At 44.5% G+C, this 72089-nt stretch overlaps 2 protein-coding genes across 4 annotated transcripts; one reads left to right on the top strand and one right to left on the bottom strand.

Moving 5' to 3' along the window:
* The first annotated feature begins 4141 nt into the window (after nucleotides 1-4141).
* On the top strand, nucleotides 4142-7038 carry LOC123158874 (BTB/POZ domain-containing protein At2g04740). 2 transcript variants are annotated; one of them, XM_044576694.1, is made up of 5 exons: nucleotides 4142-4875; nucleotides 5360-6116; nucleotides 6207-6243; nucleotides 6343-6392; nucleotides 6554-7038. In XM_044576694.1, the coding sequence occupies exons 1-5, from the start codon at nucleotides 4377-4379 to the stop codon at nucleotides 6891-6893; spliced, it is 1683 nt and encodes a 560-aa protein (XP_044432629.1). In that variant the 5' UTR covers nucleotides 4142-4376; the 3' UTR covers nucleotides 6894-7038. The 2 variants fall into 2 exon arrangements, with proteins under 2 accessions (XP_044432629.1, XP_044432628.1); XM_044576693.1 differs by having other exon boundaries at nucleotides 4167-4875; nucleotides 6343-6476.
* A 27686-nt stretch (nucleotides 7039-34724) lies between these two features.
* On the bottom strand, nucleotides 34725-39799 carry LOC123159733 (fimbrin-4). Of its 2 annotated transcripts, none has more exons than XM_044577545.1 (14): nucleotides 39402-39799; nucleotides 39124-39294; nucleotides 38770-39017; nucleotides 38461-38632; nucleotides 37914-37973; nucleotides 37759-37827; nucleotides 37552-37668; nucleotides 36994-37205; nucleotides 36685-36843; nucleotides 36419-36618; nucleotides 36095-36261; nucleotides 35793-35889; nucleotides 35493-35584; nucleotides 34725-35391 (listed from the first exon to the last, which is right to left on the bottom strand). In XM_044577545.1, the coding sequence occupies exons 1-14, from the start codon at nucleotides 39486-39488 to the stop codon at nucleotides 35023-35025; spliced, it is 2220 nt and encodes a 739-aa protein (XP_044433480.1). In that variant the 5' UTR covers nucleotides 39489-39799; the 3' UTR covers nucleotides 34725-35022. The 2 variants fall into 2 exon arrangements, with proteins under 2 accessions (XP_044433480.1, XP_044433481.1); XM_044577546.1 differs by having other exon boundaries at nucleotides 34726-35391; nucleotides 37935-37973.
* Nucleotides 39800-72089: the final 32290 nt, after the last annotated feature.

A 72089-nucleotide genomic window follows, 5' to 3' on the forward strand; every position in this document is an offset into this window, starting at 1 on the left:
AAGAACATCCTGAAGTACCTGAAAAGGACCAAGGATATGTTTCTCGTTTATGGAAGTGACAAAGAGCTCGTCCTAAATGGTTACGTCGATACTAGTTTAGACACTGATCCGGATCACTCTAAGTCACAAACCGGATACATATTTGTTTTGAATGGTGGAGTTGTCAGTTGGTGCAGTTCCAAGCAAAGCATCGTGGCGGGATCTACGTGTCAAGCGGAGTACATAGCTGCTTCAGAAGTAGCAAATGAAGGAGTCTGGATGAAGGAGTTCATATCCGATCTAGGTGTCATACCTAGTGCATCGGATTCAATGAAAATCTTTTGTGACAATACTGGAGCAATTGCCTTAGCAAAGGAATCCAGATTTCACAAAAGAACCAAACACATCAAGAGACGCTTCAACTCCACCCGTGATCAAGTCAAGGAGGGAGACATAGAGATTTCCAAAATACATACGAATCTGAATGTAGCAGACCCGTTGACTAAGCCTCTTCCATGAGCAAAACATGATCAGCACCAAGACCCCATGGGTGTTAGAATCATTACAATGTAATCTAGATTATTGACTCTAGTGCAAGTGGGAGACTGAAGGAAATATGCCCTAGAGGCAATAATAAAGTTTTTATTTTATATTTCCTTATTCATGATAAATTTTTATTATTCGTGCTAGAACTGTATTGATCAGAAACCTAAATACATGTGTGAATACATAGACAAACACGGTGTCCCTAGTGAGCCTCCACTTGACTAGCTCGTTGATCAAAGATGGTTAAGGTTTCCTAACCATGGACATGAGTTGTTATTTGATAACGGGATCACATCATTAGGAGAATGATGTGATGGACAAGACCCACCCGTTAGCTTCACATATTGATCGTTCAGTTCTATTGCTATTACTTTCTTCATGTCAAATACATATTCCTTCGACTATGAGATTATGCAACTCCCAGATGTCGGAGGAATGCCTTGTGTGCTATCAAACATCACAATGTAACTGGGTGATTATAAAGATGCTCTACAGGTATCTCCGAAGGTGTTTGTTGAGTTGGCATAGATCGAGATTAGGATTTGTCACTCTGTGTATCGGAGAGGTATCTCTGGGCCCTCTCAGTAATACACATCATAAGAAGCCTTGCAAGCAAAGTGACTAATGAGTTAGTTGCAGGATGATGTATTACGAAACGAGTAAAGAGACTTGCCGGTAACGAGATTGAACTAGGTATGAAGATACCGACGATCGAATCTCGGGCAAGTAACATACCGATGGATAAAAGGAATTACATATGTTGTCATAACGGTTCGACCGATAAAGATCTTCATAAAATATGTGGGAGACAATATGAGCATCCAGGTTCCGCTATTTTTTATTGACCGGAGAGGTGTCTCGGTCATGTCTACATAGTTCTCAAACCCGTAGGGTCCGCATGCATAACGTTTGTTGATGATATAGTATTATATGAGTTATGTGATTTGGTGATCGAATGTTGTTCGGAGTCCCGGATATGATCACGGACATGACGAGGAGTCTCGAAATGGCCGAGAGGTAAAGATTGATATATAGGATGATGGTATTCGGTCAACGGAAGTGTTCCAAAGTGTATCGGGTATTTATCGGAGTACCGAAGGGGTTACCGGAACCCCCGGGGGGAAGATATGGGCCATATGGGCGATGAGAGGGGAGCACACCAGCCCACAAGGGGTGGCGCCCCTCCTATGGCAGGAGGCCGATTGGGAGAAGGAAAAGAGGGGGTTCGCCCCCCTTCCTTCTCTCTTCCCCCTTCTCTTTTTCTTCTCCGGTGAAAAAGGCAGGGGGCGCCACTTGGGGAAACCCAAAGTAGGATTCGGATCCTACTTGGGGCACACCCTAGCTGCCTCCTCTCTCCCTCCCACATATATATATGGGGGCGCCCCCTAGTACACAGAGACATTATCTTAGCCGTGTGCGGCACCCCCCCCCCCTCCATAGTTTACGCCTCTGGTCATAACTTCGTAGTGCTTAGGCGAAGCCCTGCGGAGATCACTTCACCATCACCGTCACCACGCCGGCGTGCTGACGGAACTCACCTACTACCTCGACATCTTGCTGGATCAAGAAGGTGAGGTACATCACCGAGCTAAACATGTGCAGAACTCGGAGGTGTCGTACATTCGGTACTCGATAGGTGGACTACGAAGAAAGTTCGACTACATCAACCACGCTGTGAAACACTTTCGCTTACGGTCTATGAGGGTACGTAGAAACACTCTCCCCCTCGTTGCTATGCATCTCCTAGATAGATCTCGTGTGAGCGTAGGAACTTTTTTGAAATTGCATGCTACATTTCACAACAGGCGGCTGCTCAATCTTGCCCGGAGCAGCCGGATCCGTCCCCAACGTGTACCAATCGAAGCTTCCACTCGGATCCATGGCGACGGCGGCTGCAGCCTACTGGCGGCAAAAATGGCGGCCTTCGCGCTCGAATCTTAAGTGGAGAATATGCAGGCAAGGAAGGCCAAAGCTATACACGGTGCGGGATGGCCGGAGGTGGCCGGAGGAAGCAAGAATCGCCGGATATTTGGGGAGGGGGTGGCGGCGGTACGACTGGCGGGCGCGGAAAGTTCCCTCCCACCAAGACTCTCAGGGTATAGGGGAAACCGCAATGAAGGAGAGGAAAACACAAGATTTGACGGTCGGGGGGTGATTTTTACAGGTCGCCCTAAAAAAATTACGGGTCGGCTAAATATACGGTACCTGTTCTGGCTGGTTTTTCAGTCCGATGTCATATATTAGCGGTTATTTTATGGTCGGGCGATTATAGCAGCTCTTCTAGATTCTCTAAGACTTATTAGGCCGTGTACATTACTAGGTGCTTGGGAGGTGCTTAAAAAATAAAACAGGTTTTCCTGAAGCACCAGTGCCTATTTCTATAGGAAAGACGCCTAATTAAGCGTCTACCCTGTACAAATAAGGACTGGTGCTTAAGAAAAACCTGGTTTATTTCTCCAAGCACTTCTACTAAATAGTGTGCATTATACAAGGCCTTTGATCACTACTCTAGGGGTCTTAGAAATCTTATTTCTTTTTACAGAGAGAGTATAAACTAAGCCTAATTTCCAATGCCACATGTATCACTTTGACATAGTAGAGCTCGTTATCGACCGAATCAGAATGCTTGCGAGCTCAGAGCGTAATCGTGTAGGTCATTGTCGTCTTCAATGGAGACGACGAGATGGACGATGTACATTAGTAGGCACCTCGTCGTCGACGGGAACGTCTCCTCCCACTGAATGCGCATCGCCGGAAATCCTGAAATAAATCCAGGAAAAAATGCGAGCACCAGGATTTGAATCCTGGTGGGCTGGAGATAACACAGTCCCTCTAACCATCCAACCACAGGTTGGTTTGCAATTTCATCTAATTTGACCTACATTAATACTCCCTCCATCCCAAAATAAGTGTCTTGAGCTTAGTACAAATTTATAGTAGAGCTAGTACAAAATTGAGACACTTAGGATGCGTTTGGTTGAAGGTGTCGTATGAATGGGTTGGGACCGTTCAATTTTTTTGGGATTGAACCATTCAATTCATGTGTTTGGCTGAATATAAGTGGTGAGCTAATTATTTAGGATGAGACCACCAGTCATGCTCACATAGTCATGCATGCAAAGGGTGGCCATTTGATTCGACCGATTTGGTTGGGTGGAACGGTTCAGCATCTTCATGGCATATTCTCTTTTTTTGGCTCGAACCATTCATGTGCTTTATAACCAAACATGTTTATTTTCTGAACGATCCCAACCCATTCATGACCGCCCTTGCAACCAAACGCACCCTTATTTCGGGGCGGAGGGAGTATAAACCAAAAAGACAAAATTGGACGTGAATAGTGTCAAAGTACTATTCACCCAAAGCTGCCACTATTCACATTTCAAAAAAAAAATGAATCTTCAAATGTACATCGGGTTTTGATCTAATTTTTTCGGAGTTGTAAATATACCGCACATGGATGTTGTCTTAATTTCAGATTATTTCGAAATATATAATGTAAATATTTAAGATTGATCTCAAGATCTCACCAAGTCTCCCCGTGGATATGGCTGCCATGGACGCCCGTCGCTGCTCTCCTGAGCCGCCGTTACCCGTAACAACTTCCCGGGGATTTAGGAACGAGGGGGTGGGGGCGACATCGACCGTCCACGGAAGCAAGATCGACGGCCTCCCGGACATCCGAGCAAGACCACGGATGGAGAACGTGCCCGAAGGAACTGGTCCAGCAGCGGGGGAATTCCATCCGAACAAGTCCATTTCACACGTTCCCTGGAGCGCCGCGATTCACGGCCGGCCGCCGCCCGCCGACCGCCGCGAGACAAGAAAAGGAAAGAATTTCCCCGGGAGAGATGGTGTACGCGCCGCCGCCCGACGGCATGGGCCTGGAAATCGACCTCGACCTGGACCCGGAGGACCTCCACCCGACGGTGCCCCTGAAGAAGGTCCCGGCGGGGGACCTCTTCGAGGCGGCGCGCGCCGGCGACTGCGACCGCCTCGCGCTCCTCCTCGAGGCCGGCGCCAACGTCAACGCGCGCGACCGCTGGGACTCCGTCGCGCTCTACTACGCCTGCCTCGCCGGCCACGCCGACGCCGCGCGGATGCTGCTCGAGGCCGGGGCCGTCTGCGCCGAGCGCACCTTCGACGGCGACCGCTGCCACTACGCCGCGCTCAACCTCGACCTCCGGAGGCTCCTCAAGTCGTTCGAGGCGCGGCCGCCCCCGCTCGCGCCGCTGCCCGCCGCGCTGCGGACCACCTTCCTCGCGTGCCCTGCCAACCGCGCCGCGTACCTCGAAATGTTGCTCCAGGAGGGCGCCACCGCCGAAGCCGCTGCCCTCGCTGAAGCCGAAGGTCAGCAACTTCTTGGCTTGCTTGTCGCCTGGATTGATTTGTGGATGCCAATCGGATTGGATGTTATAAGGATTGACAATACTAGATGGTTGGATTTGGGGGTGAAAAAATAGTTGATTTCTGTAGTTACTGTGATTACCAATCAGACCACTATTGCATATATTGTATGTCGCCGGAAAGATTGCACATTTTAAATGCGCCGTGGGTAACCGATTCATCTAGTTATATACCAATTCAGTACAAATATATGTCTGCCTGAATTATTTGAGCCAGCACAATGTGCACTGTATTTCTCAAGAACAACAGTGGTTCAGTGCATATGTAAGATATATTGTTGAGATATTTTCCTTTGATTTTATTTTTTCTGTAGTATAAAAATTTCTCATTCTGTGTAAGTGGTTAGGTGAAAATAGCAGCTTTATATTTTCGCTTATTTTGTGGAAGATTATACAACTGATAAGTTTTGTTAACACCTTTTGTGCAGGATTTGGGCCAACAGATGGTGCATCAACTGGCAGTCTGTTCCCCCCAGATATTACATTTTACGTGGATGGAAAACCTATTGAAGCTCATCGGGTCATCCTTTGTGCTCGATCGCCCTTCTTTGAACAGAAATTCGAGACAGACTGGAAAAACAGGAAGGAAGTGAGATTTTCTAATAAAAAATTATCTTTTGGTGCTTTGTACAACCTTATCCATTTCTTCTATGCCGATAGACTCGAGGCTCCAGTAGATGAAATGGAAAGTTTGTCACGCACTTGCAAAGTTTGCAAGTGTGAGGAGTTGCGTAAGTTAGTTGAGAAAGAAATTCTGCATCTTAGGTTTGCACTGTATAAGTCAACAAGTAAGTTGGGTTTGGAAAATTCACAGAGTCCGAGACGGTTCATTTTACTCGGGCAGTCATTGCCACGGGAAGATCGTCTTCCATCGGCATTGCGGCGTGTTCTTCAGAAATGTCTAGCTAATTCAAGAGAAGAAGAGTTCAAAAAAAGTGTAGCAAATGAGATGTGCAGAAACTGGAAGGATGATGATCTTGCTGATCTCACTGTAAAAGTAGATGATAGAGTCTTTCGTTGCCATCAGGTGATTTTGGCCTCAAGGTCGGAGTATTTTAAAACCAGACTATCTCGAACAGTGGATTTTCTTGAAGGTAACAATCGAGTGCATGCATCTCTGGGTCTCCCATTTCTTGAGGAGCATGACCTGAGTACGGAAGCATTTGAAAAGATGCTTGAATACATGTAAGATCCCTTTGCACTTTTTCTTGCTTGACCATTATTGTTATTGTTACTGCTCTTGTCTGGTTTATTCCCTGCTTGCGTTAATTTTAGGTATACTGACAATCTGGAGCATATGGATCCAACCCAGGTAAGATATGCTACAAAACATGATTCAGTTACCTATTCTTACAAAATACTGAAGTCGCTTCAGTTTGTTGCGAAACTAAACTGAAGTAACCTATCCCAGGCTGAAGAACTATTTGATGTCGCATCGAGATACCTGCTGTTTCCCCTTAGGCGCGCTGTAGCTGATTTACTGTTACCAAATCTGGAACATGTTTCACCTGCAGAGCTGTGCCATTGGTTGATCTTGTCAGACATGTATGTGCTTGTCATGCTTGATATCTTTCTGTCATCGTATTATCTAATTTGTAGGTCAATATTTTCTCCAAATGCAGTTATGGCGTTATGAAAATAAGGGAGTACTGCCTGGATATCATTGCCTACAATTTCGAGATGTTTGCGGACATAAGAGAGTTCAGGGCTTTGCTCTTGACACTCCCACCGCCATCTGCAAATGACGCACTACGAACGACTCGTCCCAGCCAGCCCGGGGCTGCAGGGCACACTGACCAAGGCAATATTCTCGATGACTTGCGTGAGAAATGGTTGGAAGCGGAGGCTGCTGAGCTAGACGAGAGAGATCAGAGCGCAGCGCTGTTTGACCAGCGACTGGAGATGCTCATGCTCATTGCGGAGCGGGAAGCCTGTGATGATGACAATACTGCCCTCCATTGAGGACTGGAACTCTACCTTTCTTGTGTAGCTCTTTTGTAGTCTTCGCTGGAAGGGACTGATGTAGTGTTTCTGAATTACATGTCTCCCCTTTGTTTTACAATGGATGCTTCTTACACTGGAATGAAACCTTTTTGGAGCTTCAGCATGTTTCTGACTTGTTGCATGGTAACTCAATGGTAGTAGCTGATTTATTGTTTTAGCAAACGTAATGGCCGATGTTTAAAACAAACAGTGCTTTTTTTTTTTGCTTGAGTGATACCATCTGGCTATACGGGCCATCGTACGGTGATGCTCTGTTACAAGATTACTTCTGTATGGAACTTGAATTACACCAGTTTTTCTGTCAGATCTGATGGCTCGTCTTGATGAATCGATCTCCTTAAGCAGAGGAGTTTACTGTTTTTTTGTTATTAATCTGCGTAAGTAAGCAAGTTGGGAAACCTGAAAAAATCGTGTGCCCTACTTGCATCAAATATCGACAAGGACCTCTTTGAATTGTAGGGATTTCAAAGCCCCGGGGAAAGGGCCTAAAAATGTGTGTGCATTCTTATGAGCCCACTGAGGGAGTCTGGGATTAAGGGGTCCTCGGACAGTCGAACTATATACTTTGGTCGGACTATTGGAATATAAAGATTCAAGATTGAAGACTTCGTTCCGTGTCCGGGAGGGACCCTCCTTTGCGTGGAAGGCAAGCTTGTCAATTCGGATATGTAGATCCCCTTCTCTGTAACCGACTCTATGTAACCCTAGCCCCCTCCGGTGTCTATATAAACTGGAGGGTTTAGTCCATAAGACAACATACAATCATAATCATAGGCTAGTTTCTAGGGTTTAGCCTCTACGATCTAGTGATAGATCAACTCTTGTAATACTCATATCATCAAGATCAATCAAGCAGGAAGTAGGGTATTACCTCCATCGGGAGGGTTCGAACCTGGGTAAACATCGTGTCCCCCGTCTCCTGTTACCATTAGCCTTAGACGCACAGTTCAGGACCCCCTACCCGAGATCCGTGGTTTTGACACCGACATTGGTGCTTTCATTGAGAGTTCCACTGTGTCGTCACAATAAGGCTTGATGGCTCCTTCAATCATCTGCAACGATGCGGTCCAGGGTGAGGTTTTCCTCCCTGGACAGATCTTCGTATTCGGCGACTTCGTATTGCGGGCCAACTCGATTGGCCATCTGGAGCAAATCGATAGCTATGCCCCTGGCCATCAGGTCAGGTTTGGAAACTTGAACTACACCGCCGACATCCGCGGAGACTTGATCTTCGACGAATTCGAGCCCATGTCGGGAGGGCCGAACAGTCACGATGGGCACGACTTAGATCTGTCGTCGGACGGTGTTCGGGAGATCGCATCTGCGGCTGCCCCGGCCCTTAATCTGGAGCAGATCACGCCATCCGAGGACGGGTGGATGGACCCCGTCACGGAGGCCGCACATTCATCGGCGCTGGAGCCGAACACAGACTTTAGCTCCAAGGAGATTTGTGTCATCGGACCCTCGGACTCGTCTCCGGACATAGGTTCCGAACCACGTGCGTCCGTGCCTATCGAATCTGATTGGGCACCGATCATGGAGTTTACCTCCACGGATATCTTTCAGCACTCATCTTTGGGCGACGTGCTAAATTCATTGAGGTCTCTTTCTATCTGAAGACTCATGGCCGAACTATGTCCGGCTCGAGTGGGAAGCGGACGACGAAGGAATTCGTTCCCCACCCACCACCCACTTAATAGCCACTGTCGATGACTTAACCGACACGCTCGATTTTGACTCCGAAGACATCGATGGTATGGACGACGATGCCGGAGACGAACAGGAACCACCGCCTACGGGGCGCTAGACAGCCACCTCATCATACGATATATATATATATATATATGGTGGATACACCCAAAGAAAACAATGGCGAGGAGAGGAAGGACGCAACGGAGGATAATCCCCTCGAGCAGAAACCAAAGCGACGACGTAGGTGCCGCTCTAGATCCCGCCACAGCAAAAACAGCAATAACAGCACAAGAAAGAATAACACCCCGGTCGACTCCAAAGGAAACGACGACCCCATGGACCCAGCGATGGAGCAGGATGAGCCTGGGGATGCTGAACATAGTCTGGAACCAATGTCCGATGACGGTGATGCACTCATCATCCCGGAAAAACACTTGGAACAAGAGAACCTCCATAGAAGGCTTATTGCCACCGCGAGGAGCTTGAAGAAGCAGAAGCAAAGGCTTAAAGCCGCGCAGGATACGCTCAACCGCAGATGGAACAAAGTGCTTGACACTGAGGAAAAATACGGCGACGATCGCCACACAAAGAGCTACCCAAAGCGCAAGCTGCTGCCCGAATTCGACGATCAGGCCGTAGAGCTCATTCCGCCGAAAAATAATATGGCCGATCAGCCGAACCGACCACCCCGTGGCCGCGACAGGGCAGCTAATAATGCCGCACACAAGTCAGCACACGATTTACGTGAGCTTCTGGACAAAAAAGCCGGTGTGGCCAGGTCCATCTATGGATCTAGAAAACGTGCTCCGACACAGGATCACAGCCACCAAAACGATCATACCGATCGAATACCACCTCGGAATCAACACCGAACACAACAGCCGTCGACAGCATGCCATGACACATCCAAATACATGGGTGCCGCACACCCCCTATGCTTCACCGATGAGGTGCTGGATCATGAATTTCCAGAGGGATTTAAACCCGTGAATATAGAGGCATACGACGGAACCACAGACCCTGGGGTCTGGATCGAGGACTTTATCCTTCACATCCACATGGCTCGCGGAGATAATCTCCATGCCATTAAATACCTGCCCCTCAAGTTGAAAGGACCAGCTCGGCATTGGTTGAAAAGCCTCCCCGAAAACTCAATTGGAAGTTGGGAGAAACTTGAGGATGCTTTCAAGGCCAATTTTCAAGGGACCTATGTCCGACCTCCGGATGCAGACGATTTGAGTCACATAATCCAACAACCCAGAGAGTCAGCCTGTAAGCTTTGGAACAAATTTCTCACTAAGAAGAATCAAATCGTCAACTGCCCGGATGCTGAGGCCTTAGCGGCTTTCAAGCACAGTATCCGAGACGAATGGCTCGCCAGACACCTCGGCCAAGAGAAGCCGAGGACAATGGAAGCCCTAACAAGCCTTATGACCCGCTTTTGTGCGGGCGAGGACAGTTGGCTGGCCCGTAGCGGCACCAGCGACCCAGGCACATCCAAAGTCAGGGATGGCAATGGGAAGCCGCGACGCAATAAAAACAAGCGTCGAAACAATGAAGACAACCCAAATAACACGGCGGTCAACGCCGGATTCAGGGGCTCTCAACCCGGTCAACGGAAAAAGCCATTTAAAGGCAGCAGAGATGGACTATCTAGTCTAAAAAAATTCTAGACAGATTATGTCAGATTCACGGCACCCCCGAAAAACCTGCAAATCACACCCACAGAGAATGTTGGGTTTTCAAGCAGGCCGGCAAGCTAAACGCTGAACACAAAGGGAGGGAGACTCCAAGTGAAGACAAGGACGAGCCTCGCCAGCCGAACTCCGGGGGACAGAGAAAATTCCCACCAGAAGTCAAAACAGTGAATATGATTTACCAACTCACATACCGAAGAGAAGGCGCAAACGCGCACTTCGAGACGTATACGCTGTAGAGCCCGTCGCCCCCAAAATTAATCCTTGGTCGGCCTGCCCGATCACTTTTGATCGTAGGGATCATCCGACTAGTATCCGACACGGAGGATCGGCTGCCTTGGTGCTCGACCCAATAATTGACGGATACCATCTCACCCGAGTCCTTATGGATGGCAGCAGTAGTCTTAATCTGATATATCAGCACACTGTCCGCAAAATGGGGATAGGCCCGTCAAGAATCGGCCAAAGCAATACCACCTTTAAAGGAGTAATACCAGGCGTCAAGGCCCGCTGCACGGGCTCTCTAGTACTAGAGGTTGTATTCGGTTCTCCCAACAACTTCAAAAGCAAAGAATTAATCTTCGACATCGCTCCATTCCGAAGCGGCTATCACGCACTACTCGGAAGAACGGCATTCGCTCGTTTCAATGCAATACCACACTATGCTTATCTTAAACTCAAGATGCCTGGTCCACGTGGTGTCATCACAGTTAGCGAAAACATAGAGCGTTCCTTACATGCGGAAGAATATGTGGCGGCTCTAGCACCCGAACACTGAACGGCCTCTCCAACCAAAATGATCAGTCGTCAAGGCCACGGACACGGTTAGACGAGTCCGGCGCGCCACCTAAACCTAAGCTCGGGTCAACGGATACACCCCCATAGGTGGTGCTAGGGGCTGCCTGCATGTAAAAAAAGCCCATAGTTCGGCTTGACCCTATTTATACAATAGTAGATTGCATTTTCATGGTTCATTAAGAATAACCAACGTTTCGCATGAAGTCTTTCACCTGGATTTTTTCTCTCTCTCTCTTTTTTACAAATGGTCATCGTGCTACACCCTTCCAAGATACGGCACAACGGAGACAAAGGCGCAGACGTGCAGCAGGGCCTCGCTCAAAGGTTTCTTTTTAGATTCAGACCCTGCGTAAACCTTTTTAATGTCTCTTGTTGCTTCACACCCTCCGGGCACTCAACGCAACTGAGAGGGATGCTGGCGTTATTGGCATTTCGGTATGCCAGAGCTATGCATGTATCTGGAAATTCAGGGCTCATTATTGAGGGCGTTACTCAGCCCAATATATGTTGTAAAGTCCGAATACCTTAGGGAGTGTTCGGCATCGCGAGTTTGGCCTTGTATGCATCAGCTCCGAATCATGTCTTTCGTCAATAGTTGGGTTTGCCCGGCTCCCGTGTTTTGCTACCTTACGTTCCGCTCTATCGGCTAAGGTGGCACCGGGAGAACTACTGTGATTGTGCCCTGATTCATCTGGATGAGCACCTCAGTAGAGAAACCCGAAAACTGACTGTCATGATATAATGCGAGACTGGTCAACCACTCGATGACTCAGCGGAATCTTCGCGATTCCTCCGCATTAACGAAGGACCGGTTTCCCGGTCATGTACGTACGCGCACCATATTCGGATGAACGCGGAAGTACCAGGGGCTATATAGTAGCCCCACCGTCAAACTCCTATGGCTAAGTGAAAGTGTTAAAGCTATATAGTCCGATTGCCTAGTTCGCCGCGCTATCACCTCCTTAATGGACCAAGACGTTGGATCAAGTGTGATTACACGCTTTTTCGAACACCCCCGCATTATATGCGTGGGGGCTGAAGCCGACGACTGCAAACTTTCAGGTTATATACATACATAAACGGCCGCACATGAGGCACTATAACACTTTCGGGCAAAAGTATAAATACAACCTTTCTAATCAAAATAGCATTGTTTTTACAATTCAGATACATGGCACTCGAACATGGTGCTCTTTGAGCACTGAGCCTCTATTAAACGAGCGCCTTCTAGGACTTCTTCAAAATAGTGCTCGACCGGGTCCTGGCCTCCCGCCAGACCCCGGTTTGCAATAGCGGTGGTCTCCATCCCTGTCCAATATGTTTTCACGCGGGCAAGAACCATCCGCGCACCCTCTATGCACGCCGACCTCTTCACAGCGTCGATATGCGACACATCCCCAAGGAATCGTTGCACTAAACCGAAATAACTGTCCGGCCTTGGTCCCTTCGGCCAAAGGTGATCCACGACAGACCTCATAGCAAGCCCGGACAACCTATGGAGCTCGGCCCACTCGGCCATTCGTTCATTCAACGGCAGCAGACGCGTCGGAGCACTGAACTGCGACCAGAACAACCTTTCCACCTCATGATCTTTCTGATCTTTGAAAAACTCAGTCGCATCAGCAGCACTCTTTGCCAAGTCTGAATACGCGTCTGCAACACTCCATAATTGATCCAGAGGGGCATACTTCGGATCTCCAAATTTCATCCGCAACATAAAGGGCCTCCCAGCCGCGATATCTTTGGCTTCACGAAGCTCCTCCCTCACCCCTCTCATTTCAGAGTGGGTTTCCTTGGCCGCTGCCAAGGCCTTCTTCAGGTTAGCCGCTTTCGCTTGGCTTTCCCTTTCAAGGAGCTCACATCGGCCGGCAGCATCTTTCAGCTCAACAACCATCTTGGCTATTTTATCTTCGCTCCGGCGATGAGCAGCCCGCTCGGCTCTTAACACTTCGGCCGCCTTTAGGGCGGCCGCATCACTTATCATGGCTTGTTCCTTGGCTCGGGCAAGTTCCGCCCGAAGGGTCTCCACGGCAGCAGCTCCATCTGCAGTCACAACATATTATAGATACTAGCATCATTCTCCTCTTAATATTTGCTAACAATCCGAACATACATACCCTGTGCCTCATCAAGCCGCTTGTTCACAAGCGCGATGTCGGCATCCGCCACGTCAAGCTGCCGCTTCAGTTCGGCAAAATTAGCAGTCCGGTCAGCCGCCGGACACTCAGCCGCCTGCACATAACACAGTGTGATCATTACCTGGGACTATGATCCCCGGTTTGCCGCCTCGGGACGACAACCAGAGTCTCAGGGGCTACTATCTATACAGAGCACACCTAGCGTTTGTGGTACAGCCGAAAATATACATATTACTTTGTGTACCTCAAAGCCTTTGAATAGGCTTGTAAAAGCCTCATTCAACCCGCTTTTGGCAGATGAAATCCTTTCAAATACCGTACCCATTAAGGTACGATGCGCCTCTGAGATAGCCGCTTGCTCCAGAAGACCCGTCAGTGTGTCTGGCTGTGTGCCGGACAATCCCGGACTCTTCTTGTTGCTCTCCTTGGGAGCCAGATACTCCGGGCTTCGGGCGGCCTTACCTTCTGGCCTTGGCGGATCAGGAGAAATCCTCCGTGACGACACCTCGGGGTCATCCTTCCCATGGGGCGGGGAGGTAGGAGGAGGCGTTTCAGTCTCCATCATCTCCGGAAGAAGATCCCCCGAAGACGAACTCTGTTGAGAAGGGCTACAAGCCGGACTACAAGAGATAGGTCTCAGTTATTATTCTCAGAGATAAAGCGGGATATATTTACCAAAGTATTCTTGATTCACTTACAGCTCGATGGAGGGCTGGCCCTCTTGCGGGCGTTGTACGGTGAGGACGCCCTCTAGGGCAGGGCCCCCTGGCGAAGGTTTCTCCCCTCGTTTGGAAACCTCCGCTTCCAAGTCTTCGGAGGCGGCCCTTTTCTTCCCGTCGGGGGAGGGGATTTTAGATTCACCTTCCCGATTATCCTCCTTGGCGGAGGCACTTACTCCCCCGGTTTGGATGTGTAAGGTATGAAGCCCGCCAGTGGCTTCTCTATTCCTCCCCTCGTCTCCTCCTGATGGCACCTGATATGGTGCGCGCTCAAGCATCCTGGTTAGTAAAGGATCCGGCGAGCCTTCGGGAAGGGGGACCGAACACCTGATCCTCTCCGCCTTTCTTATCCAGTCCTAGCCGAGAGCAATTTTTCAGGTTAATGTTTTGACAAATATAAAGACAGCGTGTTCGGCCGGGAAATTACTTACTTGGGTATCTGGACAGTTACAGTTGAGACCCGCATCCTCGGTGGTGTCCAGACACTTTATTCGTGATCCGAAGAACAATCTGTACATCCCTTCAAGCGTCATGCCGAAGAATTGTTGAATAGTTCACGGTCCTTCCGGGTTGAACTCCCACATACGAAGAGATCGACGTTGGCTCGGCAGGACCCAACAAACTAGCATTACTTGCATTACCTTGACAAGACTGACATCCCACTTGAGGAGATCTCGAATGCGGCTTTGCAATGTTGGTACGTCATTAATTGACCCCCAGTCCAGTCCCTTGTTGACCCATGATGCCAGTTGAGGCGGAGGGCCCGAGCGGAAGGCAGGGGCGGCCGCCCGCTTTGTACCTCGGGGAGCTGTGATGTAGAACCACTCCCGTTACCATAAGTCAGACACCTCCAGGAAGGAACCCATCGGCCATAGGGCATTAACGCCTCTGCTTATTACAGCGCCTCCGCACTCCTGTGTCGCCCGTTAATGACCCACAAGTATAGGGGATCTATCGTAGTCCTTTCGATAAGTAAGAGTGTCGAACCCAACGAGGAGCAGAAGGAAATGACAAGCGGTTTCCAGTAAGGTTTTCTCTGCAAGCACTGAAATTGTAGGTAATAGATAGTTTTGTGATAAGATAAACAGTAACGAGCAATAAGTAAATAAAGTAAATAAAGTGCAGCAAGGTGGCCCAATCCTTTATGTAGCAAAGGATAAGCCTGGACAATTTCTAATAATAATAAAGGAGCTCCCAAGGACACATTGGGAATTATCGTCAAGCTACTTTTCATCACGTTCATATGATTCGCGTTCGGTACTTTGATAATTTGATATGTGGGTGGACCGGTACTTGGGTACCCCCCTAACTTGGACAAGCATCCCACTTATGATTAACCCCTATTGCAAACATCCGCAACTACAAAAGAAGTATTAAGGTAAACCTAACCACAGCATTAAACATATGGACCCATATCAGCCCCCAACGAAGCAACGCATAAACTAGGGTTTAAGCTTCTGTCACTCTAGCAACCCATCATCTACTTATTACTTCCCCATGCCTTCCTCTACGCCCAAATAATGGTGAAGTGTCATGTAGTCGACGTTCACATAACACCACTAGAGGAAAAGACAACATACATCTCATCAAAATATCAAACGAATACCAAATTCACATGACTACTAATAGCAAGACTTCACCCATGTCCTCAGGAACAAACGTAACTACACACAAATCATATTCATGTTCATAATCAGAGGAGTAATAATATGCATAAAGGATCTGAACATATGATCTTCCACCAAGTAAACCAATTAGCATCAACTACAAGGAGTAATCAACACTACTAGCAACCCACATGTACCAATTTGTGGTTTTGATACAAGATTGGATACAAGAGATGAACTAGGGTTTTGAGAGGAGATGGTGCTGGTGAAGATGTTGATGGAGATTGACCCCCTCACGATGAGAGGATCGTTGGTGATGACATTGGTGATGATTTCCCCCTCCCGGAGGGAAGTGTCCCCGGCAGAACAGCTCCGCCAGAGCCCTAGATTGATTCCGCCAAGGTTCCATCTCGTGGCGGCGGAGTTTCATCCCGTAAGCTTGCCCCTGATTTTTTCTAGGTTAAAAGTGATGATATAGCAAAAGATGGACACCGGAGGCCCACCAGGGGGGCCAGGAGATAGGGGCGCGCCCTATAGGGGGGGGCGCCCCCTGTCTCCTGGACAGGGTGTGGGCCCCCTGGCCTATTTCTTTTGCTCAAAAATTCTTATTAAATCCAAAAAGTTGTTTTGTGGAGTTTCAGGACTTTTGGAGCTGTGCAGAATAGGTTTCCAACGTTTGCTCCTTTTCCAGCCAGAATTCCAGGTGCCGGCATTCCCTCTCTTCATGGTAAACCTTGTAAAATAAGAGAGAATAGCCATAAGTATTGAGATATAATGGGTAATAACAGCCCATAATGCAATAAATATTGATATAAAAGCATGATGCAAAATGGACGTATCAACTCCCCCAAGCTTATACCTCGCTTGTCCTCAAGCGGAAGCCGAAATCGAAAAATATGTCCATATGTTTAGAGATAGAGGTGTCGATAAAAAAATACGGACATGAGGGCATCATGATCATTCTAATAACAACAACATATATAGATTTTGTCATATGATTTCCTATGCTCAAGTAACAAGCAATTCACAATGCCGAGTATGGTTCAAAAACTTCATTGGGAACTAACAAACTATATTCTCGGTCATTGATGCAATTGCAATTTATCGTAACATCAGAAAGTGTCAATAATAGAGCTTTTCAGCAAGATCACATACTCAACTATCTCGTAGTCTCCTACCATTGCTAACACTCATGCAGTACTTGTGGTTATAGAGTTTCAGCCGGACACTGAGAAAGATAGGGGCTTATTGTGTTGCCTCCCAACGTATTCACCTTTAGGTGATGTCAACAATAATAGCCCATGCTAACTTACATCCAATTGGATATATATATAAATCATGATCTTTCAAACACAAGGAGCTTTCCAAAGGATAAAATGAAAAAGGGAAAGGTGAGGATCACCTTGACTCAAGCATAAAGTAAAAACATAAAGTAAAAGATAGGCCCTTCGCAGAGGGAAGCAGAGGTTGTCATGCGCGTTTAGGGTTGATGCATAAAATCTTAATGCAAAAGAACGTCACTTTATATTGCCCCTTGTATGTGGACCTTTATTATGTAGTCCGTCGCTTTTATTACTTCCACAACAAGTTCGTACAAAGCTTATTTTCTCCGCACTAATAAGTCATACATATTTAGAGAGCAATTTTTATTGCTTGCACCGATGACAACTTACTTGAAGGATCTTACTCAATCCATAGGTAGGTATGGTGGACTCTCATGGCAAAACTGGGTTTAAGGGTAATTGGAAGCACAAGTAGTATCTCTACTTGGTGCAAGGAATTTGGCTAGCATGAGGGGGAAAGGCAAGCTCAACATGTTTGGAAGGTCAATGACAATATACTTTAACTGAGATGTCGGAAAACATAAACCATTACGTTGTCTTCCTTGTCCAACATCAACTCTTTTAGCATGTCATACTTAATGGGTGCTTCACAATCATAAAAGATGTCTAAGATAATATATCTATATGTGAACCCCTTGTTCCTTATCACTTCCTATTAATTGCAACGATGACCAAGGCTATGTTCATCAACTCTCAACAATTTTTATGCCTCATACTTTCTATGTGTGAAGTTATCACTATCCATAAGATCAATATGAACTCTTTTATTCTTTCTACTTTCTCAAGATCATAGCAACATAGCAAAGCCCTTGACTCAACACTAATCTTTATTATAGATAGCACACGGACTCGATTACATAAAGAGATCACAAAGCAAAACTCAAACTACTTGATATCAAAACTTCAATCTACTAGATCAAGATACTACTAAAAGGATTGAACTAAATAAAGCGGTAAAGATAGGAGTGTGATGGTGATACGATACCGGGGCACCTCCCCCAAGCTTGGCAGTTGCCAATGGGAGTGCCCATACCCATGTGATTATTTCCTCGGAGGTGGTGAAGTAGGAGTTGTTGATGATGTAGGCTTGTCGTTCGTCTTCCAAGGCATAGGCTCTCCATCATAAAAGGATGATCGAGTCTCTGGGATCCTTAAATATGCAGCCAAACTCATTCGCTTGAATCTATATTCATACTCACAGTTCTGGTTTTGCAGGCCATAGATCCGGGCTTGGAGGTGCTCGATTTTCTCTTGAAGCTTGAAGATGGTCTCCCCAATGACTTTAGCATCTAGCTTGTGGTTGTTGGTGAACTCCGTGATCATCATCTGGTTGGCGTTGAGTCCACGCTCCACCATCCCTTGACACTTGAAAACTTCCTGCTCCACGACTTCGAGCTTTGTCTCCACGCTCCCGGCACGCCTTGGTCCCTCCACATCGCGGATGTGCAGCACCCCCTCATGCATCTCAATGGTTTGAGGGTGTTGCAGTACCTCCGTGAGATAGGGGTTGATAACCCTCTCGAAAAACTTGTCCTTGGGAGCGCTTGGAGACGCCATGATGCTCTAGATCTGAAACAGAAATAGCTCAAAATGAAAACAGAGGATATTTGCGTGATACGGTGGTCAAAACCTTCAGGAGTATATATAATGAATTTTTACTGACAAAAATACGTAACATACAAGAAAATGGAGTTCGGGAGGCACACGAGGTGCCCACGAGACAGGGGGGCGCCCTATAGGGGGGGGGCGCCCTCCACTCTCGTGGGAGCCTCGTGTCCCTTTCGGACTACTTCTTTCTTCCTAAAATTCTTAAATAATCCAAAACTGATAAAAATTGCCATTAAAGTTGTTTTGGAGTCGGTTTCCTTACTATACCACATACCTATACCTTTTCAGAGTCTGGAACATTCTGGAAAGTGTCCCTTATGCATTCCTCAGGGGTTACGGTTTCAATAATATTAGTTTCAACATTGATAGGATTACCTGAAATATAGTGTTTAATTCTTTGACCGTTAACCACCATTGGACTTGTGCCTTCGAAGTTGTTAATTTTTATAGCACCAAAATGATAGACCTCCTCAATAACGTAGGGACCTTCCCATTTTGAGAGAAGTTTTCCTGCAAAAAATCTTAAACGAGAGTTGAATAATAACACATAATCTCCAACGTTAAACTCATGCTTTTGTATCCTCTTATCATGCCAGCATTTGACTTTTTCTTTGAAAAGCTTGGCATTCTCATAGGCTTGGGTTCTCCATTCATCAAGTGAGCTAATATCAAACAACATCTTCTCATCGACAAGTTTGAAGTCATAATTGATCTCTTTAATAGCCCAATATGCTTTATGTTCAAGTTCAAGAGGTAAATGACACGCTTTTCTGTAAACCATCTTATAAGGAGATGATGAGGACATCAATACCATTGTTACACCCACAACCCCTGCTGCTATACATACTGGACCAATTACTAGAGCTCGCGCACGCCAACTAAATTACCAGGTACTTCCGTTTCTTGGTAATGATTCTAATGTTCATGAGAATATGATGCTGCCTAAATTGGATACATTTGTTTTGCTTACAAATGAAGGGCCTATCTTGGAGAAGGATGAACATTAGAGCAAGAGAAAGCATGGAGATGATGGCATGCGCAAGGGGAACAAGAACGGAGTTACGAGTGATGATTTCAGGTCTTTGAAGCCACCATAACGAGTGCATGAAGGCTTGGACGAAATATACAAGATGCCACTTCATAAATTTCGTCCAGAGGCTATTATAGGTGTTGCGTCACCTTTTTATTGGGCCAGGCCCATGTAATTTCGAAATACATTAGTATAGGCTATTTTTAGAGTCCGTATGTGTGGGGAAACAAGAGATAGGGTTGATTTCAGACCCCTCCACCAAGGGCCACGAAATTCCCCCTCTCTTCCTCCATATATACAGCCCTTAGGGCACCGTTTAGACTTTGAGTTTTGTTTAGATTAAAGTTCGCCATAGCTGCAACTTCGCGTACTTCGTTTGTGTTCAACGACCAGACAAAGGCGTCACAGAACCCCACCTTGATCAATAAAGCTTTCATCTTATATTCATAATATCCAGATTGCAATCTCAGTTTCTTGCTTGTTCTTCGTTTGCTCGCAGGAAATAGACCCTCGTGGTCAGGTTGATCGTGCTCCGGCGTGGTCAATAACCTCTCGGAGTTGGTTTAGCGATTGCTAAGGCGCGACGTCCTCGCACGTTCGTAGTCGGATCGTCAAAGTCGACTTCCACCAAAGCGAAATCCATCATCTCATCGAAAGACGGGACACCTTTGCCTTTATCAAGTGGTATCAGTTTTCAGGTTGCTCGGTGAGATTTTATAGTTTTTCGTAGTTTAGATCGAGTCTGTTCTTCATACCTATAGTCCACGAAAAAGCCACAAAAAAATTAGGGTTATCATCATATCCGAACCAGTCTGAGCCATTACATAATCTTTTCTATATTTGTGTTGTTAAATTTGCGGTTGCATCGTCGTGTCTAGTTGCTGGTCTTAGTGTCTAGTCCTTTAGAGTTTCGAGTTCTGTTCACAAGTTGTCACGCCGCCGCCGCATCATCATCATCACCGCTACCATATACCACCATCGTCATCACCGCTGCCATATACCACATATCCACCTCCATCACGCTAATCCGAGTCCACCTGCAACATATATCTGCCACCAGTCCGAGTTCCACCAGATTCATCTCCGCCACCAGTCCGAGTTCCACCAGATTCATCTCCGCCACCAGTCCTAGTCCGCGTCCAGTATTTGTTGCTTTGTTTTCGACTTCCAGATAACGCCATACTCCGAGTCGTGATAGAGAAGGACTCCCGAACTTTCGTGTTACCCGCAGTAGAAAAATAGCTCAAGTTTCAAAAAAAAACTAAGTCCGGAAAATTCTGGCTAGGCAGTTTCTAGACCATTTGTAGACTTTTTTGAAAAAAAATTGTTGCGGAGCAAAAAAAAAGTGCAAAAAAAGTGAAAAAAAGAGAGAAAAAATTCAGAGTGTGCTCCTCCCTTGTTTACGTGTAGCACCATGATTTTGTTAGTGTTCTAGGCTTGCGTCTCTAGCACAGTCTAGCCTAGGACCAGCACAGTACCGTCGTTGAGCGTTTATTCAACTTTGCATCTCTGAATTGATTATTGCTGACCCTTTTTGCTACCATATTATAAGCCTTCCCAGCTCCACATACATCTACGTCGTGCGTTTGATTCTCCCTGGTAATCGCTCTATCCAAGCTTTGAGAGTTTTGACTACAACAGTTGCCGATCACCACCTGCTGCTGGGTAAGAACTGGTAAGAATTTGAGATTCGCTTGAAGGATTTGTGACACACCACCACCACCACCGCTTCCTAGTAGTCTGTAGAATCATATTATTTGTGTTTCTATTGCTGCTAACCATGCCAGGATCACAAGCCGATGAGACTGATTGGGAGAACCTGACGAACAAACAGCTACATGATAAATTTCAGCAAATGATGAGTGGACAGATGCAAGATGTGCTAAACAGATTTGACGAGGCCATGGAGAAGATAGATGGCATTGAGAAGACGTTCGAAACAAAGCTTGATAGCAAGTTTAATGAATTGCTCGCGCGTTTTCCACAACCACCGCCGGCTGCACCTATCGCACCTCTGCAACAACAACAACAACAACAACGCCTCCTTCCGAATCAGTATGGACGAACGAAGCATGTTCCTATTGAGGATGGCCAAACTTCTGGTGCTGTTGTTCCTGTTGTTGATGTTTCTTTGGCTCGTGCTACTGCTGCTGCTGGTACCCAGGAGGATGATGAGTATGCGGGCGATTATGAGGATGAGGTTGATCAAAATCAGAACTACGTGCAGCCACCAGCACGACCACCAGCAGGTCGACCTCAGGTATATATTCGTAATGGTAGGCCTGCACCACCACCTCAGGTACGAGATGATGTCCATATTTCTAAACTAAAATTGAATATTCCATCATTTGAGGGTAGATATGTTCCTGATATATATCTTACTTGGGAGTTAGAAACTGAACAACGATTTACATGTTTACAATATCCTAAGGAGAGACGGGTTGCTGCTGCTGTTTGTGCTTTCACTAGTTTTGCATGTGTATGGTGGTCTGAACATTGTAGATTATATCCTATTCCAACTACTTGGGCTGCTTTGAAAACTGTTATGCGTACGCGTTGGGTTCCACCATATTATCAACGTGAATTGCTTCAAAAATTGCAGCGTTTAAGACAAGGGAAAAATTCTGTAGAAGAATATTATCAGGAATTACAAACTGGCATGATTAGATGTGGTATTGTTGAGGAGAATGAAGCTATGCTTGCACGTTTTCTGGGTGGATTAAATAGAGAGGTTCAGACCATTCTAGACTATAAGGAGTATACTAATATCGCTCATTTATTCCATCTTGCTTGTAAAGCTGAACGTGAAGTGCAGGATCGACAAGCATTGGCGCGAACTAACTTTTCTGCAGGCCGACCTTCATCATGGACACCGCGTGCATCTTCTACTTCAACTGCACCAGCACCTCAATCAGGTGCCTCCTCCAGTCGTGATACAAGAAAACAGGCACAACCACCATTATCTGCCAAGAGCGCACCTGTCGGGCCTGCACAGAGTTCTTCCTCTTCCATGGCATCAACAAGGCACACAAGTGATATTATTTGTCGTCGTTGTAAGGGAGGAGGTCATTACGCGAGAGAATGCAGATCTCAGCGTGTGATGATTGCTACCGAGGATGGTGGATATGAGTCCGCTTGTGACTATGATGAGGAGACTTTGGCTCTTATTACACGTGAAGAACATGGTGGAGATGATTCTGATCATGAGACGCAATACATGGCTCCTGAAGACGCTGACAGGTATGAATGTTTAGTTGCTCAACGTGTTCTGAGTGTGCAGGTCACACAAGCTGAGCAAAATCAGAGGCACAATTTGTTCCATACCAAGGAAGTTGTGAAGGAGCGTTCTGTGCGCGTCATCATAGACGGAGGTAGCTGCAACAACTTGGCTAGCATGGAGATGGTGGAGAAGCTTTCTCTCACCACAAGACCACATCCACATCCTTACTACATCCAATGGTTCAACAACAGCGGCAAGGTTAAGGTAACACGTACTGTTCGTGTGCATTTTAGTATCTCTACATATGCTGATTATGTTGATTGTGATGTGGTACCTATGCAAGCATGTTTCTTATTACTTGGTAGACCATGGCAATTTGATAAAAAAATTGTACACCATGGTAGAAACAATCAGTATACTCTTGTTCATAAGGATAAAAATATTACTTTGCTTCCTATGACTCCTGATTCTATTTTGAAAGATGATATTAATAGAGCTAATAAAGCAAAACAGGAGAAGAATAAGAGTGAAAAACAGATTGTGGCAAAAGAATTTGAGCAACAAATGAAGCCTAATAATAAACCATCTAGTGTTGCTTCTGAATTAAATTGAAAAGTGCATGTTTATTTGCCACCAAATCTGATATTGATGAGCTAGATTTCAGCAAATCTGTTTGCTATGCTTTTGTGTGCAAAGAGGCATTATTTTCATTCGAGGACGTGCCTTCCTCTTTGCCTCCTGCTGTCACTAACATTTTGCAGGAGTTCGCTAACGTCTTTCCACAAGACGTGCCACCGGGATTACCGACCATTCGAGGGATTGAGCATCAGATTGACTTAATTCCCGGTGCTTCACTGCCAAACCGTGCGCCATACCGTACCAATCCAGAGGAGACGAAGGAGATTATGCGTCAAGTACAAGAGCTTCTCGACAAAGGTTATATACGCGAATCCCTTAGTCCTTGTGCTGTTCCTATTATTCTAGTGCCGAAAAAGGATGGTACATCACGTATGTGTGTTGATTGTAGAGGCATTAATAATATTACTATTCGTTATCGTCATCCTATTCCTAGGCTAGATGATATGCTTGATGAATTGAGTGGCTCTACAATATTCTCCAAAGTTGATTTGCGTAGTGGATACCATCAAATTCGTATGAAATTGGGAGATGAATGGAAAACAGCATTTAAAACTAAGTTTGGATTATATGAGTGGTTAGTCATGCCTTTTGGGTTAACTAATGCACCTAGTACTTTCATGAGATTAATGAACGAAGTTTTACGTGCTTTCATTGGACGATTTGTGGTAGTTTACTTTGATGACATATTGATTTATAGCAGATCTTTGGAAGAACATTTGGAACATTTACGTGCTGTTTTTATTGCTCTACGTGATGCACGTTTGTTTGGTAACCTTGGGAAGTGCACCTTTTGCACCGACCGAGTATCTTTTCTTGGCTATGTTGTTACTCCACAGGGAATTGAAGTTGATAAAGCCAAGATTGACGCTATTGAGAGTTGGCCGCAGCCCAAAACGGTCACACAAGTGAGGAGTTTTCTTGGCCTCGCTGGATTCTATAGGCGTTTTGTGCGAGATTTCAGCACCATTGCTGCACCTCTCAATGAGCTTACAAAGAAAGATGTGCCTTTTCTTTGGGGTACCGCACAGGAAGAAGCCTTCACGGTATTGAAAGATAAGTTGACACATGCTCCTTTACTCCAACTTCCTGATTTTAATAAGACTTTTGAGCTTGAATGTGATGCTAGTGGAATTGGATTAGGAGGTGTGTTATTACAAGATGGCAAACCTGTTGCATATTTTTCTGAAAAATTGAGTGGGCCTAGTCTGAATTATTCTACTTATGATAAAGAATTATATGCTCTTGTTCGGACTTTAGAAACATGGCAACATTATTTATGGCCCAAAGAATTTGTTATACATTCTGATCATGAATCTTTGAAACATATTAAAAGTCAAGCTAAACTGAATCGTAGACATGCTAAATGGGTTGAATTCATTGAGACTTTCCCTTATGTCATTAAACACAAGAAGGGAAAAGAAAATGTTATTGCTGATGCATTGTCTCGTCGCTATACTATGCTTTCACAACTTGACTTCAAAATATTTGGTTTGGAGACCATCAAATATCAATATGTGCATGATGCTGATTTTAAAGATGTAATGCAGAATTGTAAAGAAGGAAGAATGTGGAACAAGTTCGTCGTTAACGATGGATTTGTGTTTCGTGCTAACAAGCTATGCATTCTAGCTAGCTCTGTTCGTCTTTTGTTGTTGCAGGAGGCGCATGGAGGAGGATTAATGGGACACTTTGGCGTGAAGAAGACGGAGGATGTACTTTCTACACATTTCTTTTGGCCAAAGATGAGACGGGATGTTGAGCGTTTTATTGCTCGCTGCACTACATGTCAAAAAGCTAAGTCACGACTCAATCCTCATGGTTTATATATGCCTTTGCCTGTACCTAGTGTTCCTTGGGAGGATATATCTATGGACTTTGTTTTAGGTTTACCTCGAACAAAGAAGGGGAGGGATAGCATATTTGTTGTCGTGGATAGATTCTCGAAAATGGCACACTTTATACCATGTCATAAAAGCGATGATGCTGTTAATGTTGCTGATTTGTTCTTTCGTGAAATTATTCGCTTGCATGGTGTGCCAAATACTATTGTTTCAGATCGTGATACTAAATTTCTTAGCCACTTTTGGAGATGTTTATGGGCTAAGTTGGGGACTAAACTGCTTTTTAGTACTACTTGTCACCCCCAAACTGATGGACAAACTGAAGTAGTCAATAGAACATTGTCTACTATGCTTAGGGCTGTTTTGAAGAATAATAAGAAAATGTGGGAGGAATGCTTGCCTCATATTGAATTTGCTTATAATCGTTCATTGCATTCTACTACTAAGATGTGCCCTTTTGAAGTTGTGTATGGTTTCCTACCTCGTGCACCTATTGATTTGTTGCCTCTTCCATCTTCGGAGAAGGTTAATTTTGATGCTAAACAACATGCTGAATTGATTTTAAAAATGCATGAGTTAACTAAGGAAAACATTGAGCGTATGAATGCTAAATATAAACTTGCTGGAGATAAGGGTAGAAAACATGTTGTGTTTGCACCTGGAGATCTTGTTTGGTTACATTTGTGTAAAGATGGATTTCCTGATTTGCGCAAATCAAAGCTAATGCCACGTGCTGATGGTCCCTTTAAGGTGTTAGAGAAAATAAATTATAATGCATACAAACTTGAGCTGCCTGCAGATTTTGGGGTTAGTCCCACTTTTAACATTGCATATTTGAAGCCTTATTTGGGTGAGGAAGATGAACTTCCGTCGAGGACGACTTCATTTCAAGAAGGGGAGGATGATGAGGACATCAATACCATTGTTACACCCACAGACCCTGTTGCTATACATACCGGACCAATTACTAGAGCTCGCGCACGCCAACTAAATTACCAGGTACTTTCGTTTCTTGGTAATGATTCTAATGTTCATGAGAATATGATGCTGCCTAAATTGGATACATTTGTTTTGCTTACAAATGAAGGGCCTAGCTTGGAGAAGGATGAACATTGGAGCAAGAGAAAGCATGGAGATGATGGCATGCGCAAGGGGAACAAGAACGGAGTTACGAGTGATGATTTCAGGTCTTTGAAGCCACCATAATGAGTGCATGAAGCCTTGGACGAAATATACAAGATGCCACTTCATAAATTTCGTCCAGAGGCTATTATAGGTGCCGCGTCACCTTTTTATTGGGCCAGGCCCATGTAATTTCGAAATACATTAGTATAGGCTATTTTTAGAGTCCGTATGTGTGGGGAAACAAGAGATAGGGTTGATTTCGGACCCCTCCACCAAGGGCCACGAAATTCCCCCTCTCTTCCTCAATATATACAGCCCTTAGGGCACCGTTTAGACTTTGGGTTTTTCTTAGATTAAAGTTTGACATAGCTGCAACTTCGCGTACTTTGTTTGTGTTCAACGACCAGACAAAGGCGTCACAGAACCCCACCTTGATCAGTAAAGCTTTCATCTTATATTCGCAATATCCAGATTCCAATCTCAGTTTCTTGCTTGTTCTTCGTTTGCTCGCAGGAAATAGACCCTCGTGGTCAGGTTGATCGTGCTCCGGCGTGGTCAATAACCTCTTGGAGTTGGTTTAGCGATTGCTAAGGCGCGACGTCCTCGCACGTTCGTAGTCGGATCGTCAAAGTCGACTTCCACCAAAGTGAAATCCATCATCTCACCGAAAGACGAGACACCTTTGCCTCTATCAGGAGACATACCCATAGGATTTTTGTATGCAGTTCTATAGGCCCATAATGCGTCATCAAGTTTTTTGGACCAATTCTTTCTAGATCTATTCACAGTCTTTTGCAAAATTAATTTGAGCTCTCTATTGCTCAACTCTACTTGACCACTAGACTGCGGATGATAAGGAGATGCTATTTTATGATTGACATCATACTTAGCAAGCATCTTACGGAAAGCGCCATGAATAAAATGTGAACCGCCATCAGTCATAAGATATCTAGGGACTCCAAACCTCGGAAAAATAACTTCTTTAAGAATTTTAATAGAAGTGTTATGATCAGCACTACTAGTTGGAATAGCTTATACCCACTTAGTAACGTAATCAACAGCAACTAAAATATGTGTATAACCATTAGAGGCGGGAAAAGGTCCCATATAATCAAAGCCCCAAACATCAAACGGTTCAATAACAAGAGAATAATTCATAGGCATTTCTTGACATCTACTAATGTTACCTATTCTTTGACATTCATCACAGGATAAGACAAACTTACGAGCATCTTTGAAGAGAGTAGGCCAATAAAAACCAGATTGTAGTACCTTGTGTGCAGTTCTATCTCCAGCGTGGTGTCCTCCATAAGATTCAGAGTGACACTTATGTAGAATCTGTTCATGTTCATGCTCAGGCACACAACGTCTAATAACACCATCTACTCCTTTATAAAGGTGTGGATCATCCCAGAAGTAATGTCTTAAATCATAAAAGAACTTTTTCTTTTGCTGGTATGTGAAACTAGGCGGTAAATATTTAGCAACAATGTAATTAGCATAATCAGCATACCAAGGAGCAGTACGAGAAGCATTGATGACCGCTAATTGTTCATCAGGAAAGCTATCATTAATAGGTAGTGGGTCATCAAGAACATTCTCTAACCTAGACAAGTTGTCTGCAGCGGGGTTCTCAACTCCCTTTATATCAATAATATGCAAGTCAAATTCTTGGAGCAAGAGAACCCATCTAATGAGTCTAGGCTTAGCATCTTTCTTTTCCATAAGATATTTAATAGCAGCATGATCAGTGTGAATAGTAACTTTGGAATCAACAATATAAGGTCTAAACTTATCACATGCAAACACAACTGCTAAGAACTCTTTTTCTGTAGTAGCATAATTTCTCTGGGCAGTATCAAGAGTCTTACTAGCATACTGGATAACATTCAATTTCTTATCGACTCTTTGCCCTAAAACAGCACCTACAACATAATCACTAGCATCGCACATAATTTTAAAAGGTAAATTCCAATCAGGTGGCTGAACAATAGGTGCAGTGATCAAAGCTTTCTTAAGTACTTCAAACGCTTCTACACAATCATCATCAAAGACAAAAGGAATATCTTTTTTGCAATAAATTAGTCAGAGGCCTAGAGATTTTAGAAAAGTCCTTAATGAACCTCCTATAAAAACCGGCGTGACCAAGGAAACTTCTTATACCTTTTATGTCCTTGGGACATGGCATCTTTTCAATAGCATCAACTTTGGCTATATCAACTTCAATACCTCTCTCGGAGATCTTGTGCCCCAAGATAATGCCGTCATTAACCATAAAGTGAAAATTTTCCCAATTCAGGACGAGACTAGTGTCTTCGCATCTCTGCAAAACTCGATCAAGGTTGCTCAAACAATCATCAAAATAGGATCCATAGACAGAGAAGTCATCCATGAATACCTCACAAATCGTTTCACAAAAATTAGAGAATGTAGCCATCATGCATCTTTGAAAGGTAGCAGGTGCATTACATAAACCAAAAGGCATACGTCTATAAGCAAAATTACCAAAAGAGCAAGTAAAAGTAGTTTCAGATTGATCCTTCGTGACACAAGTATTTGAGAGAAGCCAGAATAACCATCTAGAAAGCAAAAATGTGTGTGTTTGGATAGTCTTTCTAGCATTTGATCAATAAAAGGTAAAGGGTAATGATCTTTCTTAGTAGCTTTATTTAACTTACGGAAATCAATTACCATCCTATAACCTGTAATAATTCTTTGCGGGATCAATTCATCTTTATCATTAGGAACAACCGTAATTCCTCCCTTTTTAGGGACACAATTAACAGGGCTTACCCATTCACTATCAGCAATGGGATAAATAATACCTGCCTCAAGGAGCTTTAGTATCTCCTTTCTTACCACTTCCTTCATCTTGGGATTTAATCGTCTTTGAGGATCTCTAACTGATTTGGCATCTTTCTCCACTGAAATCTTGTGTTGACATAATGTGGGACTAATGCCCTTAAGATCATCCAGAGTATATCCAATAGCTGCTCGGTGCTTCTTCAGAGTTTTCAATAATCTTTCTTCTTCTTTCTCTGAAAGGTTAGCACTAATAATAATAGGATATATTTATTTTTCATCAAGATAAGCATACTTAAGATTATTAGGTAATGGTTTGAGTTCAAACACGGGATCACCCTTGGGTGGAGGGGGATCCCCAAGAATTTCAATGGGAAGGTTATGTTTCAGCATAGGTTCTTGTTTAAGGAACATTTCATCTATTTCTTCCCTTTCCTTCATAAACATATCGTTTTCATGGTCTAGCAAATATTGTTCTAACGGATCAGTTGGAGGAACATCAATGGAAGCAAGACCAACAATCTCATCCTTACTAGGTGGTTCCCTTTCACGAGGTTGTCTACTAAACTTAGCGAAATTAAACTCATGAGACATACCATCTATACCGACAGTGACAATATTCTTTTCACAATTAATCTTAGCACTAGCAGTATTCAAGAAGGGTCTACCAAAAATAATGGGACAAAAATCATCTTGTGGGGAACCAAGAACAAGAAAATCAGCAGGGTATTTAACCTTCCCACACAAAACTTCAACATCTCTAACAATCCCAATAGGTTTAATGGTATCCCTATTAGCAAGCTTAATAGTAACATCAATGTCTTCTAATTCAACGGGTGCAATGTCGTGCATAATTTCTTTATAAAGATCATAAGGTATCGCACTAGCACCAGCACCCATATCACATAAGCCATGATAACAATGATCTCCTATTTTAACAGAAATAACAGGCATGCCTATGACAGGTCTACGTGTCTTAGTATCAGGTCTAGCAATATTAGCAGTCTCACCCAAGAAAGAAATAACATGCCCATCTAAGTCCTCATCCAAGAGATCTTTAACCATAGCAATACTAGGTTCAACATTAATTTGCTCAGGAGGTGTATAAGTCCTAGTATTACTCTCACGAACAACAGTCAAAGCTTTAGCATGATCCTTTATCCTAACAGGAAAAGGAGGTTTTTCAACATAAGCAGTAGGAACAATAGGATCACTATAGGTAATAGTCTTTTCTTCGACTGTAATAGGTGCAACTACTTTCACTTCAACAGGAGGGTTATATTTAAACCACTTCTCTTTAGGGAGATCAACGTGAGTAGCAAAAGATTCACAAAAAGTAGCTACTATCTCAGAGTCAAGTCCATACTTAGAGCTAAATCCACGAAAAGCATCGGTATCCATAAAAGATTTAACACAATCGAACTTAGGTGTCATACATGACTCCTTACCATCGTCGGAACCCCAATCTTCAGAGTTGCGTTTAATTCTTTCCAATAAGTCCCATTTGAAATCAATATTCTTCAGCATATAAGAACCAGCACAGGAAGTATCGAGCAGGTTGCGATTATCAAGAGAAAGCCGAGCATAAAAATTGTGAACAATCATTTCCCGAGAGAGCTCATGATTGGGGCATGAATATAACATTGACTTAAGCCTCCCCCAAGCTTGAGCGATGCTTTCTCCTTCGTGAGGCCAGAAATTATATATGTAATTATGATCACGATGAACAAGATGCATAGGATAGAACTTCTCATGAAATTCCAACTTCAATCGCTTATAATTCCAAGATCTCGTATCATCACATAGCCTATACCATGTCAATGCATCTACCTTCAAAGATAAAGGGAAGACCTTCCTTTTGACAACATCATCGGGAATACCTGCAAGCTTAAATAATCCACAAACTTCATCCACAAAGATAAGGTGTAAGTCGGGATGCAATGTTCCATCTCCTGCAAATGGATTAGCTAGCAGTTTCTCTATCATACCCGAAGGAATCTCAAAGTAAATATTTTCATAAAGTTCAGTAGGTTGAGGAGCAACTCTTTGCTCTTCTCGTTGGGGTGAAGATACCCCAAACAAGCCCTCAAAGGATTAGTTTCCATAGTGACAAGTAACAGAAAATTTCAGCACACTATATAAATGTTTCCTTACCAAGTTCCACTCACCAAAAGCGCTACACTCCCCGGCAACGGCGCCAGAAAAGAGTCTTGATGACCCACAAGTATAGGGGATCTATCGTAGTCCTTTCGATAAGTAAGAGTGTCGAACCCAATGAGGAGCAGAAGGAAATGACAAGCGGTTTTCAGTAAGGTTTTCTCTGCAAGCACTGAAATTGTAGGTAATAGATAGTTTTGTGATAAGATAAATAGTAACGAGCAACAAGTAAATAAAGTAAATAAAGTGCAGCAAGGTGGCCCAATCCTTTATGTAGCAAAGGATAAGCCTGGACAATTTCTAATAATAATAAAGGAGCTTCCGAGGACACATTGGGAATTATCGTCAAGCTAGTTTTCATCACGTTCATATGATTCGCGTTTGGTACTTTGATAATTTGATATGTGGGTGGACCGGTACTTGGGTACTACCCTAACTTGGACAAGCATCCCACTTATGATTAACCCCTATTGCAAGCATCGGCAACTACAAAAGAAGTATTAAGGTAAACCTAACCACAACATTAAACATATGGATCCATAACAGCCCCTAACGAAGCAACGCATAAACTAGGGTTTAAGCTTCTGTCACTCTAGCAACCCATCATCTACTTATTACTTCCCCATGCTTTCCTCTAGGCCCAAATAATGGTGAAGTGTCATGTAGTCGACATTCACATAACACCACTAGAGGAAAAGACAACATACATCTCATCAAAATATCGAACGAATACCAAATTCACATGACTACTAATAGCAAGACTTCACCCATGTCCTCAGGAACAAACGTAACTACTCACAAAGCATATTCATGTTCATAATCAAAGGAGTAATAATATGCATAAAGGATCTGAACATATGATCTTCCACCAAGTAAACCAATTAGCATCAACTACAAGGAGTAATCAACACTACTAGCAACCCACAGGTACCAATTTGTGGTTTTGATACAAGATTGGATACAAGAGATGAACTAGGGTTTTGAGAGGAGATGTTGCGGGTGAAGATGTTGATGGAGATTGACCCCTCCCGATGAGAGGATCGTTGCTGATGACGTTGGTGATGATTTCCCCCTCCCGGAGGGAAGTGTCCCCGGCAGAACAGCTCCGTTAGAGCCCTAGATTGATTCTGCCAAGGTTCTGTCTCATGGCGGCGGAGTTTCGTCCCGTAAGCTTGCCCCCGATTTTTTTCCAGTGTAAAAGTGATGATGTAGCAGAAGATGGACGTCGGAGGCCCACCAGGGGGCCCAGGAGATAGAGGGCGTGCCCTATAGGGGGGGGGCGCCCCCCTGTCTCCTGGACAGGGTGTGGGCCCCCTGGCCTATTTCTTTTGCTCAGAAATTCTTATTAAATCCAAAAGGTTGTTTCGTGGAGTTTCAGGACTTTTGGAGCTGTGCAGAATAGGTTTCCAACGTTTGCTCCTTTTCCAGTCGGAATTCCAGCTGCCGGCATTCCCCCTCTTCATGGTAAACCTTGTAAAATAAGAGATAATAGCCATAAGTGTTGAGATATAATGTGTAATAACAGCCTATAATGCAATAAATATTGATATAAAAGCATGATGCAAAATGGACGTATCACCCGTCGATCATCTTCGGCTTCACACTGAAGGTCTTGAGCCATAAGCCGAAGTGTGGGGTGATGTGGAGGAAGGCCTCACACACGACGATAAATGACAAGATGTGAAGGATAGAATCTGGAGCTAGATCATGGAAATCTAGCCCTTAATAGAACATGAACCCTCTCACAAAGGGATCAAGACTAAAACCTAGCCCTCGGAGGAAATGGAAAACAAATACGACACTCTCGTTGGGTTTGGGAGTGGGGATGACCTGCCCTTGAGCAGGCAGCCTGTGTGGGATTTCGGCGGTGAGATACCTGGCCTCCCTAAGCTTCTTGATGTCCTTCTCTGTGAGAGAGGAGGCCATCCACCGGCCTTGAAGGTTGGATCCGGACATGGTTGAAGGTCCGAAGCGCTTAGCTTGAGCCTTGGGTGTTGGAACTCGAGGAGGGGGAAGGGAAGGATCGAGCGTGGGAAGAAAAGGACAGGTCTTGGGCCCTTTATAAAGGGGGTGAATATCAAGCGTCACCCGCGTGACCGTTTGGAACTTACCTAAAATCAGGGAGTCATATTAACAAGCACGGTTGGGTTACCCACACCCGTATTGAAGAGAATCCCGTGATAAGGGGAACACGATCTCTGCTTCGACAAGACGTGCCAATAAAACCGCTTCGTAACACGTGTAGTGGCAGGCTGGGAAAACGGCTCGTAATGACCGGGCCGTGGTGTGATGTCACGCTATAAAAGTTGTCAGCAGATTAGATTTGTAAAATATTGTGCTCTCTACGGTGGTATGTGGAAATTATTTTGCAGAGCCGGACACGATCCTCATATTCAAGATCTTCTATGGAGTATTCGGAGAAGGAACCCGCCTTGCAATGCCGAAGACAATCTGCGCGCCGGACTCATCGTCATTGAAGCCTGGTTCAGGGGTTACTGAGGGAGTCCGGGATTAAGGGGTCCTCGGACAGCCGGACTATATACTTTGGCTGGACTGTTGGACTATGAAGATACAAGATTGAAGACTTCGTCCCGTGTCCGGGTGGGACTCTCCTTTGTGTGGAAGGCAAGCTTGGCAATTCGGATATGTAGATCTCCTTCTCTGTAACCGACTCTGTGTAACCCTAGCCCCCTCCGGTGTCTATATAAACTGGAGGGGTTTAGTCCGTAGGACAACATACAATCGTAATCATAGGCTAGCTTCTAGGGTTTAGCCTCTATGATCTCGTGGTAGATCAACTCTTGTAATACTCATATCATCAAGATCAATCGAGCAGGAAGTAGGGTATTACATCCATCGAGAGGGCCCGAACCTGGGTAAACATCGTGTCCCCCGTCTCCTGTTACCATTAGCCTTAGACGCATAGTTCGGGACCCCCTACCCGAGATCAGCCGGTTTTGACACCGACACCCACTCCTAGAGAAAATCTTGCATGGGCTTAAAATTCATCTTATTTTACTTTGAGGATGAATCTTCTATGTGCCTCCACTATATCTCATCATTTCAAAGTACCCAGGGGCACCACTAAAAAACAATTATGTGTTTTAGCATCCTGGCATCTCATTATTTTCTTCTCCAATTCCTATGTTATCTAATTCTTGCCCGAGAAATACCTACTACTTCAATTTCTTTTCCATCTTGCATAATATGGTTAACCACCATGTTAACAAATCCACCACAGATAAAAACGGGAACAAAACAAACGTAAAGGAATCTTGGAATGCACAATTGACAATTCATCCTTACAACATTCGACCGATTGTTAGCAAAAGCCAACAACTTTAAGTTGGTAAACAGCTCAAGTGACCGACCTTTTGTATTGTAAGAGTCAGAGCAAAATTCAGTGAACAAATATAACCTATATTCAGCATAATCATATACACTGGATTGTTTTTATGTGCACATAGTAAGAAAACTATACAAATACAAATACAAATACAAATAACAAATTTGCTCAGATCTATTCTGTGCGCGAGACAGGAAAACGAAAAATGATGGGAGGGAAAGTACTATTCTAAATCATCATTCTGTAGTCACGATCGCACATCGTCCCGGTGTCTGAAATATTGTCAATTGTGGTTAAGTTGGAGTTGGACTATCAGGCGAAAAACTCAAGCAGGAGCCTCTGAAGTACTAGTATCATCAGCAGGAGCCTCTGAAGTACTAGTATCAGCAGCAGGAGCCTCTGAAGTACTAGTATCAGCAGCAGGAGTCTCTGAAGTACTAGTATCAGCAGCAGGAGCCTCTGAAGTACTAGTATCAGCAGTTGGCATGTTGGATGCTCTATCAGGGAGTGAATTCACCTCTTCTCCTTCTGATGGTGCCACTATCGAAGCGGAATCCTCTGAGGCGATATCGGAAGCAGCATCTGAAGCAGCATATGATGATTCTGACTGTTCGGATGTTTCAGGCTGCTGTGGCTTCTGCAGACTCCAGTACATGATGCTAGCAGTCAATGTTAGGATCATTTTCTGATTCACCTGTACGAGAATTAGTTTAACATCATAAGATAAAGATAATTATGTATTTGATCTTTAGCGATATATAGCATGTTGTTTATTTCATAGCAATGGCCCATTACATCAATGATGTCTTCTGGTAACAGAAAAACAGAGCACCCGAGCTTCCGTGCAACACTGATGATGTAGGTTGCATTTAACTTCTTCTCGTCATCTGCAACAGTAAAAGGGTATGCGCGAATGAGGACGAAGGAATTGCAAAAGATATACGGGGCATGATTTCATTCGGTTCTCATGATGCGCCAAAAGAAAACACATAAAACTTTTTCTTTTCTTTTTTTGCGGGAGAGACCACATATAACTTAAGTTAAAAGGTCAGCAGGTAAAAGGAAAATCAATTCATTTGTGGACGAAGAACGCACCAATTACACCCTTCGATACAACCTTCCAGTTCACAACCCTTGGCTCTACAGCACTGAGAAGCTCAAGGAAAAAAATTCCACTCGATAAGTTCTTGTCCTGAAGCAAAGAGAGAATTATGAGGGTTTGCTGGACAGATATGACAACTGAAAAGGCAGGAGCAGAGCTTTCATTGTTTAGGCAGGGGCAGAACATAGACACAAAATATCTTTGTCAAATATTTTATTACACTTATTGGTCCCCTGTTAATTTTTCTGCAAGCTCAACTGCTGCTGAAAGGCAATGTGCAATCATAAAAGATCACCTTAAAACTTTCCATTCGAGAATTTCTCCCGGAAACCTTCACTTTGTTATTCGCCCAACTCAAGATATCAGCATCGGTTATTTCTTTTCCTTGGGATCCTTGAGAGTGGAATCTCAGTTTGTTTAACAGCTGGAGGATATTGAATCTCATCAATTGCCATAGAAGTGCTGAAATAAGACGTGAGATGATACTTAATATGGCAACTCCATCTAGAACAGAAAATAGAAGAAGGGAGGATGGATCATTATCAATGTCCATCTGCTACTTTTTATGACAGTTAAACAGTCATCTACCACGATGCACATTTTGGTAAAATTAACTCACCAACAATCAACTTCTTGTTTCCCTGAACAATATCATTTCCAGCTAGATTCACCATGGAAAACTTCAGATCCTTTCCAATATTTATAACTTGATTACAGTTCTCCAGTTTTCGAAATGGCATTTTTATTGGAGGTTTTGTCGCTAGCTTCCAGTTGACAGAGCCCGGATAGACTTTGTCGAGCACTTCTAGTAGAACCCACCTGCGTAGACATTTACATCACTCCTCTGTTCCCGAGAAACATGACCTGCCTCCGTTGAAAGCTTACCCAGTTCGAACATCTTCAAACACATTGTTCACGTATGTCGCAATTCCAAGGCTGTTGATCCACATTCGGAAGGCTCTCTCTTCTCGGCACAATATAACCTCATCTCGCGATGATGTTTGTGTGAGTGTAACCTGTCTGGTGTCAGTACTCAAACCGTTTCTGCATGTAAAAAATCATTCTACTTTGGTGAACATGAAATGGCATCACAGAACTACTAAGGATATGAGAACGCGTTCAGTATGCAGACCATAATAAAAAGACAGGCTTGATAACTAAGGTTCCTACAAAGAGTAGACAAGTAATTCTCACCTATGTTGGAATATTTGTGCAACAAATGCAAGGTTCAGATTTGGGGAGCCCTCAGTAATATCCTTTGGGCTCAAGTATCTTTTGCAGCCCAACTTCTCTGCTTGGTCAAGTACCACTTTCGCTCTTACGGCAGGATCCTTGGTGTCAAATGCAAGTATAGAGGAATGCTCTGGAGCAAGAGCTTTGATAAGATAGGCGTAGGCTTCAGCATCCTGTACAAGCCTACCTTGTAAGATAATTGATTGTTGTGCATCTAATAATAGAGTAATGGAGCAGTAAATGAAGATATGTTTTTGTTGGCACCACACATAAAAAATACGTTTCTATCATGCATGAGGTATTACTGAATTTGTACAAGGAATCTAGAAGGATTGCACCATTTGCATATTACAGATTGCAGCAGACAAAGTATTCAGACTTTGCTTCCCCAAAATAGTGTTTAATGACGCGTAAAAAATAGTGTTTAATGCATGCAACACTAATCCGTTGAAAGGAAGAGGACCAAACATGCAGTTACACATAAATTCTGGAAGAGACAAGCCTATTTGTTGCGTGAACCTTGATATCTGAGGAGAAGTTGGTAACAATTTTCTTATAGCCAGCTTTCTTGAGATGATAATTCATCCACTGAAGTAGTAACTTTTCAGGTGATAAGCTCAGCACTTCATCTATATCCTGTAAAATAATAAGTAAAATAAAATGTTATATGTCCAACACAAATATATTATGTCAATAAACGACATTACATAATGAAAAGAGTAATACCTTGCTGTCATCAAAAATTTCCACCAGCTGTGGCGTCCTCTTAAGATTTAGATCAGCCAAAAGTTGTATCTACTTACATGAAAATATATATTAAATAGTGTAATAGGACAGTTATACACATCTTTATGTAGTCTGTCTGCATCATAGTAGCATACATTGGGGATTTCAGGATTCACCTTTATAATTTGAGATATCAACCCAAGAACTAGATGAGCCTGCAATATTAAGCATAGGGTTAGTCATTACTGCCCTTCTTTTAATTAGTGTACTATTTTGCACTGAAAATGATATTGATGATTAAACATAAGGGGGATGCAGGTATCTATAACGTATATGTACATTATGGTTAAATAACTAAGGACATTACAAAATGAATTCCTGGAGATGTCCATCGGGAAAAAAAAAGAATTCCTGGAGATGTATTCGGCACCACCTTAAACTTTTGGAGACACGAGAAGAAAAAGAACACGTGGAGCACAACTAACAGCAGTGTGAACAAGAAAAATAACTGTGAGACGAATGTAAGATTTTCATGGTAACCGAGCATAAAGCAGTTTGAGATGAGGTAACAACGTCGGTAAAATCATATCCATATCCACACATACCACAAAAGGAAAATACTGATATCAATTAAATCTGGTTACCATATCAATAGTTAGAATAAAAATGTACTGCCACAGGTGGTAAGAGATGAATGCATACCCTTCCTTCCACCAAGTCTTGAGCGCCAAGATTCACAACAGTACATCCAATAGCCTTTGCAGAGTTGAGGCAAAGCGTATGGTTCTCATTTCTCTCCCATGGGTTAAGGATCCTTTTTTTGTTGATGGCTCTCTCATCAATAGTCCCAGGCACCGCTACATTGATCAATTTACTGACCGTTTTATCCAGTGACCAAATAAATAAGCAAGCATTAGACAGGACTGTCAAAATAACAGTGCATCATTTATATGTTGCCATAGCTGTAAAAACCAACACAATGCAGGTGGAAACACAGCATCAGCATCTCACCAGAGCACGACCCCGTCTCTGACGAGGTCGAACAAATCATTGCCCGCGGGGTCGATCGGCAGATACTTCTTCAGGAAAGGATCGTTGCCGAGGTACGCATTGATGTGCGCGACGTAGGACGACTTCTCTGCCTGGTTGGGGCTGTGGTGGATCAGCGTGGTGGTGCTCGACTTGAGGAACGACCACGAGTTCTTGCTCCCGCTCGCACCCGCCTTGGAGCTCACCCTCTCCTGCAGGTTCAGGTACTCCTGCAGCACAACGTATCAAGCATGTAACCCACGGTATCGAAATCAAGTGCCCCTAAGTTACCACTTGAAAGAACTAATGACATGATTGTCCCCTCCATCGATGTACCCGGAGGAATTGCTCGAACTCAATCTCCTGGTCGCTGTCGGGGCAAACCTCCGACAAGAAGGCAGCAATCTCCTCCTCGGAGACAACCTCGTTGAGCCCCTTCAGCTTCTTCATCAAGCCCGGCAGGTTCTTGGTGGTGACATGGCCGGACTCCCTCTTCAGAGTCACAAACTGCAATCACACCACACGACAGGATTGCACTTCGGAATTCCGAGTGGAACCGCAATGGGCACAGCGAAACGCGATTGGGAATAAAATGCAGCGGATTCGGGCGTGACCTTGGCCTTGAGCGATCGGAGCTCGACCTGCGTGAAGTGGCCCTGCAAGGAGGGGTCGGAGACGACGACCCCCACGAACCCGGACATCTATCTATCTGTCTCCGGCGGGGAGCCCAATTCTTGGGAGCGCCCTAGCGAACGCCGCTGCGGGACGCGCGGGCCTCAGATCAAAAGAGGAAATGCGGGGATCGATCGTCTCGTTCGCGCGCGCATTGGGGGATCGAATTGACGAGGGAGGGATCGCCGGACGAGCGCGTAATCGATCGATGGGAGGGTGCGGGGTGGTGGCGGTGGCGCCTTTGGCACGGTCGAATTGGTGGGAGATGTTCTTGCATGCTTTGCGCCAAATCTTTTTCTGTTTAGCTTACGACATTGGGGAGTGGCTTTTGTTGCGTTCCGGATTTTGTGGGGGCCGGGGACGGGAGACGGTAGGGGCAAGGATGAATTTCTACTTCGTTTTTTTTAATACTTTTTTTATCAATTCTTTGAATATTTTGGGAAATCTCATGTGTAGAGCTTTTTAGAAAGTTGTTACTCTTTTTTTTTGTGAAACATGATTTGACATATTATAAAAGTTCAAAGGATGTACAAAACATCTCAAACATCATAAAAACTGTTTTTGAGGTAACCTCGTCAAGATGGTGTTCCAGCAATTTATGTAGATCGAAAAAACTGGAAGAAAAAAATACAGAGTAATCTGGTTTATAAGGAAAATTATGTCAAAAACCACACATAAAAAAATTACAACAACCATAACACCAATGTGGAAGCATCTCACCATCACCAAACACGAAGTGACTGAAAACGGGGCATTCTGAAACATCTTCGAGAAAGAAAACAATGTCCGTGGGCACCGACGCCGTCAACATCGACCCCCATCGACCAAAAGCTTCAGCCCACACCTGCAAACAACTGCGCCACCGAAACTTGGTAAAAGATCCAGCCAAACCAACAACCACTATTGCCGATCCCACATGACCTAATGTTTGAGAAAGTACTCTTCGATAATGCATCCATGGAGGAGAAAGATGCCCTTGAGCGTCATCATCATCGACAATGACCCTCGTTGAATCAAATCTTTCGCTCAGAGCCTTGTTCCGCGCCACCTCCACAAGCCCCGGGTAGGGGGGCACTAGGCCACAACTCCATTTGTATTCATCAATGGCGAACTGCACCAACTGAAGCAGATGGACATCACGACCACACATCACCGTTGAGGACTGCTTGAGTAGATACTAGCATCACTGACTACCTCAATGTATGAAATATGCCCTAGAGGCAATAATAAATATATTATTATATTTCCATGTTCATAATTCAGTTTATATTTTTGTGGGACGCTGCTTCGGTGACTTAAGGAACCTGCCTTTGGGTCTATGACAGGTGGGCCTAACAGGTGGTTGGCCCACCTATCATAGACCCAAAGGTAGGTGCCTTTAAGGCACCAAAGCTCAATCCATTTTTGTGCTATAGTTGCATTGGTTCTTGAGTATGAGATTTGAAGGAAAACTCAATTGCATGTGTGAAACCATAAACAAGAGTAGACAAGCAACCAGAAAGAAATATACATCTATAGATCAAACACGATGGCATGCATATAAATGAAGATAAACAAATAATTCACCACATGATCAACAACGTTGCTACAAATACATCAGATTAACCATAATCATGTAGGGCAGCTCATATGACTATTGTATTGAACATCTAAACACGTCAAGATGGAGAGATTACAACTTTGACTACTACCTGAACCCGTAGTCAAAGTTGATCGAGGTTGGTGATGATGAAGATGGCTCCCCATTCGACAGAGTTCCGTTCAGAGCTGAAAACAAAAATCGCCTCGAAAATGTGATTGGACGTCGGAGGAAAAATGCTTGATAATTAGAGTAGAGGTTTCGCTGGATATATATAGGTCATCGGGCACCGGATGCCACCTGAGGGGGTGCCCACATGCCACAGGCGCCCCTATAAGGTGTGAACCGACACCCTATGAGCCCCACCAGGTGTAGGGTCTGCGTCACTGGTCCTCTCCTGGCATGAAACTTTCATAACCTTCTTTTTGTTTTTTCCACATAGCTTTTATGTGGTGTTTTTCTGAAATACTAAAAACATCAAAAAGGAATTAACACTGGTCACGAGATTAATATGTTAGTCCAATAGAAAACAATAACCCAAAGTGTATGTAATTGATACAATGTAGCATGAACCATACAAAAATTATAGACACATTGAAGACGTCAAATGGCTTTGAACCGAATTTCCAGCGAAGTACCGCCATAGGTTTGTTGGAAGTTTTGCCTCAGATTACAAAGTGCTGGTGGTGAAAAATTGCATGATATATAGCCAGGGGCACACCCCATGCATGTGTGCCATGCGTCCCCCTGGTCCACCCTTTGGCATGCTTCATCCTCCAGTGAAATATTGACGCCTGATTTTTGTTTCTTACATTTTTTAGAGTCCGGGAAGGTTCATATACCCACACTCGTTAAAACATGGAAAGTGCCTTCTCGATAATAATTATTAGGTTAGTCTAAAATATAAAATAATGCAAAAATGACATGAAATAAGCCTGATATCCCACTAAAATATTCAATGGCTTGTCGGAGATAACATGTAATCAACCACCTCGGTGAGCATCGTAGCTCCTTCGTAAGAGCCATTGATGGTCAACCATGTGCCTATTTGCAGCTACCAAATCTCCACCTCTCCTCTACCGCCATCATGTTCCTTCATAAAGTAGGGGGACCAAAGATCCTCCAAAACAAGAACTGTACAAAGCTTGTTTGACGAATTGTCGATGATGCTCTTGCGACTACCTCTAGCTTCAAGCTAGCACAAACTAGGAATATGATCGTCGCTAGCCACCAGTCATTTCTTGGACATGGTGGTGGCCTGCTCCACCCCGACATAGCGCCAAACACCTATAAGGAAAGACTTGACCTCAACCTAGCATGCACATCACTTCTCCGTGTGCTTCTCTTCTCACATGTCTCTACTCTGTCCGACCTCATTGCCGGAGAATGTCGGCTCTTCGCCACCTAAAGTTGTAGGTGGTTCCAAGGGTTGGTGAAAGATCGTGGATGTCGCCTAGAGGGGGTGAATAGGTGCTTTAAAATAATTATGGTTTTGGCTTGAACAAATGCGGAATAAACCTAGCGATTAATCTGTCAAGCACAAAACCTACAACAACTAGGCTCACCTATGTGCACCAACAACTTATGCTAAGCAAGATAAACAACTAAGTGATAGCAAGATATATGACAAGAAACAATATGGCTATCACAAAGTAAAGTGTATAAGTAAAGGGCTCGGGTAAGAGATAACCGATGCACGTGGAGACGATGATGTATCCCGAAGTTCACACCCTTGCGGATGCTAATCTCTATTTGGAGCCGCGGTGTGGAGGCACAATGCTCCCCAAGAAGACACTAGGGCCACCGTAATATCCTCACGCCCTCGCACAATGCAAGATGTCGTGATTCCACTAAGGGACCCTTGAGGGAAGTCACTGAACCTGTACAAATGGCAACCCTTGGGAGCAGTCACCAAACCCGTACACTTTGGCAACCCTTGGGGGCGGTCACCGGTACCCGTCAAATTGCTCGGGGCGATCTCCACAACCTAATTGGAGATCCCGACGCTTGCCCGGAGCTTTACACCATAATGATTGAGCTCCGAACACCACCAACCGTCTAGGGCGCCCAAGCACCCAAGAGTAATAAGCTTCTCAATTTGTAACTTCCACGTATCACTGTGGATAACTCAAACCGATGCACCAAATGCAATGGCAAGGGCACACGGAGTGCCCAAATCCTTCTCTCCCAAATCCCACCAAAGCAACTAATGCTAGGGAGGAAAATGGGAGGAAGAACAAGAAGGAGAACCCCAAGAACTCCAAGATCTAGATCCAAGGGGTGCCCCTCACATAGAGGAGAAGTGATTGGTGGAAATGTGGATCTAGACCTCCTCTCTCTTTTCCCTCGAAAACTAGCAAGAATCCATGGAGGGATTGAGAGTTAGCAAGCCTGAAGAAGGTCAACAATGGGGGAAGAACACGAACTCAAAGGATAAGCCTCAATGGGGAAGAAGACCCACTTTTATAGGAGGGGGAAAATCCAACCGTTATCGTCACAGTACGCACCGAGCGGTACTACCGCTCCAAGGAGCGATACTACCGCTAGGGTGGCAGTAGCCAAAATAAACACTACTGCAACGGGGCAACAAGGCGTACTACTGCCGGGGCGGTACTACCGCCTGAAAGGATCGATATAGTTGACTAGAGGGGTGGGGGTGAATAGGCAACTAACAATTTTTAACTTTTCTTTACCAAATTAAACTTTGCATCAAAGTAGGTTGTCTAGATATGCAACTAGGTGAACAACCTATATGATGCAACAACAACAACAAAAAGCACACAAGAAAGCAAGGGATATAACATAAGTAAGCGTGCAAAAGTAAAGGCATGAGATAACCAAGAGTTGAGCCAGTGAAGACGAGGATGTGTTACAGAAGTTCCTTCCTTTTGAGGGGAAGTACATCTCCGTTAGAGCGGTGTGGAGGCACAATGCTCCCCAAGAAGCCACTAGGGCCACCATATTCTCCTCACGCCCTCACACAATGCGAAATGTCGTGATTCCACTATTGGTACCCTTGAAGGCGACGACCGAACCTTTACAAACAAGGTTGAGGCAATCTCCACAACTTAATTAGAGGCTCCCAATGACACCACGAAGCTTCACCACAATGGACTATGGCTCCGAGGTGACCTCAACCGTCTAGGGTGCTCAAACACCCAAGAGTAACAAGATCCGCTAGGGATTAGTGGGGGGAATCAAATTTCTCTTGGTGGAAGTGTAGATCGGGGCCTTCTCAACCAATCCCGAGCAAATCAACAAGTTTGATTGGCTAGGGAGAGAGATCGGGCGAAAATGGAGCTTGGAGCAACAATGGAGCTTAGGGATGGAAGAGGTAGTCAACTAGAGGAAGAAGACACCCCTTATATAGTGGAGAGACAAATCCAACCCTTATCCACTTACTCAGCCCACGACCTGCGGTACTACCGCTCCAGACAAGCGGTACTACCGCAGGGGCTCACGGTACTACCGTGATGGACCGCGGTACTACCGCTGCAATGGCAGGGGCTAGTCCAGGCCAGAGCCACCAAGGCTGAGAGCGGTACTGCCGCTGATGCGGTACTACCGCTCCCCCTTGCGGTACTACTGCAAGGCCAGAATTGACTAGGCTGGGAAGGGCACGGATGAATAAAAATACATCCGTGCCTACTTCCGCTGAAAATCGAACAGTGCAAAAATCCGACATGGTACTACCGCGCCAGGCATGCGGTACTACCGCGCAGGGAGCAGATGTAAAAAATTACATCCGCCCCTACTTTCGCTCGTGCTACTGAGCCAGACCAGGACTCACGGTACTACCGCGTGCTTGGGGCGGTACTACCACGTACGGCACGGATGTAAAAAATTACATCCGCCCCTACAGCCGCATGAGAGGCTGAGACTGGCCTGAGGCCACGGTACTACAACTCCATAGGAGCGGTACTACCGTGTGCACCTACTGTTGGAAATATGCCCTAGAGGCAATAATAAAAGTGTTATTATTATATTTCTTTGTTCATGATAATAGTCTTTTTATTCATGCTATAACTGTATTATCCGGAAATCGTAATACACGTGTGAATACATAGACCACAATATGTCCCTAGTGAGCCTCTAGTTGACTAGCTCGTTGTGATCAACAGATAGTCATGGTTTCCTGGCTATGGACATTGGATGTCGTTGATAACGGGATCACATCATTAGGAGAATGATGTGATGGACAAGACCCAATCCTAAGCCTAGCACAAAGATCGTGTAGTTCGTATGCTAAAGCTTTTCTAATGTCAAGTATCATTTCCTTAGACCATGAGATTGTGCAACTCCCGGATACCGTAGGAATGCTTTGGGTGTACCAAACGTCACAACGTAACTTGGTGGCTATAAAGGTGCACTACAGGTATCTTCGAAAGTGTCTGTTGGGTTGGCACGAATCGAGACTGGGATTTGTCACTCTGTGTAAACGGAGAGGTATCTCTGGGCCCACTCCGTAGGACATCATCATAATGTGCACAATGTGACCAAGGGGTTGATCACGGGATGATGTGTTACGGAACGAGTAAAGAGACTTGCCGGTAACGAGATTGAACAAGGTATCGGTATACCGACGATCGAATCTCGGGCAAGTACAATACCGTTAGACAAAGGGAATTGTATACGGGATCGATTGAGTCCTTGACATCGTGGTTCATCCGATGAGATCATCGTGGAACATGTGGGAGCCAACATGGGTATCCAGATCCCGCTGTTGGTTATTGACCGGAGAACGTCTCGGTCATGTCTGCATGGTTCCCGAACCCGTAGGGTCTACACACTTAAGGTTCGATGACGCTAGGGTTATAAAGGAAGTTTGTATGTGGTTACCGAATGTTGTTCGGAGTCCGGATGAGATCCCGACGTCACGAGGAGTTCCGGAATAGTCCGGAGGTAAAGATTTATATATGGGAAGTCCTGTTTTGGTTACCGGAAAAGTCTCGGGCGATATCGGTAATGTATCGGGACCACCGGGAGGGTCCCGGGGGTCCACCAAGTGGGGCCACTAACCCCGGAGGGCTGCATGGGCCAAGTGTGGGAGGGGACCAGCCCCTAGGTGGGCTGGTGCGCCCCCCACAAGGGGCCCAAGGCGCAAGGGAGAGTGGGAGGGGGCAAACCCTAGTACAGATGGGCCTTAAGGCCCACCTAGTGGGCGCCTCCCCTCTATTCCCTCTTGGCCGCCCCCCCAAAAACCCATCTAGGGCTGGCCGCCACCCCTAGGGGGTGGAAACCCTAGAGGGGGCGCAGCCCCCCTCTTCCCCTATATATATTGGAGGTTTTGGAGCAGCCCAATACATGAGAACTTCTCCCTCTTGGCGCAGCCCTACCTCTCGTACTCCTCCTCTTCCGCGATGCTTGGCGAAGCCCTGCTGGACTACCACGCTCCTCCATCACCACCACGCCGTTGTGCTGCTGCTGGATGGAGTCTTCCTCAACCTCTCCCTCTCACCTTGCTGGATCAAGGCATGGGAGACATCATCGGGCTGTACGTGTGTTGAACGCGGAGGTGCCGTCCGTTCGGCACTAGGATCTCCGGTGTTTTGGATCACGACGAGTACGACTCCTTCAACCCCGTTCTCATGAACACTTCCGCTTAACGATCTACAAGGGTATGTAGATGCACTCTCCTTCCCCTCGTTGCTGGTTTCTCCATAGATAGATCTTGGTGACACGTAGGAAAATTTTGAATTTCTGCTACGTTCCCCAACAGTGGTACCAGAGCTAGGTCTATTGCATAGATTCTTTGCACGAGTAGAACACAAAGTAGTTGTGGGCGTTGATCTTGTTCAATATGCTTACCGTTACTAGTCCAATCTTGTTTCGACGGTATTGTGGGATGAAGCGGCCCGGACCGACCTTACACGTACTCTTACGTGAGACAGGTTCCACCGACTGACATGCACTTGGTGCATAAGGTGGCTAGCGGGTGCCAGTATCTCCCACTTTAGCCGGAACGGATTCGATGAAAAGGGTCCTTATGAAGGGTAAATAGCAATTGACATATCACGTTATGGTTTTTGCGTAGGTAAGAAACGTTCTTGCTAGAAACCCATAGCAGCCACGTAAAACATGCAAACAACAATTAGAGGACGTCTAACTTGTTTTTGCAGGGTATGCTATGTGATGTGATATGGCCAAGAAGAATGTGATGAATGATATGTGATGTATGAGATTGATCATGTTCTTGTAATAGGAATCACGACTTGCATGTCGATGAGTATGACAACCGGCAGGAGCCATAGGAGTTGTCTTTATTTATTGTATGACCTGCGTGTCATTGAACAACGCCATGTAATTACTTTACTTTATTGCTAACCGGTAGCCATAGTAGTAGAAGTAATAGTTGGCGAGACAACTTCATGAAGACACGATGATGGAGATCATGATGATGGAGATCATGGTGTCATGCCGGTGACGATGATGATCATGGAGCCCCGAAGATGGAGATCAAAAGGAGCAAAATGATATTGGCCATATCATGTCACTATTTGATTGCATGTGATGTTTATCATGTTTATGCATCTTATTTGCTTAGAACGACGGTAGTAAATAAGATGATCCCTTACAACAATTTCAAGAAGTGTTCTCCCCTAACTGTGCACCATTGCTAAAGTTCGTCGTTTCGAAGCACCACGTGATGATCGGGTGTGATAGATCCTTACGTTCACATACAACGGGTGTAAGACAGTTTTACACATGCAAAACACTTAGGGTTAACTTGACGAGCCTAGCATGTACAGACATGGCCTCGGAACACAGAGACCGAAAGGTCGAGCATGAGTCGTATAGTAGATACGATCAACATGAAGATGTTCACCGATGATGACTAGTCCGTCTCACGTGATGATCGGACACGGCCTAGTTGACTCGGATCATGTAATCACTTAGATGACTAGAGGGATGTCTATCTGAGTGGGAGTTCATAAGATGAACTTAATTATCCTGAACATAGTCAAAAGATCTTTGCAAATTATGTCGTAAGCTCGCGCTGTAGTTCCACTGTTTAGATATGTTCCTAGAGAAAATATAGTTGAAAGTTGATAGTAGCGATTATGCGATCAGTAGAAAGCTTATGTCCTTAATGCACCGCTCAGTGTGCAGAACCCCAAACGTCGTCTGTGGATGTTGCGAACATCGGACATACACGTTTTGATAACTACGTGATAGTTCAGTTAAATGGTTTAGAGTAGAGGCACCAAAGACATTTTCGAAACGTCGCGGAACATATGAGATGTTTCAAGGGCTGAAATTGGGATTTCAGGCTCGTGCCCACGTCAAGAGGTATGAGACCTCCGACGATTTTCTTAGCCTACAAACTAAGGGAGAAAAGCTCAATCGTTGAGCTTGTGCTCAGATTGCCTGAGTACAACAATCACTTGAATCGAGTGGGAGTTGATCTTCCAGATGAGATAGTGATGTTTCTCCAAAGTCATTGCCACCAAGCTGCTAGAGCTTCGTGATGAACTATGATATATCAGGGACATATATGATGATCCTTGAAATATTCACGATGTTTGACACCGCGAAAGTAAAAAATCAAGAAGGAGCATCGACTGTTGATGGTTGGTGAAACCACTAGTTTTAAGAAGGGCAAGGGCAAGAAGGGACACTTCATGAAACGGCAAATCAGTTGCTGCTCCAGTGAAGAAACCCAAGGTTGAACCCAAACCCGAGACTAAGTGCTTCTGCAATAAGGGGAACAGCCACTGGAGCAGAATTACCCTAGATACTTGGTAGATAAGAAGGCTGGCAAAGTCGATAGAAGTATATTGGATGTACATTAAGTTATTGTGTATTTTACTAGTACTCCTAGTAGCACCAGGGTATTAGATACCGGCTCGGTTGCTAAGTGTTAGTAACTCGAAATAAAAGAGCTACGGTGACTAGCTAAAGGTGAGCTGACGATATGTGTTGGAAGTGTTTCCAAGTTTGATGTGATCAAACATCGCACGCTCCCTCTACCATCAAGATTAGTATTAAACCTGAATAATTGTCATTTGGTGTTTGCGTTGAACATAGACATAATTGGATTATGTCTATCGCAATACGGTTATTCATTTAAGGAGAATAATGGTTACTCTATTTATTTGAATAATACCTTCAATGGTCTTGCACCTAAAGGAATGGTTTATTGAATCTCGATCATAGTGATACACATTTTCATGCCAAAAGATATAAGATAGTAATGATAGTACCACCTACTTGTGGCACTGCCATGTAACTCATATTGGTGTAAAACGCATGAAGAAGCTCCATGTTGATGGATCTTTGGACTCACTCGTTTTTTTGAAAAGTTTGAGACACGCGAACCATGTCTATTGGTGTATACGCATGAAGAAACTCCATGCAGATGGATCGTTTGGACTCACTTGATTTTGAATCACTTGAGATATGCAAATCACACCACATGGGCAAGATGACTGAAAGGCCACGGTTTCAGTAAGATGGAACAAGATAGCAACTTGTTGGAAGTAACACATTTTGATGTGTGCAGTCCAATGAGTGCCGAGGCATGTAGTGAATATCGTTATGTTCTTACTTCACAGATGATTCGAGTAGATGTTGAGTATATTTACTTGATGAAACACAAGTCTGAATTATTGAATGGTTCAAGTAATTTCAGAGTGAAGTTGAAGATCTTCGTGACAAGAGGATAGCATGTCTATGATATGATCATAGAGATGAATATCTGAGTTACGAGTTTTGGCACACAGTTAAGACGTTGTGGAAATTGTTTCACAATTAATACCGCCTGGAACACCATAGTGTGATGGTGTGTCCGAACATCATAGTTGCACCCTATTGGATATGATGCGTACCATGATTTCTCTTATCGAATTACCACTATCATTCATGGGTTAGGCATTAGAGACAACCGCACTCATTTTTAATAGGGTACCACATAATTCCGTTGAGACGACACCGTTTGGAGAAACCTGAGTTGTCGTTTCTTAAAGGTTTGGGGCTGCGACGCTTATGTGAAAAAGTTTCAGGTTGATAAGCTCGAACCCAAAGCGGATAAAATGCATCTTCATAGGACACCCAAATACAGTTGGGTATACCTCCTATCTCAGATCCGGAAGCAAAAGTGATTGTTTCTTGAATCGGGTCCTTTCTCGAGGAAAGGTTTGTCTCAAGAATTGAGTGGGAGGATATTGGAGACTTGATGAGGTTATTGAACCATCACTTCAACCAGTGTGTAGCAGGGCATAGGAAGTTGTTCCTGTGGCACCTACACAAATTGAAGTGGAAGCTTATGATAGTGATCATGAAGCTTCAGATCAAGTCACTACCGAACCTCGTGGGATGACAAGGACGCATACTGCTTCGGAGTGGTACGGTGACCCTGTCTTGAAGGTCATGTTGCTAGACAACAATGAACCTACGAGCTATGGAGAAGCGATTGTGGGCCCAAATTCCAACAAATGTTTAGAAGCCATGAAATCCGATATAGGATCCATGTATCAGAACAAAGCATGGACTTTGGTGGACTTGCCCGATGATCGGCAAGCCATTGAGATAAATGGATCTTTAAGAAGAAGACGGACGTGGACAGTAATGTCACCGTCTATGAAGCTCGACTTGTGGCGAAGAGTTTTTCACAAGTTCAAGGAGTTGACTACGATGAGATTTTCTCATCCGTAGCGATGCTTAAGTCCGTCGGAATCATGTTAGCATTAGCTGCATTTATGAAATCTGGCAGATGGATGTCAAGACGAGTTTCCTTACCAGTTTTCGTAAGGAAAGGTTGTATGTGATACAATCAGAAAAGTTTTGTCAATCCTAAGGATGCTAAAAGGTATGCTGGCTCTAGCGATCCTTCTAAGGACTGGAGTAAGCATCTCGGAGTTGGAATATGCACTTTGATAAGATGATCAAAGATTTTGGGTTTATACAAAGTTTATGAGAAACTTGTATTTCCAAAGAAGTGAGTGGGAGCACTATAGAATTTCTGATGAGTATATGTTGTTGACATATTGATGATCAGAAATGATGTAGAATTTCTGGAAAGCATATAGGGTTATTTGAAAGATGTTTTTCAATAGAAAACCTGGATTAAGCTACTTGAACATTGAGCATCGAGATCTATGAGGATAGATCAAAATGCTTAATAATACTTTCAAATGAGCACGTACCTTGACATGATCTTGAAAGTGTTCAAGATGAATCAGTCAAAGAAGGAGTTCTTGCCTGAGATGTAAGGTATGAAGTTAAGACTTAATGCTCGACCACGGCAGAACAGAGAGAAAGGACGAAGGTCGTCCCCTATGCTTTAGACGTAGGCTCTACAGTATGCTATGCTAAGTACCGCACCTGATGTGTGCCTTGCCACATGTCTGGCAAGAGAGTACAAAGGTGATCAAGGAGTGGATCATCAGATAGCGGTCAAAGTTATCCTTAGAGGAATAAGGATATGTTTCTCGATTATGGAGGTGATAAAGAGTTCGGCATAAAGGGTTACGTTGATGCAAGCTTTAACACCTATCCGAATGACTCTGAGTAGCAAACTAGATACGTATAGTGGAGCAACCATTTGGAATAGCTCCAAGTGGAGCGTGGAAGCAGCATTTACAATATGACCTAGAAATTTGCGAAGTACATACGGATCTGAATGTTACAGATCCGTTGACTAAAACCTCTCTCACAAGCAGAACATGATCAAACCCCAGAACTCATTGAGTCTTAATCACATGATGATGTGAACTAGTTTAATGACACTAGTAAACTCTTTGGATTTTGGTCACATGGTGATGTGACCTGTCAGTGTTAATCACATGGTGATGTGAACTAGATTATTGACTCTAGTGCAAGTGGGAGACTGTTGGAAATATGCCCTAGAGGCAATAATAAAAGTGTTATTATTATATTTCTTTGTTCATGATAATAGTCTTTTTATTCATGCTATAACTGTATTATCCGGAAATCGTAATACACGTGTGAATACATAGACCACAATATGTCCCTAGTGAGCCTCTAGTTGACTAGCTCATTGTGATCAACAGATAGTCATGGTTTCCTGGCTATGGACACTGGATGTCGTTGATAACGGGATCACATCATTAGGAGAATGATGTGATGGACAAGACCCAATCCTAAGCCTAGCACAAAGATCGTGTAGTTCGTATGCTAAAGCTTTTCTAATGTCAAGTATCATTTCCTTAGACCATGAGATTGTGCAACTCCCGGATACCGTAGGAATGCTTTGGGTGTACCAAACGTCACAACATAACTGGGTGGCTATAAAGGTGCACTACAGGTATCTCCGAAAGTGTCTGTTGGGTTGGCACGAATCGAGACTGGGATTTGTCACTCCGTGTAAACGGAGAGGTATCTCTGGGCCCACTCGGTAGGACATCATCATAATGTGCACAATGTGACCAAGGGGTTGATCACGGGATGATGTGTTACGGAACGAGTAAAGAGACTTGCCGGTAACGAGATTGAACAAGGTATCGGTATACCGACGATCGAATCTCGGGCAAGTACAATACCGTTAGACAAAGGGAATTGTATACGGGATCGATTGAGTCCTTGACATCGTGGTTCATCTGATGAGATCATCGTGGAACATGTGGGAGCCAACATGGGTATCCAGATCCCGCTGTTGGTTATTGACCGGAGAACGTCTCAGTCATGTCTGCATGGTTCCCGAACCCGTAGGGTCTACACACTTAAGGTTCGATGACGCTAGGGTTATAAAGGAAGTTTGTATGTGGTTACCGAATGTTGTTCGGAGTCCTGGATGAGATCCCGGACGTCACGAGGAGTTCCGGAATGGTCCGGAGGTAAAGATTTATATATGGGAAGCCCTGTTTTGGTTACCGGAAAAGTTTCGGGCGATATCGGTAATGTATCGGGACCACCGGGAGGGTCCCGGGGGTCCACCAAGTGGGGCCACTAACCCCGGAGGGCTGCATGGGCCAAGTGTGGGAGGGGACCAGCCCCTAGGTGGGCTGGTGCGCCCCCCACAAGGGGCCCAAGGCGCAAGGGAGAGTGGGAGGGGGCAAACCCTAGTCCAGATGGGCCTTAAGGCCCACCTAGTGGGCGCCTCCCCTCTATCCCCTCTTGGCCGCCCCCCCAAAAACCCATCTAGGGCTGGCCGCCACCCCTAGGGGGTGGAAACCCTAGAGGGGGAGCAGCCCCCCTCTTCCCCTATATATATTGGAGGTTTTGGAGCAGCCCAATACATGAGAACTTCTCCCTCTTGGCGCAGCCCTACCTCTCGTACTCCTCCTCTTCCGCGGTGCTTGGCGAAGCCCTGCTGGACTACCACGCTCCTCCATCACCACCACGCCGTTGTGCTGCTGCTGGATGGAGTCTTCCTCAACCTCTCCCTCTCACCTTGCTGGATCAAGGCATGGGAGACGTCATCTGGTTGTACGTGTGTTGAACGCGGAGGTGCCGTCCGTTCGGCACTAGGATCTCCGGTGATTTGGATCACGACGAGTACGACTCCTTCAACCCCGTTCTCATGAACGCTTCCGCTTAACGATCTACAAGGGTATGTAGATGCACTCTCCTTCCCCTCATTGCTGGTTTCTCCATAGATAGATCTTGGTGACACGTAGGAAAATTTTGAATTTCTGCTACGTTCCCCAACACCTACGGTACTACCGCAAGGGCTTGCGGTACTACCGCAGGGGCTTGCGGTACTACCGCTCCTCAGAATAGCAACACTAGGAATCCTTCTTTTTGCACAATAATGGAGATAACGGAGGATGCTCCAACGCGCAAAGGGAAAGGCGGGGCAAAGGGAGAAAACGTGTACGTGATGATTCCACCCAAACCTTTCCACCGCGGACCCCCTCTTAATAGTACGACTATTCTACGACTCAAATCCACCAAAAGAGACATAGAACGCCGCTGTCTTCAATAGTCTTCGAGGGGTACCAAACCTTCTTGTGCCTAATGACGAAGTGACTGAAATACTCAAGGCACACGATTAGTCTGCAAAAGCATTGTCATCAATCACCAAAACACCTTAGGGATAAACATGCCCTTACAATCTCCCCCTTTTTGGTGGATTGATGACAATACGGGATTTGCACAGAGGGAAATAATATAACACAAGCAAACCCCACATCTCTAGAATATAGACGAGCTCCCCCTAGATTCATGCTAGAGAGTAAAGTGCTTTGGACCGCATGGCACGAATACTAGGATCACCACTCCCCCTATATTTTAGAGACAAAGCATATCTTGCAATAATAAGGCTAACACTAAACAAGATAGTAAATATGAGCATAACATAAATAGCACGATATAGCATAAGCTCAATAAGGTAATAAGGTACTATAGAGTGCATATGTCTTACACCATATGATAGACCAAGTCTCACGAGCAAACTAAACCAAAGAAAGCAAGGTTCAATGGAACAAACACGAGCAAAGCAAACACAAGACACAAGACTCTAGCAAATCCCTACACTCTCTCCCCCTTTGGCATCGAGATGCCAAAAAGGCAGAGAGGACACCTACACACAAGTGGTGGCTCAAGCGGAGTAGTCAAACGCACGGTCCTCGTCAGACTCGGCAGCAGGAATGGTCTCCTCGACGTCCTCCTCAGAATCAGTCAACTTGAAGCCTTGTTTCGCCATCCACTCAGCCTCTGGAGTGATGCGATCCTCAGAACCGCCAGAAACATCCTCTCCAAATAGCCTCATGATCTTCTTGTCACGGCAACGACTCTCCTTGGAGGAAACATGAGACCTGTACTGACCCTTGGCTTGCATGCAGAACAAGGTCTTCATCTTGTTCTTCAGCCTCTTAGCCCAAGATGGCTCAGAGGTGGGAGGGGTGTAACCCTCATAGCTGACCTCATCTGCTGGCTCCTTCTCATCCTCATCTGCATCCACATCCATGGCAGCCGTAGCCTCAGCACGAGAAGTGGTGTTAGCCCACTGAGTCTTGACACGGAGCCAGATGGAATCATGTTGAATCCAGTCAGGGGCCTCAAAGTCATCCTGAGGGTAGAGCTTCTCCCAAGTTGCTGAGATCAACTGAAACAGATACGGTCCATAGATGGGGACCTTGCGATTGAAGATGGCAAACCAAAGTTCACACCACATGATATGTGAGACATCAAGTGGTAGCGTCTGAGAGTTGCGTGCTTCTTCACATAGGAGCAACATGTCCACAAGATAAGCATGCACCTTGTCATTATCCCCAATGCGCGGGAAGAGAGAGTTGCGGAAGATCCGGTACATGATGTCAAGGAAGGAGTTGAGCACCCAAGAAGACTTGCCACTGGAGAGCTTCTTCTCAACAAGGAAGGGCTGAAGCTTGTTCTTGTTGCCTGACTCGGAATTGGCATGAGGACGAACACCTTGGGGTGTAGCGAGCCCCTCATCCGAGACACCAAGCAAAGTCATGAACTCCTTCCAGGTAGCTATCAGCCGCCGACCATTGGTCATCCAAGTCATCGTCCGGTCCTCATTAGGATGAAAGTACACCGAGGCGAAGAACTAAGCCACAATCTCCGGATCATAGTCTTTGTGAAAAGAGATGATATGCTCAATGCCAAACTGCTCCACTAGATCCAGAGCCTCACCAAAGTATGCCTGGTGCTTCTCTTCCCTCATATGATGAATGTCGATCCAGTGCACATCCACATAGATATTCCTCTTGGCCTTGATCACATCTAGATAAATGAGATTCTGCTGCTTGGTCCAGAACAACTCATTCCCTCGAAGGTTGGCACGAGGATTCACATAGGGATTGATCTTCCTTCAAAAGATGAACTCAGCAAGCGGCATCTCATCCATACCCATGACGGGTTCCTTGTCCTTGGTGGCGGTGGTCTTGGTCCTATGTTGGGGGGCACTGGAGCCCTCGGGAGCTTCATCTTGATTGCGCAGTTGCTTGGAGCCTGTGTCACGGCTTGGGTTGGAACGGCGAGCATGAGCACCTGAGCCACACACCACAAAACAAACACGCAAGAAATGTGAGAAGGATCAGTGCAAAGAACGCAACAAAACAGTGAAACAAGTAGAATTCGCACATGATAATTGCCACACGATAGATTTGACAGCAACTGTAGCACTACTTGGTCGCGCGGAACTAAAAAATTAGTGCCGCTCCAAATTACGGTAGTACCGCGCTCGCGGTAGTAACGCGTTGGAGGTATGGTAGTACCGCACGAGCGGTAGTACCGCGCCGGAGGTGCGGTAGTACCGCGCGTTTTCAGATCCGAAATAGCAATTGAATCTGGGAACTACCGTGACGACAAAGCGGTACTACGGCCAATCAAATCTACCACGGGACAACATATTATGTATAAACTCTACGCATTACTACTCTCCTCCAACCTACTCTTGCAAAGATTTAGCCTAAAATCTCAAGAACAACTAGCATCTCCCCAAAAACCTAGAAGCAAAGGAACAAGCCAAAAAGAGAGGGATTTGGAGAAAGACCTTGTTCCATGGCAAGAGGAAGTGGCGGGGAACGATCCCACTGGTCGAAATCCGAGGAGAGCAGCTGGAGAGGGAGATCCAGCGAGGGTCTCCAGCGTCGTTCGTGGGCAGGAGAGAGAGAGAGGCGGCGTGAGAAGGAGTGAATGGGTATGGGGGAGTTGGAACTCCCCCTGTCCGCTCTTAACCCCCAAGCGCTTGCTACACCACGGTAGTACCACGACTCATTGCGGTAGTACCGCCCGGGCGGAAGTACCGCGCCGTGGGCGGTAGTACTGCTCCACCAGCGGCGGTAAAAAATTACTATCGTGCTGGTTGTGGTAGTACCGTGCCCTGCGGTAGTACTGTGGCGGACCACGGTAGTACCGTGAACCCAAGAAAATGCAGTTTCAAGCATGGGAGAAAACCACTTTGCACGGAACCTTCAAGAGAATACACACACCAACGAGCTAACAAGCGATACACCGCAAACAAACAAGAGGCAACAAAGACCAAAACGAGACACAACCTCTCCAAGGAGGGGGCGGTGGCCGGAGCCACCTATGTTTGAGTTGATTGGTATGGCACCGCGAAGAATTATCCTTGGGCCCATGACCAAAATTCTTCTTTGAAGCACATGTACCATCAAAAATGGCTAATATGAAAGATTTGATCAATTTATGCATAATGGGGGGAGGGAGAGTTCATTGAGAGAACAACACTCCCCCTATGTCCATGCCTACACCTAAACTAGACAACAAGTTGAGTATGGTGGGATGTGCAAGGGTTCAAGTCACATTGCTCGAATCAATGATATTTAGCTCATGCCTTAACTCGCGAAATCTTGCTTCATCCAAGGGCTTCGTGAAAATATCTGCAAGGTTATCATGAGTGTTGACATACTTGAGCTCGATCTCCCCTCGCCTAATATGATCCCGGATGAAGTGATACCGAATCTCAATATGCTTCGTCTTGAAGTGTTGCACCGGGTTGAGAGAAATCTTGATGGCACTTTCATTGTCACACCAAAGAGGCACTTTGTCACAAATGACACCGTAATCCTTTAAAGTTTGCCTCATCCATAAGAGTTGTGCACAACAACTACCGGCCGCCACATATTCCATTTCGATGGACGAGAGAGACACACAACTTTGCTTCTTAGAAGACCAACTCACCAAAGAGCAACCCAGAAATTGGCACCCTCCGGAAGTGGACTTCCTATCCACTTTGTCTCCCGCCCAATTGGAATCCGAATATCCTTCAAGCTTGAAGTTTGCTCCTCTTGGGTACCATAAGCCAAAGTTTGGGGTATGAGCCAAATATTGAAAGGTTTGCTTGACCGCCACATAGTGGCTTTCCTTCGGTGCATCTTAAAACCGTGCATATATTCCCACACTCAACATGATATCCGGTCTAGATGCACAAAGGTAAAGCAAGGAGCCAATCATGGAGCGATATACCTTTTGATCCACCGCTTTACCATTGGGATCAATGTCAAGTTGGCACTTGGTAGGCATTAGAGTAGAGGCCGGCTTGACATCACTTAGCTTGAATCTTTTGAGCATGTCTTGAGTGTATTTGGCTTGGTTGATGAAGGTACCTTCTCTTCTTTGCTTGATATCGAAACCAAGGAAGAACTTCAATTCTCCCATCGAAGACATCTTGAACTTAGAGGTCATGAGAGCGGAAAATTCCTCATTGAAAGCTTTGTTAGGGGGACCAAAGATAATATCATCAACATATAGTTGGCATACAAACAACTCCCCTTTGACCTTCTTAGTAAAAAGAGTGGGATCGATTTGCCCAACCTCAAATCCACGATCTTGTAACAACTCGGTAAGGTGGTCATACCACGCACGTGGGGCTTGCTTAAGGCCATAGAGTGCCTTATCGAGTTGATACACGTGATCCAGAAAGTAGGGATCCTCGAACCCAGGGGGTTGCTTGACATAAACCAACTCATTAATAGGACCATTAAGAAAAGCACTCTTCACATCCATTTGTTGTAACTTAAAGTTGTGATGGGAAGCATAAGCAATCAACAAATGAATGGATTCAAGGCGAGCAACTGGAGCAAAGGTTTCACTATAGTCGATACCCTCGACTTGGGAGTAGCCTTGTGCTACCAATCTTGCCTTGTTGCGAATGATCTTCCCATGAGCATCTTGCTTGTTCTTGAAAATCCACTTGGTTCCAATGACGTTGTGGTTCCCCGACGGCCTTGGCACCAATCTCCACACCTTGTTATACTCAAAGTTGTTGAGTTCTTCATGCATGGCATTGAGCCAATCCGAATCTTCGAGCGCCTCATAGACCTTTTGAGGTTCAACCCAAGAGACAAACGCGTGATGTTCACAATAGTTTGCTAATTGTCTATGAGTGCTTACCCCCTTTCTTAGGCTTCCAACCACGTTCTCCATGATATGACCTTGGGTGGTGAGCTTGGAAGCAATCTTCGTGGCACGACGCTCTAATTCCTCCTCGAATGTGGAGGGAGGAGGATTAACTTGATTATCTTGAGCGTGGTCTTGAGCTTGCTCTTGATCTTGAACTTACTCGAGGGGGAGAACTTGACCTTGGGCATCATTTGGTGGTTCACCACCATCTTGAGGTTGATCTTGTCCTTGGTCTTGTTTCACAAGGTTGAGGGCCTTCACTTTGTTCTTCGGAAGTGTGTGGGTCTTGGTTTGGTGATGGCTCCACTTGAGTGGAGCATTGTCCTTCTCCTTCCGCCACAAGGGGTTCCTCAATGGGTAGGATATGACCCACACCCATTCTTCTTATGGATTGGGGAGGAATTTCATCACCTACATCACAAGTACCACTTTGCTCCACTTGGGAGCCGTTATTTTTGTCAAACTCCATGTTACACGTCTCCTCAATGAGTCCGGTGGACTTATTGAGGACACGGTAAGCATGAGAGTTTGTAGCATAACCAACAAATATGCCCTCATAAGTTCTAGCCTCAAATTTATACAAACGAACACCTTTCTTGAGAATGAAACACTTACACCCGAACACCCAGAAGTACTTGAGGTTGGGCTTGTTACCGGTAAGTATTTCATAAGGTGTCTTGTTCAAGCCTTTGCGGAGATAGAGCCGATTGGATGCATGACATGCTGTGTTGATGGCTTCAGCCCAAAAGTTGTATGGAGACTTGAACTCCGCCATCATGGTCCTTGCCGCATCCATCAACATCCGGTTCTTCCTCTCCACGACACCATTTTGTTGAGGGGTATATGGTGCATCATATTGATGCTTGATCCCCTCATCACTAAGAAACTCATCCAAGGTGTAGTTCTTGAACTCGGTGCCATTTTCACTTCTTATTGTCAAGATCTTTGCATCATGTTGACGTTGAGCTTCATTTGCAAAGTCGATGACGGTTTGTTGAGTTTCACTCTTCCTCTTGAAGAAATATACCCAAGTGTATCTTGAATAATCATCTACAGTCACCAAGCAATAATTTCTACCCCCAAGACTATCAAAGGATGGAGGCCCAAAAAGATCCATGTGAAGGAGCTCCAAGGGTCTCTTCGAGTAGATGATAGTCGTGGGAGGGTGAGCCTTCTCATGAAGCTTTCCTTCGATACAAGCACTTCAAGCACGATCTTTGGCAAAGCTAACATTTGTTAGTCCACGAACATGGTCCCCCTTGAGAAGACTTTGCAAAGATCTCATATTGACGTGGGCTAAACTGCGATGCCAAAGCCATCCCACATCAACTTTAGCCATTAGGCATGTCGCGGTCTTAGTGGGTCGCTCCGAAAAGTTAATCACATAGAGACCGTTCTCGACATGCCCAACAAAGGCTACTTTAAGAGTCTTGCTCCACAAGAGAGCCATGGTATCAATATCAAAGAAAGTGGCAAAGCCCATGAGTGCAAGTTGACGAATGAAAAGTAAATTGGACGCAAGGGACTCAACAAGCATGACTTTCTCGATCGTTAGATCATGAGAGATGAAAACCTTGCAAAGACCCAATACCTTAGAAGATTAGGCATCACCCCACTCGACATTGGTGGGCATAGATGGGATATTTTGCATGTCCACCACCAAGTCCTTGCTCCCGGTGTAGGACCTTGAGAAGAGGTATCTAGAGGGGGGGTGATTAGACACTAAGAGCCAAAGTTGCAGTTTTTAAGTTTCTTTAAAGTTTGAGTGGAGTTTAGGCACAAGTTTAACATTCACAACATATAGCAAGCAAGCATGCAAAGAGTATATGAGCAGCGGAAAATAAAGCATGCAACTTGCAAGAATGTAAAGGGAAGGGATTGGAGGATTCAAACGCAATTGGAGACACGGATGTTTTTGGCGTGGTTCCGATAGGTGGTGCTATCGTACATCCACGTTGATGGAGACTTAAACCCACGAAGGGTAACGGTTGCGCGAGTCCACGGAGGGCTCCACCCACGAAGGGTCCACGAAGAAGCAACCTTGTCTATCCCACCAAAGCCGTCGCCCACAAAGGACTTGTCTCACTAGCGGTAGATCTTCACGAAGTAGGCGATCTCCTTGCCCTTACAAACTCCTTGGTTCAACTCCACAATCTTGTCAGAGGCTCCCAAGTGATACCTAGCCAATCTAGGAGACACCACTCTCCAAGAAGTAACAAATGGTGCGTTGATGATGAACTCCTTGCTCTTGTGCTTCAAATGATAGTCTCCCCAACACTCAACTCTCTCTCATAGGATTTGGATCTCGTGGAAATAGGGTTTGAGTGGAAAGCAACTTGGGGAAGGCTAGAGATCAAGATTCATATGGTAGGAATGGAATATCTTGGCCTCAACACATGAGTAGGTAGTTCTCTCTCAGAAATAGGATGCTGGAAGTGTAGGTTCAGTCTGATGGCTCTCTCCACGAATGAAGAGGAGGTGGAGGGGTATTTATAGCCTCCACACAAAATCTAACCGTTACACACAATCTACCAAACTCGGTGGGACCGAATTGTTAAACTTGGTCAGACCGATTTAGCAAATAATGTGACCGTTAGGGTTTTCGGTGGGACCGAAATGCAACTCGGTAGGACCGATTCAGTTAGGGTTAGGGCATAACATAATCTCGGTAAGACCGATTACACAAACTCGGTGGGACCGATTTTGGTAATAAGCTTTCGAGAGAGTTGGTCAGGCAAACTCGATTGAACTGATTATCAAACTCGGTGGGACCCATTTTGATAATAAGTCAACCAGAAAGTTTGCATTGTAATCTTGGTAGTACCGATTGCTCAAACTCGGTGAGACCGATTCTGATAATGGACATACATAGAGAGATTACAATCCCATCTCGGTGAGACCGAGATCCCTATCGGTGAGACCGATTTGCCTAGGGTTTGTGGCAGTGGCTAAGACATCCAAACTCGATGGCGCCGGATAGGAAGAATCAGTGGGGCCGAGTTTGACTTTAGGTTTAGGACATATGTGTGGAAGTGGGAAAGTAGTTGAGGGTATTTGGAGCATATCACTAAGCACTTTGAAGCAAGAGGCTCATTAAGCAACACCTCATCCCTGCTTGATAGTATTGGCTTTTCCTATAGACTCAATGTGATCTTGGATCACTAAAATATAAAATGAAGAGTCTTGAGCTTGAAGCTTGAGCCAATCCTTTGTCCTTAGCATCTTGAAGGAGTTCCCACATCCTTTAGTCCATGCCACTCCATTGTTGAACTTATCTGAAATATACTAGATAAAAGTGTTAGTGCAACAAGAGATATGTTGTCATTAATTACCAAAACCACCTAGGGAGCACTTGTGCTTTCAATCTCCCCTTTTTTGGTAATTGATGGCAACATACATCAAAGCTTTAGATAAAGATATAAAAAATAGCAAGTAAAGCTTTGGAAAGACATGTGACAAGCATAGGCTCCCCCTACATGTATGCAATCATGTGAATATGAAATATAGAAGCATGTGATAGCATAACCATGATAGAGTAGGCAATGTGTTACATGTATCTTGGCTATATGCATCAGAGCAAAAAGTATTAAAGAGAACACCTTCATGCCCATGAGTCCTTCTTGCAAACAATATGTACATCAGCAAGAATTCCTCATACACATGATTGTGATGCATATACTTACCTTGTGGTCTTGAGTTGGCTTAGGATGGAATGAACCTGTGGAAACAAGGTTAGATAACACAGATGCATCTACTAGCTATAGCAAATAGAAGAAACCACAAGAATACCAAGACTGGGATGACATGTAGAGAGTGAGTACTGAGTACCACATTAGATTAGACATGTCCCCAAGAGTAAAGATATGCAATGAATTTAAATGATCTCTTTCCCTTAGATGTCTTGCTCCCCCTGAATCTAACATGGGATACTCGGAGAAGATAGGGAACAGAAAATCAGAGCTGAAGGAAAACAGAGCTGAAAGATATGAATGATGATCAGAGATAATGTATGCTAATGAAAAATGAGCACAATAGATCATATGAACATGTCTCTCCCCTCAAGAAGACATGTGGACATCTCTCCTCTTGAACACCAAGCATCTGGGATCCTTGAGAAATACTTTCTACTTTAGTATTCTCTCCCCTGGAGATCTCTCTCTCTCTCTTTCCCTGAAGGATCTCTCTCCCCCTGAGAAGGTGATCTCTCTCTCTAAATGATAAGCTTTGATGTGATCTCTCTCCCCCCTTTGACATCAATTTCCAAGAAGGGCTTGATAAAGATGTAATCTCTCTCTCCCTCTGGAATCTGTCGTGAATGCGTTTGATCCTTGAGACACAGAACAAAGCAATGATAAAGATGTGATGCTGGTAGAGGACAAGATTCATTGAGTGGAGATGGATCAAAAGAAACATAGAATAAGTGGCAAACTATTTTTCCTGTTGTGAAATCGGTGGCACCGAGTGGTATGCTTCGGTTGGACCGAGAGGATTCGGTTGGACCAAAAATAACAAATCGGTGTAACCGAGTTCATCACAGAGAAAACACTTGTCACCTCAGCTCACTAGACTAGTAAGATCTCACAAAGATTTGCAAGGAATTAACTGAAGGATGTGCAAGGAATTTGATGCGGAGAATGCAGAGCAAACAGAAAGAAATCTAGATGAATTTTTTTTTGAAAGGGGAAACACATATGCATGAGACAAATGCAAAAACACAGAAAAGAATACAAGAGAACTTCATCTAGAGATGGTCGGCGACAAAGTCACCTATGTTAGAGTATATTGACTTAGGAGTCAAGTGATATCACTTGATCATAGGTCATACTCATCGTTTAAGCTCAAAATGGGGTTGCCATTTTTCGTTTAAGTATCTTGATGTATTCACATCTTGTCGAGTTGCTTTAACTCATGACTTGGAGTAAAGCTTCTCTAAGATGGATTAACATACCTTGGTTGGTGGTGTTGTCCATGCAGTTGAACTTGTGTGGGTTGCTCAAGGTTGATGTATCTCATCAAGAATTGGAGAACCACTTGGAGTTTTAGTCCATCTACCTACATGGGTTAGTTCTTGCAAGGAAGAGCACTTGTGTATCCAAAAATGACAATCATGAAGCTCAACATAGAATTTGTCAAAGGATATGTTTGAATGGTTTTGTGCTTCCTTGTCTTCAACCACCTTGTGTAGAGACTTGGTGATGTAGAGATTGCTCAAGATATGAGTAGGTTATAATCTCATGGAATTTGATTCAACCAAGTACCTACATGGGTTAGATAACATGCAAGATACAAATATATCCAAGACATAAGATTTTCATCATAAGAGAAATATCAAGGATTAGTCATAAGCTCATGTCTTGCATGTATCCAATGGAGTATCTACTCCAAGTTTGAAGCATCAATGATGTTCAATTCTCCTATTAACCTGCAAAACACTTTCTCATCAAGAGGCTTAGTGAATATATCCGCTAATTGCTTTTCGGTGCGAACATGCTTAAGATCAATGTCTCCCTTAGCAACATGATCTCGAATGAAATGATGACGAACTTCAATATGCTTAGTTCGAGAATGTTGCACAAGATTATGACCAATTTTGATAGCACTTTCATTGTCACAAAGCAATGGAACATGTTTCACATATATCCCATAATCTTTAAGAGTTTGGGTCATCCAAAGTAATTGAGCACAACATGAACCAGCAGCAATGTATTTCGCTTCGGCGGTGGATAAGGATATCGAGTTTTGTTTGTTGGAGGACCAAGACACAAGAGATCTACCAAGAAATTGACAAGTACCCAAAGTGGACTTTCTATCAACCTTGTCTCCAACATAGTCCGAGTCGGAGTAGCCAACAAGATCGAAAGAGGCCCTCTTAGGATACCAAATGCCAAAATTTGGTGTATGGATTAAGTATCTCACTATCCTTTTCACGGCCTTAAGATGACATTCTTTAGGAGCAGCTTGATATCGTGCACACATGCACACACTTAGCATAATATCGGGACGTGAAGCACATAGATATAACAATGAACCAATCATAGAGCGATAAACCTTTTGGTCAACCGGTTCACCATCTTTGGTTAAGTCAAGATGTCCACTAGTAGGCATGGGTGTAGTCATACCTTTGCATTCTTGCATATTGAACTTCTTGAATAAGTCCTTGGTGTACTTCTTTTGAGAGACAAAAGTACCTTCCTTAGTTTGCTTGATTTGCAAACCAAGAAAGAATTTGAGTTCACTCATCATAGACATCTCAAACTTCTCTGACATTAGCTTCCCAAACTTTTCACTAAAATGAGGGTTAGTTGAACCAAATATAATATCATCAACATAAATTTGGCACACAAAGAGTTCTCCATTAACCCTTTTATTAAAAAGAGTAGAATCAATTTTCCCAATTTCAAAGCCTTTTTCAATAAGGAACTTGGTCAAGCATTTATACCATGCTCTAGGAGCTTGTTTAAGTCCATAAAGAGCTTTGTGAAGTTTGTAAACATGATTGGGTTTCTTAGGATTGACAAAGCCGGGAGGTTGTTTAACATAAACTTCCTCCTCTATTTCACCATTTAGAAAAGCACTTTTAATGTCCATTTGGTACAAGATGATATCATGGTGATTAGCATAGGCAAGTAAGATGCGAATGGACTCAAGTCTAGCAACGGGGGCGTAAGTCTCACCATAGTCCATACCTTCGACTTGTGTGTAGCCTTGGGCGACGAGACATGCTTTGTTGCGAACTACTTGTCCATCTTCATCTTGCTTGTTGTGAAACACCCATTTGGTACCGATGATGTTGTGGTTGTTGTCGGGCTTCTCAACCAATGTCCAAACTTGGTTCCTCTCAAAGTTGTGTAGCTCTTCATGCATAGCATTTATCCAATCCGGATCTTCCAATGCTTCTTCAACCTTCATAGGTTCAATGCTAGAGATGAAAGAATAGTTTTCACAAAAGTTAGCTAAACGAGTTTTAGAGCGAGTGATTCTCCCGGTTTGAATGTCATTGTAGATTTGCTCGACGGGATGATCTTTAGCAATTCTTGCTCGAACTCGTGAAAGCTTTTGCTTGGGTCTTCGTTGAACATCTTCTTCATCTTGTTCTTCTTCTTCTTGGCCTTCTTCGTTGTTGGGGTTGTCGTTCTCTTGTCGTGGTGGAGAAGGAGGTTGTTGGCGTTCATCTTGATGCACTTCCTCGTTTTCTTCATCTTGGTGTGTCCCACTTGTGGATGCTTCCGTATCAACTCTTGGTTCACCTTGTCGTGAGGTAGAAGCTTCCACTTGGACGGACGAGGTACTCTCCTTCACCTCCGTTGGACGGACCTTGCCAATAGACAAGTCTTGGATTGCTTCCGAAGGATCTTTGTCTCCTACATCAATTGGCAATTGCTCTACTTGCGAGCCGTTAGATTCATCAAACTTCACATCTACCGTTTCTTCAACCTTTCAGGTGAAATTGTTGTAGACACGGTAAGTGTGAGAGTTTGAGCCATAACCTAGTAGGAAACCTTCATGAGACTTAGGAGCAAATTTAGAACGACGATCCTTATCAAGAATGTAGCACTTTGAGCCAAATACTCGAAAGTATCCAACTTGGGGTTTGTTACCGGTGAGGAGCCCGTATGCCGTCTTGCTGAGTAGCTTGTGAAGATACAAGCGATTTGTTGCATGACAAGCTGTCTCAACCGCTTCTGCCCAAAAGTGCTTCAGCGTCTTGTACTCATCGAGCATCGTTCTCACCATTTTGATGAGCGTCCGTTTCTTCCTCTCAACAACTCCATTTTGTTGAGGTGTGTACGTAGTCGAGAACTCGTGTGAAATCCCTTCTTCGTCAAGAAAGGTGTCCACATTTGCATTCTTAAACTCCGTTCCGTTGTCGCTGCGAACCTTCTTGATATTCACTTCAAATTGATTTTGGGCCTTCCTAGCAAAGTTTTTGAAGATCTTTTGGACCTGCGATTTATCATCGAGAAAGAACACCCACGTAAATATGGAAAAATCATCAACTATAACTAGACCAAAAGAATTTCCATCGAGACTCTTGTAAGAGTTGGGACCAAAAAGATCCATGTGAAGCAGCTCGAGTGGCCTCTTTGTGGTCATGATGATCTTCATGGGATGCCTTCCTCCAACCTATTTACCTGCTTGACAAGCAGTACAAAGTCTATCCTTATCAAATATGACATCATTAACTCCAAGAATATGATTTCCTTTAATAAGCTTGTCAAGGTTTCGCATACCAACATGTCCTAATTGTCTATGCCATAACCAGCCTTTTGAGGATTTAGCAATGAAGCAAGTTTTAGGTTGAGCCTTTTTAGTGAAATCAACAATGTATAGATCACCTCTACGCACACCGGTAAAGACCATTTTATGATTATCTCGACGAAACACTTGGCAATCTACTTCAGTAAATAGAACATTGAAACCGAAATCAGCAAGTCTAGATACTGAAAGTAAGTTGTAACCAAGAGATTCAACGAGCATAACATTTTGTATGGAGCTATCATGTGATATGGCCACCTTACCAAGGCCAACCACCTTACCCTTTGAGTTGTCAACGAAAGTGACATACTTTCAAGGACTATCATTATCAGCAAGCTCACGCAACATGTCTTTATCTCCGGTCATGTGATCGGTACATCCACTATCAAGAACCCATTCCTTTCCTCCTGACATATATCCCCGAAGATTTGCCATAAGACCAAAATGTCTCATCGCATCATCAAGATCAAAGTCACTATCATCATCCTCATCATAGTATCCATGTTCAACATCGTCATGTGGTGGATCAAATCCTAGAGAGGGTGATTCGTTAGAGTGAGTTTGACAATAATCTGGTCTATGAATTCTTATAGCTTCGGAAATAATGTCACTAATAATGCCAACATTTCCTTTGGCACACATAAGGTTTGTAAGCTCAAATAGACGATCACCAAACATAGGATTACTAGTATTCATTTTACTCAAAGCAATAGACTTATAGAGAATTTCATCAAGATTTTTCAAGGAATAATCTGAAAATCGTTCCTCAAGAAATTTCCATATAGTATAGGCACACTTAAAGGTAGGCAAACATCCAATCAAGTTTCTAGGCAATCCTCTAAGGATAAGTTCGGCAGTTCTAAGATTCCTAACCATATCAATTGACTCATCATGGGTTGGATGCATAGGATCAATATAAGGTGCACAAGGGCTAGCAATGTACTTCTTCAAATGATATTGATTGAAAATTACAAGCATCTCATTTTTTCACTCATGAAAATACTCTCCATCAAGAATAGGCACTCTATGTCTAAGACTCCCCAAAGTAGACTCATCCATCTTCCTCCAATGGTGATTAAACCAAGGCAATGGAGACCAATGCTCTGATACCACTTGTAGAACCTTGAGAAGAGGTGTCTAGAGGGGGGTGATTAGACACTAAGAGCCAAAGTTGCAGTTTTTAAGTTTCTTTAAAGTTTGAGTGGAGTTTAGGCACAAGTTTAACATTCACAACATATAGCAAGCAAGCATGCAAAGAGTATATGAGCAGCGGAAAATAAAGCATGCAACTTGCAAGAATGTAAAGGGAAGGGATTGGAGGATTCAAATGCAATTGGAGACACGGATGTTTTTGGCGTGGTTCCGATAGGTGGTGCTATCGTACATCCACGTTGATGGAGACTTCAACCCATGAAGGGTAACGGTTGCGCGAGTCCACGGAGGGCTCCACCCACGAAGGGTCCACGAAGAAACAACCTTGTCTATCCCACCATGGCCGTCGCCCACGAAGGACTTGCCTCACTAGCGGTAGATCTTCACGAAGTAGGCGATCTCCTTGCCCTTACAAACTCCTTGGTTCAACTCCACAATCTTGTCGGAGGCTCCCAAGTGACACCTAGCCAATCTAGGAGACACCACTCTCCAAGAAGTAACAAATGGTGTGTTGATGATGAACTCCTTGCTCTTGTGCTTCAAGTGATAGTCTCCCCAACCCTCAACTCTCTCTCATAGGATTTGGATCTGGTGGAAAGAGGGTTTGAGTGGAAAGCAACTTGGGGAAGGCTAGAGATCAAGATTCATATGGTAGGAATGGAATATCTTGGCCTCAACACATGAGTAGGTAGTTCTCTCTCCGAAATAGGATGTTGGAAGTGTAGGTTCAGTCTGATGGCTCTCTCCATGAATGAAGAGGAGGTGGAGGGGTATTTATAGCCTCCACACAAAATCTAACCGTTACACACAATCTACCAAACTCGGTGGGACCGAATTGCTAAACTCGGTCAGACCGATTTAGCAAATAATGTGACCGTTAGAGTTTTCGGTGGGACCGAAATGCAACTCGGTAGGACCAATTCGGTTAGGGTTAGGGCATAACGTAATCTCGGTAAGACCGATTACACAAACTCGGTGGGACCGATTTTGGTAATAAGCTTTCCAGAGAGTTGGTCAGGCAAACTCGGTTGGACCGATTATGAAACTCGGTGGGACCGATTTTGATAATAAGTCAACCAGAAAGTTTGCATTGTAATCTTGGTAGTACCGATTGCTCAAACTCGGTGAGACCGATTCTGATAATGGACATACACAGAGACATTACAATCCCATCTCGATGAGACCGAGATCCCTATCGGTGAGACTGATTTGCCTAGGATTTGTGGCAGTGGCTAAGACATCCAAACTCGGTGGCGCCGGATAGGAAGAATCAGTGGGGCCGAGTTTGACTTTAGGTTTAGGACATATGTGTGGAAGTGGGAAAGTAGTTGAGGGTATTTGGAGCATATCACTAAGCACTTTGAAGCAAGAGCCTCATTAAGCAACACCTCATCCCTCCTTGATAGTATTGGCTTTTCCTATAGACTCAATGTGATCTTGGATCACTAAAATATAAAAATGAAGAGTCTTGAGCTTGAAGCTTGAGCCAATCCTTTGTCCTTAGCATCTTGAAGGAGTTCCCACATCCTTTAGTCCATGCCACTCCATTGTTGAACTTATCTGAAATATACTAGATAAAAGTGTTAGTCCAACAGGAGATATGTTGTCATTAATTACCAAAACCACCTAGGGAGCATTGTGCTTTCACCCGGTCATATGATTTGTTGCTCCACTATCGAGCAACCATGATCCCCCACCAGAAGTAAACACCTACAAGAGATCAATGCTTGGTTTTAGGTACCCATTTAGTAATGGGTCCTTTGATGTTAGTAGCAAGGGTCTTAGGAACCCAAATAGACCATTCAATGTACTCATAAGGAGAACCAACAAATTTAGCATAAACATGCCCATCACTAGCACGACACAACCCATAAGAGGGATTAAAGTCGTCGGCTTTGTTGGAGAAGGTGGTTTTGCCCCTTTTGACATCAACACCCTTTACATTGTTCTTCTTCTCCTTAGGAGCACCCTCTCCCTCTTTCACAAAAGTTTGCTTGAGAGGAGGAGGTCGTTTGGTCTTGTCGTTCTTCTTCTTGTTCTTGGACTTGGGTGCGAACCCAATTCCCTCCTTGGCCACAACTTCCTTTTGATTGCTCAAAAGGTCGTTGAGGTTCTTCTCACCTTGAATTCATGTCACAAGGCCTTTCTCAAGTTGATCCTTCAACTTGGCATTCTCCTCCACAAGATGCACATGCTCACAACACGGGTTAGTGGCATATGCATTATCAATTAATACCATATGAGGAAAGGTGGCCTTTTCCTTGGTTAGCTTAACTTGGAGTTGAGCATGAGACTCCTTGAGGCTAGCATGAGCACCCTTCAAGACCTTGTGGGCCTTGTCAAGTAAATCAAACTCCTCCTTGAGTCTAGCATGGTCAACACCAAGTTTAGCCTTCTCGAAAGTTAGCACACAAGACACAACAAGAGCAAGAGCAAGATCTTTATTTAACTTAGCATGGTAATCATTGTGTGACTCCTCAAGAGCCAAACGATGCCCACACTCTTCCTCAAGAGCATTAGAGAGATCCGATATCTCATCGGCATAGTCACGACTATGACCTTCCATCTTAGAGATGGTTTCTTCATGAGCCTCGATCATGTCATTGGCTTCACCAAGTTGTTCCAAGAGAGCAATGAAGTGCTTCTTGGATTTGACCTTGAGTTTACTCATAAAAGACTCAAATTCATTTACTTCCTCATTAGACCCCTCACTTTCATCAATGCCATCTGTCAAGGAAGGATTAGAAATGATGGTGGTTTTGATGTTGGGGGTTACCTTGTTGGTGGCTTTAGCCATGAGACACTTGGCGGTGATGCTCTCATTGGGTGAGTCGAAGAGGGACAACTGTGGAGTTGTGGCAATGGCAACGGAGGCCATGGCCATGGCTTCACTATCTTCATCATCATCGTCATCTCATGGTATTCTTCTTGAACCACCAACCCTCGAGTAGGAGTCTTTTTGGTGAAGTTTTTCTTGTTGGGGAAGGACTTGGCTTTGTCCTTTCAAATGAGCTTGCCACTATTGTCTTCCCGCTTCTTGTAAGGGAAATCCATAACAAAATGGCTCACATTGCCACAATTGTAACAGGTTCTCACATGTTTCTTGCCCTTGAACCCACTTGAGTTGTTCTTGTTGAAGTTGGGCCTTGTGTTCTTCTTGCTCCAAAATTGCCTTGAAGCAAGAGCCATGTGCTCATGATAATCATATTTTGTATCTTCGGGGTTGCTCTCCTCGTCTTCCTCTTCTTCCACAATAACCTTGGCCTTCAAGGCAAGGTTGGGCTTCTTTACCCTTTGAGAGCGCAACACCGCATTGTCGGCGGTCTTGTCCAAGATCCTCATTGCCACAAACTCATCCAACACTTCATTTGAGGTCAAGGAGTGGAAGTCCGGTCTTTGACGAATGACAAAGGACAAGGCCTTGTGGTAAGGCATCATTGCCTTGAGGAACTTGCGCTTGATCCAATTGTCATCCGTGTCCTTGCTCCCATGATCTCGGAGTGAGACCGCAAGTTTGTTGACTCTCCGGAAGAGCTCACGAGGTTCTTCATCTTCTTTCATTGCAAACTCATCAGCTTCATCTTGCACCACTTCCTAGTTGGAGCGTTGAATGCTAGCACTTCCCTTATAGAGGGAAACAACAGAATGCCATGTGTCTTTGGCCATGGCGAAGGGTCGAAGATGAGGGAGATCTTTAGGAAGAACAACATCTTGAATGGTGAAGATGAAAGAAATATGCCCTAGAGGCAATAATAAAGTTGTTATTTATTTCCTTATATCATGATAAATGTTTATTATTCATGCTAGAATTTTATTAACCGGAAACATAATACTTGTGTGAATACAAAGA

The sequence above is a fragment of the Triticum aestivum genome, chromosome 7B, assembly GCF_018294505.1.
Source record: "Triticum aestivum cultivar Chinese Spring chromosome 7B, IWGSC CS RefSeq v2.1, whole genome shotgun sequence".
NCBI classification, from domain to species: domain Eukaryota; kingdom Viridiplantae; phylum Streptophyta; class Magnoliopsida; order Poales; family Poaceae; genus Triticum; species Triticum aestivum.

Bases quoted from the DNA above. Each gene is read 5' to 3' on its own strand.
- LOC123158874 (XM_044576693.1), top strand. From the start codon at position 4,377: ATGGTGTACGCGCCGCCGCCCGACGGCATGGGCCTGGAAATCGACCTC. The intron at 4,876-5,359 runs GTCAGCAACTTC...CCTTTTGTGCAG, and splicing joins TGCCCTCGCTGAAGCCGAAG to GATTTGGGCCAACAGATGGT. The intron at 6,244-6,342 runs GTAAGATATGCT...AACCTATCCCAG, and splicing joins AGCATATGGATCCAACCCAG to GCTGAAGAACTATTTGATGT.
- LOC123159733 (XM_044577545.1), bottom strand. From the start codon at position 39,488: ATGTCCGGGTTCGTGGGGGTCGTCGTCTCCGACCCCTCCTTGCAGGGC. The intron at 37,828-37,913 runs GTATGCTACTAT...TCATGTAAGTAG, and splicing joins TGAATCCTGAAATCCCCAAT to ATACAACTTTTGGCTGATCT. The intron at 37,669-37,758 runs GTATTACTCTTT...ATTATTTTACAG, and splicing joins AAATTTTTGATGACAGCAAG to GATATAGATGAAGTGCTGAG.